This window comes from Pollicipes pollicipes, unplaced genomic scaffold (assembly GCF_011947565.3).
Source record: "Pollicipes pollicipes isolate AB1234 unplaced genomic scaffold, Ppol_2.1 Scaffold_2035;HRSCAF=2384_pilon_pilon_pilon, whole genome shotgun sequence".
NCBI lineage: Eukaryota > Metazoa > Arthropoda > Thecostraca > Pollicipedomorpha > Pollicipedidae > Pollicipes > Pollicipes pollicipes.
The window spans coordinates 1-59,032 of NW_023596035.1; the positions used below are offsets into that span (position 1 = coordinate 1).

The following is a 59,032-nucleotide window of genomic DNA, read 5'->3' on the forward strand; positions in this document are numbered from 1 at the left end:
GTCGACTTAGCACTCAAGCTCCGCCCATTGAGGTGGCGTCACAGCACACGTCAATAATGAACGCCTTTGTTTCTAAATATGGGCACAAGTAGAATCAGCTGAATCAGCCCCATTGATACATAGAGCGCGCAAGAATGGCGCACTTGAAAATTATTCGAATACTGTACGACGAAATATGTGGCTTAAGACATCATCGATCACACAATCCAAATGGGAGCGAGACCCTCCCTTTTATAGGACATAAAAGACTGTCAGCAGCGCAGCGACTGCTGCTATGTGTTGTATCAACAGCGACGACTTACTTGTGAAATGTAATCAAACGCACTTACTGAACATCTCGGCCTAGTAGGGAATGGGCTTGGGCTTCGACGTTACAGGTAAGGAGTGTTATTTTATAATCCCTAAATAGGGAATGCGCTTCCATTTGCCAATGAAGAGCGAGCCCCAGGGAGCCCGTCGAGACGTAGCTCGGAGTTTTTGTTGTGCGCAAGGACGCTAAGACGCTTCCAGTCAGCACTACCTGTCGGCACTGCCATGCGGTTGTCGTTCTTGACTCGGACATGTTTTGCTACATCACAATGCCATTCCTGAGATTCTTTCATTTCCCCCACAGGGCCCCCTGTCGGTTGGCAATGCCTGCCCTAAAATAACGGGCGAGTGAAGCCTTTGGGTTTTCTGTTGCTGGGACCCTGGCTTACATATGCAAATCGAAATGTATTTCTAATTGTCTTGTGTGGCAATGGTGTCTGAAATTTCGGAAGGTTTAAGCCTTGAAGCGTTATCAAAACTGCATTTTTTGCTGCTTAAATTTTCTCCCGTAAAATCCCGCAAGGTCCCGCTGACATCCCGGCCAAAGTCCGCGGTTTCTTGCCGAGTCAGATGAGGCGGGTTGGCGGCTTAGAAAGTTCAGTCTCAGTTCACACCACCTTAACTAACAAGGATACTAATACACATTACCGCATCAATCAAAATATATGGAACCACATGACGCATCTATCAAAATATACGGACCGAGAACAGCAGATTAATTGTAATGGGCTCCAACAGCAATGTCACGTCCTTCCCTGTTTTGTGGACACGGATTCCACGTAATCTATGTAGGTCAGGCCAACATTTCCTTTCAAACACATCAACGCTGCAGGCACTGGAAGTGGTTTCATAAGAGCGGGTCGCCCAGCTAGGTTTATGTACTGTGAAAACAACAACAGACACCCAGGGTATCGGGTTTATGGTGAGTCGAGCCGGGCGTAACCATAACGTCAACCGAGATGACACTTTCAAGTAGAGGGCGACATGCGTCGCGGATGTTGAAGCACCAGGCCGTGTAAACAAGCATCCGTAGGCGTTTCGTGACACTCCCGTTGACAGGGGGTGTGTCACATCCAGACAGGAGGTGGTCAAATCCAGAGTATGCTGGCGAGGATCGCGGGTTACACACGGGCGCAGGTCTGTGTGCTGAATGATGACGAAATCCCTCGACGCCAGTTACGTCTGCCGCAAAGTCAGGAGCAACCAACGCGGTCTTGCCAATCAAAAGGCGGGGGGAGGGTTTTATTTATGGAAGCCATGCCTCGCGTGTTTGTAGACACGCGTGTGTCGGGCGGGGCCAGCTGACACGTGGGGCGAGCTGATGAAAGGCCATGATGAAATGTTTGAGTTAGAAGCTTTCACCAGCCATATGCCTGACTCAGAGATGTCAGAGCGATGGCTCACTATACATGCACTGGCACTCGGGCTTCATTGAAGAGTGTTCAGTCCAGTTACGCACCTTGGACGTCGGCGCTCCCCACGTGCCGCTCTGAGGCTGTGAGTCGGCATTTGCACTTATTCAAAGTAAGCTGTTTTGAGAAGATCGGCCTGAGTTGTGCGCACCGTTTGCAAACAGCACAGAGCATCAACAGTGATAGTGTTATGCGACTACTGCGCAGTGGTGTCATAATTTCACGCCCGCAAACTGTTGTTGCCGGTGGTACGTGAGGTCGGTTTATTTGCGAACTTTTGGCTGTTCTCATGCAAATCGCGTTCAGTCGCATGGTAATTGCAGAAAACATTCGTCCTGTTGTGCGCAGATCTGCGATAAACAGTCTTGATATCCAGACGCTTACTGGGCACGGCGGGCCTGCCTGTTTCGGTCGGTCGGTACGTCGCGATTGCATGCTTCATAGCATTCACCACGTGGCCAAGAGTGAGTGATTCGCTTCTAGCCTTGCTTGTGTTAAGCCGATTACATCAGCTTATAAATTACGTTGGAGATGTCGCCCTCAGTGACGCTTTATTTATCAGTGCAGATAGCGTGAAGAAGGTACGCCGTTCCAATGATGCAATTAATCCTCAAGCATAGCTCAAAGGCTGCGCATTTTCACCGCGGCTCCCATGGTGTGCATCGCTGTCGCATTGACGCGAACGCGTAGAGGAAGCGCAGCCACGCTAATGGCTCACGGTCGGCCGCGAGTGTTGTTGCCCCGCCATGCTATCGTCCCAACGCAGCTGCGGCCATAACCAGTGACGTCATGACGTCCAGTGACGTCATATCCAGTTCGGATCAATATCCTGGCGGCGGACAGGGCAAGCTCGCGCTGCGACCGCGCCTTGGCCTCGGAATGCTCGCCGCCGCGAGGATTCAGTGCAACAGTAGATTCACTATACGGGACACACCCACAAACCCACCAACGCGTCCACCCACGCACCCAGGTTCACGCCCGTCCGTTTTAGAGTCGGCAGACGGCGCTAGTTTCGCTCACATAGCCGAGCGTGGAGCGAATTGATGGACCGTGCCGCATCCATTTCAGCTGAGCGGAGATGCTATATACGGCGTACCTTTTGATCAGCTTGTTTCTGGCAGTTAAAGGCTGTCGTATTCCATCTGAGCGGCCTGGTTCAATTGCATCATTTAAGCAGCTAATTATAACACTAAATGTCGATAGTGTAGTGCATCATTCAGGGTTTGAAAGTCAGTACTTCGCCAGAGACCAAAGGTGATACAGTGGTAGTCCATCGCGACCCTACGGGTGTCAGCGTTCTAGCATTGTGGGATGCTAATATCATGAGGCAGCGTCTCATGAGCCAATGCAAACTGAAATTACTGCGGTGGAAAGTAACAGCCGCTATTGAGAGGAAAGATTGCATCCAGCATGCCTGAGCCAGAAGGTAACTACTGATGTGTAACCTGCCATGCCGCTTGCCTGAAGTGGCGGCCGCTGCCTGCTGTTCGTGTTCCGATCGCAATGATTAGAAGTATGGGAGACCTTTATGTCAAGCTGGGGCTGACATCTCATCATGCTCATACCGAGACGTTGTTAACGCTTCAACTTAACGATGAATCAACCGGGGACAGCAGCGCACAGCCAAACCAGATGACTGGTTTCTTCAGAGTTGCGAGGGATCCCCGCCGACGATCCAGCAGCCATAGGATGCTCAAAACCTTCTATCAAAGCCAGAGCATCCCCCACCCGACTTCCCCCTCCACCGGACTTGGCCTGCTCTCGAGGCCGCGCCCCAGCTCCGGTCAGCCCCCTGCCGTCTCTGCGCCCTCTGCCCTAGAGGGCACCACCCGCGCCGCGCCCAGCAATGGAACCGGCCGGATACCCGATCCACCCGCCGTGGCCGGGGGGCGGGGCCGCTGGCGGGCCGCCCGGCCGCCAGGCACGTCCTGCACTGAATGCCCGCCGGCGCCTGCGCCCTGGGGGCACAGAGCGCGTGACCCGGCGCGCGGCCGGCAGAGTGGCGAGCGGGGGCGGCGGAAGCAGCGCAGACAGTCTTCGTCGCTCGAAGCGCCCCACACTTCATGAGACAGAGCCGGAGGGCGAAGCGATGCAAAAGAAACATGGCTTCACTGCTGGTGAGTGGGACAGACGTGGCCCATTGGTGACGGCGGCCGTGTCTGCCGCCCTCCCGGTGGTTTTCCTCCTGTCCAGCACTATTTTTAGCCTGCGACACGTGACCCGGTTTTGCCTCGCGGGGGAGGTGCGTCTCACGGATGCGTGTACCTGCCTGCGGTTTGCTCGTCTGTCACACAAATCGCTATCACATCAGTGGAATCTCCTGTTACAATTGATGACCGCGTCCCCCCGACCTGTGATCTCTGCGTGCGCTTCTGCGTGTGGCTGATGTAATCGGAGATGGGTGGTCGTAAGCGTCCGTGCCTTCCTTTCATATGGACTAAAAACGCAAGACGATTGTTGTTCACTGAGTGCCATGGTAACTGGCTGCATTTAACATGTCGTGCGAAGCAAGTACAAGTGGATAATCGTTTTGAAAGATGCATGAAATGAGCATTTTTCTCGCGCATTTGTTGTTCATCTTACTCACTAATCGATACTTTCAAGCATCCGCTACCACTCAGCCGCTGTAAATGTGTGGTCCAGTGTTTGAATGTAGTGAGGTGGAACAGACGGGCTAGTAATTGAATTTTTTCATGGAAGTGTGGATAACGGCAAAAATATAATCATGTATATATGTATTATATATATATATATATATATATATATATATATATATATATATATATATATATATATATATATATATGACGCAATGGTGTCAGTGGAATCTCCTGTTACAATTGATGACTGCGTCCCCCCGACCTGTGATCCCTGCGTGCGCTTCTGCGCGCGCAGGGATGTAGTATATATATATATATATATATATATATATATATATATATATATATATATACACATATATATGTGTGTGTGTGTGTGTGTGTGTGTGTGTGTGTGTGTGTGTGTGTGTGCCATGTGTATTTGTGGGTGCGTGCGAAGCAATGAAATTATGAATTTTGAACTACTCTCAAACGTTGGAATCTTGTCCCTTTTGTGTTTGCCTTGAACTGTAACGCAACGTAATGACCAGTTAGCAGAATTGTACAGTATTAAACAGAAATTAAGAAAACATTACCACGTTCTGATCTCTTATGGTACCCAACGTAGGCCACGGAATAGAATGGTTCGAGGCATTTCTTTAAATATTAGGCTCAAAATAGACTTGGCAGGCCCAACCTCTCTGAAGTGGTGGCTCTTGCTGATTGTATCGCTGCAAATCCCCAAATGCCGGGAATTTTTACTTCTTTGCGCTGCCTTTGGCCTTAACCTTATCAATCAACACGCCATTATAGTGGAAGTGCTGCCAGGTGGTACTCGCTTCCATCTGTGCCCCAAATTTGTAGAACTTTTCTAGTGTATAGAGCAAACTTCTGGCAAAAGACAGAAGACATCGTATGAATCAGGAGAACGTTGCAACGTTTTCAATATTCAAGTAATAGCAGTTTTGTCGGCGGGTCCTATCCCTCTAACGCTTTTGTCAGCTCGTTACGCAAAATGGGTATTTGTGTGATTGGCATCCGTTAGTTAAGTGGAGTGTTCCACATTTGTATGGGATTTTGAACTGAAGTAACTATCGCGAAAATTATTGGGTGCAGTTCACAGTCATGCCTTTATTAAGGCCTAACACCTCTAGTTTCTGAGCTACGCGTCCGCGGAGATGTGCAGAGGATCTCGGGGAAGCTATTTCATGGTGACCCAGGCATTCACAGCGCAATAATAACGCCATCCAGATATTGCCACTCTATCAATGTAATATCAAATCAAATAAATGAATTATATCAAATACACATCCAAATATTGCCATGCGGCGACTAAGGCCGAGAAAATATAAATGTCGAGTCGTTCACATCTGGCGTTCGTAGCACGATTTTCAGATATAGTGATATAATATAGTGATATAGTGATATAATATAGTGATATAGTGATATAATATACGCACCGTCGATGAATATAACCGCGGTCAGTTGGCTCTCAAGCATCGTGCAGGATGCGATGACGAAATCAAACAGCGGCGTGTTGAGGAAAAGAAAAGACTAATTAAACAGAGGGACTATGTTGTCTTGGCCAGTCTTTTCCACTTTAAATTATACCAAGAGTTTTAATCGACCTTATTTCATCATAACTGATGCTAGCTTCAATATCTGCAGATGTGGAACATTCCCTTAAAGCGGTTGCAGGAGCATGCGTCGTTCAGCGGGCTGGGTCGGCCTCACCACCACGGCGACAGTTCGTGTCGATTCATCGTGTCGATCATGTCATCGTGTCGAGCATGTCATCGTGTCGAGCACGTCGTCGTGTCGATCATGTCATCGTGTCGATCATGTCATCGTGTCGATCAACAGGCCCCGCCGATTCCACACCCGTGTGCCATGAAAAAAGAGCCGCGCGGTCATAAAACTTGTACTCTACTTTTGCTTTTTTACTCTGCTCTTGCTTTGTTTAAAGTCATGACTTATGGCTGGCCTGCCAGCGCGGGTCAAGCAAAATTAAAATGAAAATTTTGCTGCCTCGGCGTATATTCCAGGCGCTTTTGAAACGAGCTATGCACAGGATTGTTACGCCAATCGCCTTCAGCGCTAAATGGTCAGTGGTCCATCTCAGTAAAACACGAGTCACTATCGGTAAACCAAAATTGTTACCAGCATGCAACGAGATGTCTTGCGTGGCGTGAGAAGGGCAAGGTTATTACAGGCTTGACAGCAAAGATGTAGGTGATGTATTAAGTTATCAACGTGATGATGCCAGAGCATGAGCTAGTTGAACCAGCTAGCTTGGGATGCTTGCAAATAGGTTGGTTTAATTAACGCGCAAGGAGGCGGGTCTTTTCTGGGGGCATTGTGGGCAGAGTTAGCAAAATTCGCCAGCCATGAGTTCCCAACGAGCAGGTCTGCGCGTCCGCGTCATTTTCATGGCCGAATGTCTCTCGGGGCTAGATTACAGCACGTATCTGAGACCGGTTTTGGATTAGGGAGCACCGAGCAGCTTGTAGTGGATTGCCGACACACATACGCTCTGGGAGGAGCGCTGAGATCGCCCTGTGAGCTGCTGACGGTGAATTCATGATTACCCCGGGGATGATGTCAGGTCTCTGGCGACACCTGACAAGAGCGCTTCGCATGGCCCCAACGCGGGCGGATCAGTGGCTGTGCTAGTGACTGTGAGTGGTTAACGGCACCCGTTGGCCCAGAGTCAAATCATTACGATTGTCCGTTCTCTCCTCTGATAACATGTAGTGGTTTTGTGTCGTTGGAACACCTGGTTGAGGAGATCTGGGCCGGTTTCAAAACGTGGGGTGCAGCCTGGTTAGAATATGACATTTTGATTTTCAATGTTAAACGACTGCGTAATTCGACTAGAATAGTATGCCCATATCTTATCTGTGCAGAAAAGAACGTCAAATTTAGCAGCCGATTTACATATTTAAAAAGGCTTTTCCGTAAAATTGATCACGAATCGCGCCCCCTTCTCCTCATAACTGCATAGAACCGCGATATGTGGCGGCAGAGATATTACCTGCCGTAAAGCGTGGCAACCGGGCTTGGCCGAGGTGCTCGAGTTGACGTTTTTTGTGACTCAAACCAGTGGGACGCGCGTGCAGCGTGGAAGGAGCGAGGTGAAAGCAAAGGTGAGAACTATCCGCTGTTATCGCGTCGATTATATGAATTTAAGCTGTTAAAGCCGGACAAATTGGGGAGCCGACACTTAAAGGCTTGACCGATGCATTGGACATTCTACCGCTCACGAGAAACCTCCCCGCACAAATGCTCGAAAAGCGTCGCCTGCAAGACGATCGGCTGTAAATGTGATCAGGTATGCCAATTTTAGTCAAAGAGATAGGTGAACTCTATGATTTACGATGTTGGCAATGGTGATCGAAGTGCCGTGAAAAACGCAACTTTTCGAATGACAATTGACCGTGTGAATTCCATAAGCGAATAAAACGGGCTATACGCCAGTGTGATTTTTGAAAATTTGTGCTTCAGCTGACAAATATTAGCGTTTATAAAGGATATCAGCGAGACAGGGCCAGGATACTCAGACTGTCGGCGAGACAGAGCGATGCAATCTCAGAACAATGCAATACTCAGATCGATTTTTTCATGACAGGCTTTCCTTTCCCTCCTTTCCCACTCCGCCTGCTATCTCATTCGTGATCAGACCCGCTCCATCTGCTATCTCACTCATAAGACTCGCTCCGCCTGCTGTCTCGCCCGTAGCGAGACTCGCTCCGCTAGCTGTCTCGCTCGTAGTAGGACTCGCTCCTCCAGTTGTCTTGCTTGTGGTGAAACTCGCTCCGCTAGCTGTCTCGCCCGTAGTGAGACTCGCTCCGCTAGCTGTCTTGCCCATAGTGAGACTCGCTCCGCTAGCTGCCTCGCTCGTAGTGAGACTCGCTCCGCCTGCTGTCTCGCCCGTAGCGAGACTCGCTCCGCTAGCTGTCTCGCTCGTAGTAGGACTCGCTCCTCCAGTTGTCTTGCTCGTAGTGAAACTCGCTCCGCCAGCTGTCTCGCGTGTGGTGAGACTCGCTCCGCTAGCTGCCTCGCTCGTAGTGAGACTCGCTCCGCTAGCTGTCTCGCTCGTAGTAAGACACCCCACCTGCTGTCTCGTTCGTAGTAAGACTCACCCCACCTCCTGTCTCGCTCGTAGTAAGACTCACTCCACCTGCCGTCTCGTTCGTAGTACGATTCGCCCCTTGCGAAAACTTTCCGTGCATCTTCGGCGACATGTTTTACTTGGGAATGATATTAGGCGTGCACAATTATGTATATATATATATATATATATATATATATATATATATATAAAGTTATCACGTTAGTCATATACCTTTTAAACCCTTTACCGCAATGAAGCAGTGCGGATTGGGTCGGACTTTAAGGGGCAGCTGAGGTCCGGCAGCTGATTAAACTCACGCTAAGATTGTTTTCAAACTTGTACCGTGTATCCAGGTCCCTGTGGTTCAGAGTTTAAAACTGATTTATCTGTGCATGTTTTCTGTGGATCTAGTTGGATAAACCATATGATATCAAGAAAAAACGCAGGATTCGCCGCGCTAATCCAGGTCTATAAATGTAAGGATGTCTCTTGAACAACCAAAGTTGAATTGCAAGGTTATTACGCGTAGTTCAAGTAGTAAAGCAAGTTTGAGTAGTGGTCCGAGTGGTGCGAGCAGCGAAGTTCCCAATCGAGGATTAGGAGTCACGGATGGCCATAATGGTCCATTCTGCTTGCTGCTATCTTTATGTAGCATTGTCCTTTCCTTTTGAACTCCTGAGCGAAGAGTAGTTCACTGTGCCTGTCAGTGCTTTGTTCTGCAATGCTATGCTACTGCTTTGCCAATGCTATGCTAATGCAATGCTTCGCTATAGCACAATGTATAATATTTATCGGCAAAAGGTCCATTCGGTGGTTGAAGTTGGATGTAGTCAGTGATATTCATCATTAACGAATGTCTCAGCTTGCCCGCGTCAGTTGGCCTTGCTTGTTTTTGTTGCCAAAATAATTTTTACAACAGCAGGCATGGAACGGTTCTGGATATTGTTCTAAATTCCCAGCAACTGACAAGATAGAAGTGATGCGTTGGGCTTTACCTTGCTGACCACGAACAATGATATCAGACAAGACAGGCTGACGCCATATGCCTCACAACAAATTGACGCCAGGCTTCTGAGAGCCATTTTCCGCGAATTCAGCGTCTTCTGCTAACCCATGTCATTTGTTGCAAGTCGTCTTCGTTTCATGACGTCTTCTTGCGGATGTTAACCCGGCATTTGTTGTCGCATTTGCTATCCTCTGGGAGAGTTCATTTAACGTCCCCGTCTCCCTTGAACATCTCACATAAAACATTCCACAATGTTGTCAGGCAAAGGTCAGATACAAAATTATACATGAAACTGGAATGACAATGGCGGGATAATGGGCTTAAGATACAAGCAGCAAGCTCTGCTCAGCAAGTGCTGGAAGTCCAGTGCAGCCCTTGCGAGGCGTTCGGAATACATTCGTTAAAACATAATATTGAAGATAGCGATTTATTGTGAACTAAGTGCTGCGTACATCAATGCAACTTTTTGGGCAGGAAGTGATCAGCTGGAAAGTCTGCTACACCCCATTATTGTAATATGCGTCGAACCCCGCACCGTGTTACGCTGCGCTGATGGGAAGTGTTCGACGCTTTGGTTCAACACCCGTCGCATGTGCCTGGTGGCTTCAGTACTTGAAAGCATTTTGACAAAATGTGGGTAGCCTATGAAATCCATTCACCATCCCGCACTTTTGAATTTCATTAAGTTTCGTTGAACATATCTTTCAGATAGGTATGTGGTGATTTGGTGGTGATTTGGTGTTTTAGGGCGCGTCGGCATCGGGGCTATTTTGCGCCATTCTAGATATGTATGCTCCTGGGGGCGGGAAAGGCCAAACATTAAGATGTAGCCCCAGTCTCAAATATAATACCTGCAATACACGGTCACCTCCTGGGGCATCCCTCTTCGTGTAAACTACAGTGCTCTAGGAATGAAGCTGTCGTATACATTTATAGCATAGACTGTGTCTATGTAACAACATGAAAATCCAATGTACCACTCAAAAACGTACAGGAATCCCTGAAACCAACTTTTTCAAGAGTTCGTGTGGTCGTTGTGGCACAACGTAGGATGCCATTTAAAAGGTTGGGAAACAAGTCACCCCATTGTCGGGCCAACGTATGAGGTTATCTTGACTCAAGTGTCCTAGCATTTGTTGACGCGCAATGAAAACTGCATGCCCTTGGCGGCACGCGTTCTGAAGTATAACTACTGGCGTCACGCGTTCTTGAACTTGGAATCCGGAATGAATGTTATTTGATTTGTGCTACGAATGGGAAAACAAATGTAAAGCAGCCGTTTTACCCCTCGCTGTTGACGACGCATGAGGTAAGCTCTAGATTGGTGACCTATTTCCATAACACCCAAGCCAGCGGACCTCCGTCTGAAGAGCCCCACAACCTAAGGGCTATTTTAGGAATAAACCATCTGCCGTGCCATGGATCTGCGGGGGCGGCCTACGGCCCATTGTTCCTGCCATGGTCTGACAAAGAGCCTGAGGGCCAGCGGTCGGATTGGTCTGTTGTGGTTGGCATATCGGCTGGACGGCGACACATCCGTCTGAGGGGCCTCTCACCGCTGCCACGGCGGGCCCCTCGTCTTCCGAGGCACGAGAGCCTCTCAGCACGGCTTCTCGTTCTATGGGGGCCTCTCACCGCTGCCGCGGCGGGCCCCTCGTCTTCCGAGGCACGAGAGCCTCTCAGCACGGCTTTCCGTTCTATGTCACAGAAACGGCCCAATAGCCCTATTTTTGTCAGCGTGCGCGATGAGCTCACTCCCGTCAGGACCGACGAAGGTTTCAAGCCGCTGCAGGCACCAGACCCCTCTGGCGCTGGCCTCCGTGCCCGCTCTCTCGCTCTGAGACGTTCGCCGCCGGCCTCTGCAGTATGTCATCAGGCCCCGTCCTCGTCCCAGCGGCGCCGAGCTGGCGCGTCGGCTTCGACGCCCCTCCCCCTCCCCCAAGGCCTCCGTCGGCCGCGACGGACTGTTGCGCTCCGGCATTGTGACGTCACGACGCGTTATCATGCTGGAGCATACGGGCCGCGGCGCGGCACTGGCCGCGATTAATGGCGCTACCAGCGGCAGCTCATCACGTGACAGAGCAGAAATAGCGAGCGGCACGACTGTTACCGCAGTGAGTGAGCCTGCCGGCAATTCTGGGTGCATGGCTGTTGTTTTTGCAAAAAATACGAGCAGATAACGATCCAGCAGGGATGTGGTTTTGGAACGTTCGTGTGATGTGTTTGTATTTTGATGTATGGAAGCAACGCTAGATATCGCAAAGAAAAATGAGGATGAGGATAGCAAATCGTTGTTGACATTGTAGCAGCCACACAAATGTTGAATGACATTGAAAGGTTGAGGTATCACGGTGTACCACAAGTTCTTTTCAGTAATCTGACAGCACTCATGCATAATTCAACGATGTTATCCAGGCTCTGCACTTTTGAAGGCATTGCACGGTCTCAGGCGACGGCCACGGCCACAGTCCGGTTCATTGATATCAGAAGGCCTTCATTTCTTCGTTAATGGCAGGACAGAAAATGACACATTTCATGTTAAAGTTGAGTGTGAAGATGTCACCGTGCTGATGTGTATGTTAAAAGAATTACTCAATGCACGCCTGTCCTCTGTCTCAGTAAGCCTATGAGATTAACTAGAGTTCATCATGATCGTTTTGTCTCGATGGATGTAACGTTTGGTTCATGACGCGAGATTCATGTGAATGACTGTTATGCCTCATTTTTCCGGTAGCGCATGTCTGTGCATGAATGTCTATCCCGAGCGAAATAACTTTCAAACCTGACGGAGGCGAGACCAGTGCATTAAGTTTCGGGAGGTTAGGTGGGGTTGATGGAGCCTGCCTAAGATGGAAACACAGCTATGCGGTCGAACCTGCAGCTGGCTAAAAATTAATAGAAATTTGTGTGAGAATGGACCGAATGAATGGTTTTAGGAATCAAATCGCTTTCACAGTTTGTTTCGAGGCTATTTTAGGAGAGTTCAAGATATGTTTGTGCAATGCTTCTTGTGTGGTACATCATCTTGGTCTGGATGTTCACCACTTAAACCTATGGACCGTACCTCGATCTATGGTCCGAGCTTGGGTTTAGGTTAGCTGGCAATGGTCGTCCTGCGTACTGCGCTGCAACATCATATACTTGAAACCCACCTCCAATGCCAGGTACTCCCAACTAGGGGAATTTCCCCTAAGGAATGTGAGGATCTCAGGGGAGATCGAATTGCGATGCAGCCAAATTAGGCCTGAGTGAAAAAGACAACTGTTCAGTCGGCGCCAATAGGTAGGTGTTGACTAAAAGGTTATGTTGTCACATGCGCGATTGAAAATATCGGCCACAACCAAAAATACCTGCTGTTGCAGCCGAAAACAACGGTCGCGTTTCCACTGGGAACGACTGCTTGAGGACGAGCGAGATGGCGAGCGTTCAATTCTCTAATGTGATTTGCATCGGTATAATACAATCGTTGTGGGGAATACTTCTTTGGATCCATCAGACGTTTATATGATCATGCCCAGAATAAAAACTGGTAAAAGTTATAGACTACATTAATTTAGTTGTGCCGTTTAGTTGAGGGCGGATGGTCATAGTTTGATTCACCATCAGAGGGAAACAAACCTAAAAAGGTGTGCGAAAACACTTGACTTTACCACGCCGCCATCAATCTCCCTAACTGAAGTCCCTCCTCAGGTGCTCTCGCAGCAGCCGCAGCGCGTCCTTTTCGAACGACTGCGAGGCTAATTTTAAACGGCTGCAGACCGCGTCGATGCGGTGACCCAGCCTGGCTGATGCAAGAGCGGGAGCCGGCGCGCGCGCGAGCTGTCGTCACGCGGGGCGCGTCGGCATGCGGATCGGCTCGCTTCAGGAGCCGGGTTGTTTTGGCCAGCTCCGAACAAGCGCCGTCACCGTCCGGCTGTCACAGGCCGGGCCGTGAAGCCTGCGATAATTGATGACGTCTGGCGCTCCGCGCGAGCCGCCGGCGCTAGTTGCGAGCGGTTGGACGGCGCTTCCGCCAATCAGGAGCGCCCGCCAAGACGGGGCCGGCGCGCGCGCCCGCTCGTCCTGAAGGCTGCGCGACGTCAGCTTTCTGGTCGAATTGTCGTGATCTGTTTGTCGTTTGTCTACGATACGCTTCGAGATCTGTCAGAAAGTGAAAAACGGATGCGGGGCGACTACAAAATGCCGGCAGAACTTCAGACGCACGTCTGTTCGTCTTGCGTCGGGCTTGTCTCCTGAATGTACGCAATCAAATGTGGCACGGTTCCTTGTTCTGCAGCGGTGTATTTGCATAATTACCGGTAGAGATAAGATCATTCTCTGAATAATTTCGTCTGTTTACGCTTACGCTGTCAAGGATAGACATGGATGTGCATATGGGGCGTTGAGACGCACGACTTGATTTAACCATAATGATCGATCATAACGCGATCAAGGAGCATAAGCGTTATGAACATGCTCCATGCACCGCATATGCGCTATGCAGGGGCATTTCAACCGTGTGATGGAAACCTTGGGTTATGAAACTGGATGAAATTATCGTATACGGGAAAACAGACTCTGGGAATGCAGGTTTCAACCCTCTGTCTTTCAACGAAAGTTTCAACCCTCTGTTGGTGTACATGGATTTTGGTCGAGTTAAATCCTTGCCGTAGTCTATCTCGACAGCATATTTTCCTCGTCTTACAACTGCATGATGCCGCAAACGGATGAACTGCGAGAACAGCGGCCTTACGATTTCGATGCCGCTGTACCGGGTGGTTATAATAGCATACACACACACACGGTAAACACTAGCGAGCGGAAGTTACTGGTGTGCATCGTGCGAGAAAGCCTCTTGATCCCTTGTGGAGCTCCGCGTTGGATGTGGTGGAGGAAGCCGTTGCGGGAACAGGCCACGATATCAAAGGCACACATGCTCGTTCGGTGGCGTGGACACATGCACCCCCGCCCCAGAAGCTCCGTGCCGATCCGGCCAGGGAATGGCACACATGATGCTCACGTCCAGTTGTCGGCAAACGATTTCCTGGGGTGACTAGTGTGCCCGCAGCAGCTGCAACTGCTAGCATGGTGTCATTTGTCGGTCGAAAGTACCCATGTTCCGCTCCCCGCCCGATGCAACGAACAAGTGCAGCGCGTCCTCCATCCGCGATCTCAAAGAAAAGGAGCTGCAGTCTCCGTCCGAGCGCAGACGCAGCGGGCGGGTGGATTGGTGCTGGTCCGGGGACCGTGAGGCTCACGTCACTAACACCGTCCATGATGGCGACGTCAGGTAACTTATGTATGAATCACTGTTCCGTGTTTGCCGATGAGTGTTTGAGACCGAACCAATGTGATGGTACTGCGGCAGTGTGGTGCCAAGAGGGCTGCTGTAATCCCAATGGACGTTGGTAGTCCAGCTTCTAGCGGGGCATCGCGGGGTGGTGCAGTGGTCTTATCTGAACTTAAGGGTTGTTATGCAGAGTTCTGCTAAAACCAGTCCTTTAAAGCAAAACTTGTAGCTTATGCTGTCGTGGTGCGCTGGGTATCATGAGCTTCAAAAGCGTGAGCTTTTCTTAACGTACTTGTAAGCCATTTCACGATGCCTTAAAGCTTTGTAACGTTGTGATATTGGAATGGTGCTGAAGCTAGCACGTGAGGAAAGTCGCGTGCGCCAATTCCTTTAAGAAGGCTGTGGATCTACGATTATGGAAGATGTGAAGGGAAGGTGGCGTGAAAAATTTCAAAGCTTGAAGGAAATTCTTTACCAAAGCGTACTCATGTGTGAGTGTGTGCATGTCTTTTCTTTTTGTCAGGCAAGTTATTCTTGTGTTGTAATGTTTCAAGCATTGCTCAGTCGCGGCAAAACGTATCACGAAAATATTTCGCAACTTGCGCAAATGTGCCATATTTTCTATCCTGTATATCACAATACAATAGCGCGAATGTAAGTCGAGCCGAGCTCATCATCTACGGTGCGACGTCTGGCTAGGAGCTGCATTTCAATTGCGCCAAATCCACATCACCACCGCTTACCGTACCTGTCATTTTTTTTTTTTAAACGCCTTGACTTTCTTTACTGTGTATTGTGTTCAGACGAGGAATCGTGTACGCTGCTTATTTCTAGACTTATGCGCCTTCCACTTACATCAAGGAACTGGACAGCTTGATGGTTGAAACGGCCCGCTTACATACATTTCATACAAATTTCCCCGATATGTCATAGTTAAAACAGTTCAAGTACCAACTGTACCTTAAGAAGCTGGTATGCTTTGGAATACTGACTAGGATTATGCAGCCAGTAAAAAAAACTTCGTGAAAAATGCTGCAGTATAATTGATCCACGTCCCAGGGGACAACCTTGGCCGGATTACGCAGCGTCGTCTAGAAACAGCCCCATCACCCTTCTCAAAACCCTGTTCGGCGCCGTTCTAGTGACGCGTGCCCCTCGTTGCAGGAGAGCATCGCAATGGGAGTGTACAGAAGAACGGTAGCACCGGCCAGCTGTCCGACGTACCCGAAGGAAAAGCTGGTGACCTGCTGGCGCCACCCGCACCAGATGCGGGCGACTCTACGCACCTCGAGAGAAGGGTGGGACTCTTCTCTGGGACTGCTCTAATCGTCGGCACAATGATCGGTGAGTGTGGCTTCGGCCGGCCACCCGTGGGCGGAGCTTCGGCCGACCATCCTGTGCGGTGCTTCGCCGGCCACCCGTATGTGGAGCTTCGGCCGGCCACCCTGTGCAGTGATTCGGCCGGCCACCCGTGTGCGGTGCCAAGCTGTTCAGTTCAGCGAACGGCCAGGGAAGCTGCAGTGGTGCACCCGCCCGGTTCAAAATAACATCGCTAGTGATTTTTGCGCGGTGGGCGGCTGTAAATCATTCCCTGCTGTGATTGAGCGGTTGTTCGGGCGCTTCATTTATCGTTGCGCTGGACGCGGGCATTCATCAGCATTGCCGTGACCGAGGCCTCTCTGGTGTGCCGGCGGCACGGAATGCTGCTACATGTTGGGCTCCGAGGTCTTGGGCAGAAGCGGAACCGGGAGAAATCTTGCGGGAGGCGGGGCGCCGACGCCAGCCGTTCGCCCTCAAGTCAGAATACTGTACAACAACCAGGCAAACGGAGCAAAAAACGTGGTGCTTTGATTACATCCTGAATGGATTTGCTGGGAACCATGTACGACAGTGCTGTATAGTGCCTTGGCGGCTTTCATTACATGGACCCGGTATTGATTGCATTGTACGCGGCGACAGGGGCGATGGAATGCGATGCTTGGCGTGCCGGGGGCATTGACCTGCTGGAATAAGTATTGCATCAGCACGGAACCTTTTGGTCGAGACATTCCAGGACAGGGTAATGCAGTCAACAAAGGCTCGCCGTCCCTGGTAGCGTTGTCGTTTACGGTAGCCCGCTTCGATGTAGACATTTCCAGGCGTCGCGTTTTTCACGTGGAGACAGACAGCAGCGATACGGGTTGATTATACCCAAGAGCCTGCGGCTTTTTGAAATAATTGTGCAAATACTTTCACGATTTTCTCAGCAGTCCGGCTGCCACAATATCGAATAACATGCGTAGTTAACTTGTGGTGAACTGGCTGGAAGGAAATTACCGAAAATTGTTGTCCCGCATCCTAATTGAAGGAGTTTCTTTTACCCCGCTAATAGGACTACTGATGCGTTCGTTCGCTATCTCTTAATGTACAACGCTGGGAGCTTCTCCTCTGTTTAGAAAGCCTTGTGCTGCATGAGAACGCTGAAGGCGACAGTCTCCCGGAAGAGAGCATACTCATGTGGTTCGAACTTAGCAAAAACCTCTTCAGCTTATCACACATAGTGAGTTGATATGAACCTCTTCCGACCCGAAACAAAACCAGCGGCTATGAATATGCAGCGCAGGCGAGGCGTGAAAAATCAGCTCAGCTATCGATGTCTGAGTACCGAACACCGCACATCCGTTACCAAATTCCTCACTAGCTTCTAGCAGGTACATGTCATTGGCGTCCAGCCTTAAGTCTTCATCAAGCTTCTCATTCAGGGGGTTTTCACGGCGCGATTCTACCAAAATGTGTCAAAGCTACATCGCATAGCTGTGCGCTTGAGCTGAGTCGTCGCTAGCGCGTCATCCTCCCCATCATTCCACATATAAACAGCTGACGAGACGCGTGGCGTCAGCTGGGGAAGGCCAGACTGCAAAAATACATGTGACGCCGAACGTGCCCGCGGAGAGAGGGAAATGAGGCCACAAATCCCAGCGCTCACGCCGTGAAGCCGAGCACCACGGTTTCGGCGCAGGGTTCACAGCACCAATCTCAGCACATCAAAAGCAACTGTTTGAAAAAAATGAAAGAATTAGGATGTTGCGATGGTGTTTTAAGTTTAAAATGTCCCTAGAATACCCCACTTATTGTTTTAAAGCACATATTCCTCTGCAATTCAGCGTCATATGGCCTTTACCGGGATCAGCGCACGCAAGCTCCAGGCTCTTTACGTCAACGTCACTGAGGCGTCCGGTGTAGCGGATCTATGCATTGCAGACTAAAACCCAGTCTGCAATAAATCATATACGGTATAATAATTTTAAAAAATTGTACTAGCATCCACACGCCCTCCCTCCCCCCCCCCCCCCCCCCCCCCCCCCTCCCGCTGTGCTGTGACGTGTCCGTGCGCCCGACACCAGAGACGGTGGCGTGTTAACGTCCCCCGCAGCCGTCCGTCCGGGCCCTGTTGCATGGAGATGACACGTCCACGTGCATTAGTAAGTGAAACGGACAGAACTACCCGTCCGAAATGCGCGGCGGCTCCATAAAGTCGCCGACGATTGTGGAGCGAAATGTGGAGTTCCTCACCCCCCCCCCCCCCTCCCTCCCCTCTCCCTGAAAGCTGGACGCGACTGCCCGATGTCTTCTTTAACGAGCCATAGCCCCGTTTCAAGTCATTGTTCGCTCCTGCAAACGATGGGAACGGTCATTCATGTCTCTAGATGCGTGACCAAAACCACGTGTGTTCTGAGCCTTTTGTTCAATAGTCAACGCCTTGTTCTGTGAACGTCTTGTGAAGTAGTCCCCAGTGGCTGACGGAATGCTGGAATGAATGACGGCCTTCCACGTGTTTATTCCGGTATAAACGCGACAGCCGACATTCGACCTCCCGAAGCCGACATTCCGCGCCGGCTTTATTGCTGGTTTTAGTATTAGATTGTCTGCGCTCGCCTTTTGCGCCTCAGGCAGAATATTTTCACGCGATGTGGGCGTTCTTTGCCACTATTAGCGGCATACCATGGCAGGATGGAATGTCTTCGACATGCTGCAACACTGCATTGCATGAGGAGTTCATTGATAGCGTGCTTGATCTGGGTTGTGTTTGTCTGTCAAGTTAAAATAAGCGAATGCGATCTCAGTAATGCCGGTTTTTCTCTGTCTGAAAAATATGTCTGCATGTGTCGGTAGAAAAACACCACACTGTGATATGACGGCCTGTCTTCGTCTTCAGGGTCTGGGATATTTGTATCCCCGAAGGGTGTGCTGGAGCGCACCGGATCCGTTGGACTCTCCCTCGTCGTGTGGGCAGGATGTGGCGTCCTGTCCATGCTTGGTGAGTGGTTTGGGTGACCTGCTGATCATAGCGCGGCCAGTCCGCCAGACCGGACAGCCAAACCGAACCGGGAAAGCACATTGGGCATTCCGCTAGAACTATAAAAATTCTTCAGATATTGCACCCAAACTTTCCCCAGAAAATCTAGCGTCGTCTGCACGGGCCACGGCGCATGTAGCGTTCGCGTGCGTTCCAAATTAGGATGAAAAAGGGGACACGCGATTGGTACGTTGGTCGCCAATTTGCTTTTTATGTGACCTGGAGGTTGGGCCATTTCTTTTCATGGTGCTCGATGATGGCTTGCCCTAATAACCATTGCTTTGGTGCGAGAGGTCCCAGAAATGTAGCGCATGGGGAGACGAATGGGGAGAAGCTTGTCACGCTTTTGGCCCATGAAATAAAACAAGTGGATAAAGTTGGAAAAAACAGACTATCGCATTCCAAAATTACATTTATGAATGGTGTGTTATGAACATCATGTGTTATGAGCGTCATATGTTCTGAGTATCATATGTGATGAGTGTATAAGAATGTGGTATGCTGTATAATGATATGAGTGATGTGTGTTCATTGATAGAATTTGGAGAGCTAGCATTAAATGTTTTCAAGAAATTTGGGGAGGTCCGCAACACAAGCCAGACCAGTACGGTTCGAAAATGACAATGCATACTGTGTTGCCAAAGTGCCGGGAGGAGCATCTTGCAACGAAGAACTGCTTAAGTTGTGTGCATGTGAATGGAAGGAGGCGTGGTCGCTCCCACACCTGCCAAACGGTATACTCCATCTATAAAAGCCAAGCTTCAAGCGTATACTTCACGGAATGTTACAAGCAAAACGTCTAAATACTATACCTTCGCGTTCTCAGAAGGCGGTCGTCATTTGGCTGTTTTTACTCGGCCCCCGATCGTCTCTGGCCTACACCTGACCTACTAATGGCTCGCCCTTTGACCCGCCCTTGACGTACCTTTTACTCATCTCTGACCCATCCCTGACCCGCCCCTGGCCGCCCCCGGCCCGCCCTTTGACCCGTCCTTGACCCACAATTGACCCGCCCCTTGACCCGCCTTTGACCCGCTCCTGACCCGCCCCCTGACACGCCCTCCAACCCACCCCCTCCCGCCCCTGACCCGCCTTTTGACGCGCCCTTGACCCGCCCTCTGGCCCGGCCCGCAGGTGCGCTGGCGTACGCCGAGCTGGGCACGTTGATCCCGTCGTCTGGCGCCGAGTACGTCTACCTGCTGGTGGGGCTGGGCCCACTGCCGGCTTTCGTCTTCTCCTGGGTCTGCTCGTTCGTGCTCAAGCCCAGCATGCTGGCCATCATCTGCCTGTCGTTCGCCGAGTATCTGGTCGAGGCGTTCGTCGAGGAGTGCGAGCCGCCGGCCCACGTTGTGACGCTCGTCGGGATTCTCACCATCGGTGAGTCGATTGCCGGCTGCTGGTGACGGCCGTTCTGCTGGTGTTAGTGTTGGTGCTGCACCGACGAGAAGCGACGTGCGGTTTAAGGAATGTTGCATATCATCGTCATTGCAGGCTACTCAACACGCTGCCATGCTGCATGCCGTGGCGCGGGTGTTGGTAATGCAGCGTCTAAGCCGGGCCTGATTCTCCCGGAGTCCGTTTTCCTGCCGTGGTGAGGGGCAGGCGACGCCATGTAACCTCAGTAGCTGAGTGCGTCGTAAACCAAGAATGATAACACCGACCTGCATGCTGAAGAGTCACTGATCGTTGTAACAATACGAACACCGATCCTTATTGAGACCTCCAATGGAGCGCCTATGGTCGTTTTGGCTTTGTTCTGCCGTTCCGAACTATATATTGACATTTTCGTGATGAAAATTGAGGCTATTTTTAGACGAGATTCAAATGCATCTGGGCAACCTAGATATTTTATCCGTGCCGTGACCCATTTGGCATTCGTGACCACACGGCATTTATGCACCCGCGCGCTTCCAAGTTGGCCCTGCGCTTCGTCTCCGATCCGGACCGCTGACCATCCGTGTGTCGGAGTCGCGCGGTCTAGCAGCAGTTCTCGTGCGCCGCCCACCGCGCGAGGGTCTGTACCCTGAGCGACACAGCTGCGACCGATCTCGACTCTCCTCCGAGACAGCTGTGGCCGGTCAGCCAGCAGGCGAACTGCACTCAGACCTGACGCGGGCGGCTGAGGCGTCTTGGTCGCGCCGGAGGCTGTAAACCTGGGCGAAGTCGCGAGGTCGCTCGGTGCGCCGCGAATGCCGCCCCCCCCCCCCTCCCCCCGCCGCCGCTGCTGTTCGTCGCGCAGCTTTTGAGCGTCCGGTCTATTTGTGTTATTGTTACCGCATTTTAGCATGTTTTCGAGACAGCGTGCGTAACAGCCATGCTGCTCGAAGCTAAATCGAGCTCATACATTTGGGAGTGCGTTGGCAGGCGCCCGCTGTTCGCACGTCGTGCCAACAGTGCGAGCTCGGCCTCAAGGCGGACCTGCCGTCGACGCCGCGTCTGTGCCGATTTACGGCGGCGAGCGGCGGCCGGCCGCGCTCTGGCTGACAGCGCCGCCGTCTGACACTGACCTGCAGGAGGTCGCGCTGCGGGAGCAGGGCCGCCGGGCCGATCTGGGCGGCCGGGGCTGGTCATATCGACCGCAGCTGCAGGTGGTGCGCGGCCGCCGCGCCGCTGCCGGACCGCCCGGCGCGGGGTCAGGGGTGGTCGGAACAGGCCGGGGTGGAACGAAAGAGGAGGGGTACGCCTGGGAGGGGGACACGCTGGGTGAATGGGGGGGGGGGGCAAGACGGAGGGCAGAGGATGTAGCTGGCGAGGGTAGACTAGGCAATGAACAAGAACCACGGAGGGCGCAAGACAATGGAGTGCAGCGTTGAACAAGTTCAGTAGGGTGCTAATGAGGCGTGCAGGACTGGAAGCCAGACAGAGTGAGCTGGAGAGGGATGGCTTGAGGAGTGAAATTGTGAAGTTCTCTTGGGTTGAACTTGGTAGCTGGTTGAGTAAGAAGGACTCAAGGAGACAAACTGGGAAGGATTCCTCGCGCGGTAGGAAGTGACAGAACAACTGAGCGAAAGAGGAACTTACCACGTTCTGGGTATGGCTCAGCTTGTGATTAAGACCACGTAGCGCACGGCTGAAGAGCACTCCAACAGCGTGGAAAATTAGACCAACAGACGCACGGCTCAAATAACCAGAAGAACTGCGAACAAAAACTGGAAGTTTTCGCCACCGGACAGCGCGAGCGCCCAGTCTCTGACGCCTCGAGCCCGGCAAGCTCCTGACCGGGTCTTAGCAGGGACCCGCCCCGCGCCCCGCCCCGGCCCCCTTCTAAGTGCGTTGCCAACTACCCCGCCGGTTGGCACCTCCTTGCCATTGTCTGGGGTCGCTAATGGACGTGGGCAGGCGGCGCCGGCGCTCGAGCCGGGCCAGTGCAGCATGCCTGGCGAGCGGACAGCAAGCTCCGGCCGACTGCCGACGCCGGCGCCCGTGTTCCGCGTCACGCGCTGACGCCGCTGACGTTACTCACTGATGGATCTGACGTCACTGGGACACTCTGCCGACATTGGCAGAGAGGGCACGCCGAGGCCGCGGGTATGTGGTGCCGAGGTCATGAACTGGTGCTGCTGACTTTGGGGCCGACGGTTCGGACGGGGTGGAGCGGTGCTGCCGAATCCATTCTTGCGCTCGACTCTTTGAGCGCTGAAACCGCTCCTGTGCCGCCCATGGTGTGTGCCCCAACTTCGATGAAGAGCACTGTTGTAAAACGGCCTCGATGTTCGGACGAGAACCCAGAACATGAAGCAACAATACAGAACCTATTTCACTGAGCTCGTGGTGGTGGCAATACCTTACGATGCAATTGAGCCTGTGGGCTTGATAAAAGCAGGAAAGGATTTTAGCTCCTTATTTTGAGCATGGTGAGTTCAGAGTTCTTGTACTGAGTTATGGACTTTGAAGATATCAGGAGGTGCTGGTTAAACAAGTCATGTACTGCCAGTAGTGCTGTCAATGTATTTAATGATTACGCCGTGACGTCGTTTAACCATCACCTGCCAGCTTATGGAAAACCGACGGCTTAGCATAAAAACTCTGACGTCATAATGCAACACAGGGACTCCTGCACAATTATGTACAAGGTGCGGGGTATTACAACAAAAACACCGCCTGTCAACTATGGGCCTTGCAGCCTCTTGCGTTCAGCCCACTGAGCTCTCCAGCGAATAAAAAACACACTTCCTGCACTGCCCTCCCACACTTCGCACCACATCGACAATCGATTCCCCCCTGGTTTCACAACACGCCTCCAGCAAACACGACATTCCAAAGTCGGTGTCGACTCCGTCCGCCTGAAGCTGATGACGTCAGCGGCGCGCGCCTCAGGCGTCACCGATGGCTGTCTCGTCAATCAGTGACGTCAGGGGCGGGGTGGGACCGGTCATCTGGGCTGGGACCCACGGGTGAGTGACAGGGTCGGTAGGGGGGGGGGGAGGATGGGTGCCGCGCCTTGTCGTCCTGCCGGAGCCAATCACAACAGCGGTCACATGAGACCTGCTGGCTGTCGGCGGCGCCCCAACGCCTCGGACCTCTGAGTGCCGGGGCCGGCTGAGAGAGCCTGGCTGACCCCGCCAGGCCCTGATTCACCCCGGTCTAACAATGGCTGTGACCTTCTCCTCCGGCAAGGGCGCGCCTGTTTCCGTATTGGCAATATGTTCCCGGCCGAAAGCTGTCTGATTCTCGGGTCTGGTCGACTCGATCGCAGTCAGTTGCAACGTTACTACCAAGCCTTTCAAATTCAAAATACTACCAAGCCTTTCAAATTCATCCGCCCGCATTGGCGCACGGCGGATGCATGCCAAATAAACTGGTGGATTCGATGGAAGCTCGAATGTCTCGCGGGTGTCATTTCTGGTCCAAAAGGCCGTGCATTCCCGCCGTAACGTGGCAGGAGCGTGCCGGTCTCCTGATGGTGACCTTCAGTCGCAATACATGATGGCTTGTGCTCTGTATGTTAAGCATCGCGTTCTGATGGTGTTCACAGCCGCACATTCGGATGGATGTCTTGCCTCGTCGATCATGCCATTGGCTGACGATTTCGGTCACGCTAAGCTAAGTGTTAACCTAGAGTCATGCTGAAGTAAGCTTATAAAAATGAACGGCCGCGAAAACTTCATGGCGTAAACCTGAGCTTGGTCTAGATGTAGGATCAGTTTGCTGATGATGCATACATTTTGATTGTTTTCCAATAGCAATAACTACTCTAACATTTACCTTCATGCCAATAGTTGTGAAAGCGGTTTATCTGTGTTACGGTTTTAATCTGGTTGTGCACGATTGTAAAGAACAAATGAACAAGGCTCCGTGTTTTGCGAGGCTTTCCCCTTTGGTTACTCGCTGGTTTTAGCAAATTGCTGACCTCTTGGAGAGAAAGGCTTGAGCTTGTCAGCTGTTCAGATGTAGTTCAACTCTTATCAGACCATTTTTGCCGATGTGTTGTGATGTAAAATTGGAGACTGTCGCTCTAAAAATTGCTTCGGGGAGCCCTCGTCGTCCGTACTGAGCTAATAAGACATGATTAAGAGAAGCGATCGATTTCTGGAGGGCATCATTAGTCAGTGCTTGGGTTGGCGGAGCAATATTTTTCCCCAGTTCAGCAGCGCCCGGCGGCATCGTCTGCGTCCCGGGCTGGTCGATCCCGATCCCCGATATCGGCGCCCCCCCCCCCCTTAGAAAATGACGATAAGAGTGCTGCGATTTAATTATTGGTGGTTGACGGCGCATGCAGATTGGATTTATGATGGGGGACCGCCGCAAATGCATTTGGGGCATCAAGCGACGTTTTTTATTACATTGCGGCGTTTTTTGTGCCGGGCATTCACGGAACGGGCAGGCATAGAATTGGTGTGCGTCACAGGTGACAAATAGGTTCATGGTGGAGGTTATCTGCATTTACACCGGTGGTTGGGGCATTTGGGAGGGAGCCAAGTCCAGGCGCCATCGCCTCCGGCCCCCTCCAACGCCAAGTGCCTACTCTACCAACTCCATTCTACTACTACTAGTTATGGCCACTCTACTTCTTCTGCTCTACTGTGCTCTACCCATTTATGAACGAGCACTCGACTGCCTGCTTCCTACTACTTCTGCTTCTCACTACTGTCCTGCGTATTTTCTACCATTCTGACGCCCATTATACGCGCTCTTCCTCTCTGTGGTGAAGTACTCACCCATTCGCGTTCATTTGAAGATAACCAGTGCGTAAGGGCAAGGACACTTCATGGGAAGCGGAAGTATATCGTATCGTTAACAGTGACATCCTTTGATGGTATCCTATGAATTATATCATTTCGAGAACATATTGCTGGTTTACCACACAGATCACAGGAACATACGATCACAATTTTGCATGCTGTTATTTTGGTTACCCGCTTTTGTCTGCGTTGCTATCGTTTTAGTATGTTATGGCCTCCACCCAACGAAGAACAGTGGCATATCCTAAAGAGCACAGCTTTTGCAGTAAAAACCCACGCACTTGCACCGGCAACTGTCTAGCCTTTTGTACTCGAGGATATTTGTGAAGAGAAATCATCCATTGAAGCAACTAGAGCTCTCACGTTCAGTTGGAAGATTATCAGGTTAAAAACATGCGAACCATGTATTGTGAATGCGAACATTCCGCAAATTGTTCACCGCAATATTTGAGATTGAAGTTATCAGGTCATGGTAGTGTGTCCGTATCCGTGTGACGCATTTTTATTCATATCATCGCATCTTCGGACTGTCTATCTTCCGCACCTTTCGTGACGATCAATGTCTGTTGCAGGGGTCATCACCTTCATCAACTGCTTTAGCGTCAGGCTGGCCACCAAGGTGCAGAACGTCTTCACGGCCGCTAAGCTGTTCGCTATCGGCATTATCGTGATCGGGGGAATGTACTCGCTGGCCGAAGGTATGTGTTTTGGCGCCGGGCCTCCGACTCCGTGGCCTCCCACAGCTTGCCACCGAGCTATTTGTGCAACGGTTGGCCTCAGCTCACGAACACGGCCATCCTCGGGTGGCGGGCTGTAAAAGATAGCTGACGCTCTACTGTCAGCAGCTTTTGCTGACGTATTTTAATGGACCGTTTTGTGCGCATGGTCTTTAGGTCATCTGGAAGCTAACCCCTTTTTGTCTGCAGGCACGTAGCGTAGGTGTTTGCAGGTATACCGTGGCCGGGTAGTGGAACGGTCTGGAGTGTGGGAATGCGCTCGTCGTTTCCTCGTTTCGGGTGTTGCGCGGTTTCTTCTTTTACCCTGCTATGGCACAAACTTGATATAAAAATATGTGCATACTGGAGAGCTACTTCCTCTAAAGCCCACCAACTGAAGCGAAACAGAAGCACCATAGATATCTACCGCTCAAATCAACCCTTGAAAATATCCCAGAGACTTGCGTTGATCAGAGACCGGTTTGTTTTCCAGGCAACACGCAGTACCTGCGTCAGGGTTTCCAGCACACCACCACTTCGGTCAGTGATGTGGCCACGGCCTTCTACAGCGGCTTGTGGGCCTACGACGGCTGGAACAACCTCAACTACGTCACCGAGGAGATCAAAAACCCTTCCAGGTGAGGCTGGCTTCGGGCGTCTCTTCGGTTTGGCTTTGCGGCTCGCGGAGCTTAACTGGAAATATTCTCGTCAAACTGGGCATCAAACCGGCCATTAGCTATGCTTGGTTGGCCACAAGCGTCCCCTGTCTCACGGTGTCGTAGTTTTCAACGAAGCAAATCAGTTTTATTTCAGAAAGCCGTTTCTTTTTAGGTAAATCTCCTGCTGTGACAGTGTGAGTGATTTGGCACGTAAAACAGTTCTGAATGACGGCGTGTTATTCATCTTCTGTCACCTCTGTATCCGGCAAGACGCTCTGTCTTGATAGTTTGCTTGCGCTTGGACCCCTGCTTATCTTTCTCTCCACGAACGTGCCCCGTTTGAAGCTCAGCGACGGCGGGTGTTGGACGGTCGGCGGCTCATCGCGTCTAATTATGCGTCTTACGCCATCGTGTGGCTGTCAGTTTCGCATTACGGCCTCCGCCGGCCAGCCGTCACAGCCGTCTGTCAGAGTAACGAGTTCGATCGGTCAGCGCCGGGACTTGGGCGGCGTCACCGCCCGAAGGCGGTCGGCTGGTGGTAGAAGCCACTCAGCCAGCGGCGGGATCCCGCCATGTCCGCGGACCACACGTGCTGTGCCGCCGCCTAGGGCTAGCGGGTGCTGCGCTCTTCTGCCAGCCGCCTCCCGACCCGGTCAGTGAGCCGGCGTGTCGTGTGGTCGGCAGGAACCTGCCGCTAGCCATCATCATCGGCCTGCCGCTGGTGACTGCCTGCTACCTGCTGGTCAACATTTCCTACCTGGCCGTCATGTCGCCGGTGGAGCTGCTGCAGTCTGACGCCGTGGCTGTGGTGAGTCCTGACACGGCCCGGACAGAAGGGTCCGACGCCGTGGCAGTGGTGAGTACTCATGTCCGTCCAGAGAGAGGGGGGTCCGACGCCGTGGCTGTGGTGAGTCCTGGCACTGCCCGGAGGGGGGGGGGGGGGGGTCCGATGCCGTGGCTATGGTGAGTGCTGTCACTGCCCGGAGGGAGAGGTCCGATGCCGTGGCTGTGGTGAGTTCTCATGCCGCTCACAGATAGGAGCAGGTGTAAGTGCGGGCTTGGAGGCTCTCAGAAGGCAACGGTAACGAACTGTGCGGCTTGATGGTGAGGCATGTGGATGATGAGCTGCACGGAAATACGAACTGTGTGACAAGAGGGTGCTGGAGAGCATGATGCATAATCAAATCTAGATTGCTGCAACCAAAAATACAATATTCCCTCGCATTTGCCACATGTTACGGCGTCATGTGTGTGCCTTTTGGTAACGTGTACATAAAAACATGAATGCATGACAATGTCGAATAAAAACCATCGCACGGAAAATTGATACGCAATGGTATGGTACAAAAACTGTCCTCAGTGCGCACAGTATGTGCAAAATACTAATTTGTACCAGATTTTCACAGAATGATCGCCATCAGCTCCCCTATATGGGAACTTGACATTAAGTCATTATCATGCTCAGATTTCCATAGCTTGTGCGTAGTTTACGATGCACAGTGAATCGTATGAGTAACAGGTGCAGTCGCACGGTAGCTCGATGAGTCGTACGTGCCGCATGCATATCATAAGAGGAATATCACACTGCCAGTGCATCTGATGACGGTTTTTGTGGCGGCTTACGCCTGTTTTCCTGTGAGAAATAGCGGAATACTCAACATTCACATGTATGCTGAGATCATTGCGTGAATGTCAGTTTAAGCCGAGCGCCGAATCAGTTTTAACTGGGACAACATCACCTTAGAATGTAAGCTTCCCGACACACGCCGGTATTTTTTTGGAGTGGGGGGGGGGGGGGCAGTAGCAATGAATTCCAGGCATTTTGACTCTCACGTCCGCATGGTACGGGTATAATTGTCAGAACTTCCTTACGCGTCTAGTCGCATTCTTTGCATCGAACCATCTATAGAATGTCTAAAATAACGGAAAATCCTAACACAGTTTGGATTATCCTTGGTAATCCTGATGTGCCAAGGCATATTACAGGCTGAAAGGTCTGGAGTCCTTTTGCTAGATTGCTTACCAACCCCGTGTTTATAGCCACGCCTCTAAAAGAAGGCGCCACCCGTGCTCCCTTGTGTAGCGCTGCCGGTCGGCACAGTTGGGTGCACGCACTCCCTCGATACGAATGAGGCGGAATTCCTGCGGCTGGTTCAGACACAGGGCCCGCCGCCGTCCTGTGTTGTGGCAACGCCGCGCTGGCGTCGTTCACGGGCGAGCTTGCTCGCTGACCCCTGACCTTCGGGGGGCGGGGTGGACCTGTTTGCCCCGGGGGTCTGGGACACAGCAGTTGTCGGGCATTGATCGTGCATTCCAGTGATGTTTGTCGATGCACGGGAGTGGAATAAAACAAAGCGTACTCCCACCACACGCACGCGAATAGCATGTTTGTCATGGCGTTGTAGAACATGAAGATAATTGAGTTTTTTTGGATGTGTGCTCTATATTAGACGCATACTGAGCTTTGCCCACGCCTGACATCTTACTGACGCCACGTCAGCCGTTAGGGGCCGAAAGGACTCAGTTCAGAAAAATTCCTTAGCCCCCGCTGGGCAAAAAATCTAGGGATCCGCTAAAATTTTCTGGAAAAGACCGTTGAATCATTGGAAGCAAGAGCCTGAAGTCGTTAGAAGCGGAATTTCAACATTACCCACCGTCTAGATGCGGCAGTATGAATAGCCTTCTTCCTCGTAGAATAAGCAGGAGAATGGGTGAAAGATGTGATGTCTGGCCCGTGATTTTGTCGAGACTAATATTTATTATCTAATACATAAAATAATGTTATTGTCTTGTATGATATGATATTAATATGGCTCGGGCATTTTATGAATATATATATATATATATATATATATATATATATATATATATATATATCTGTGTGTGTGTGTGTGTGTGTGTGTGTGTGTGTGTGTGTGTGTGTGTGTGTGTGTGGTGTGTGTGTGTGTGGTGTGTGTGTGTGTGTGTGGTGTGTGTGTGTGTGTGTGTGTGTGTGTGTTGTGTGTGTGTGTGTGTGTGTGTGTGTGTGTGTGTGTGTGTGTGTGTGTGTGTGGTGTGTGTGTGGTGTGTGTGTGTGTGTGTGTGTGTGTGGTGTGTGTGTGGGTGTGTGTGTGTGTGTGTGTGTGTGTGTGTGTGTGTGTGGTGTGTGTGTGTGTGTGTGTTGTGTGTGGTGTGTGTGTGTGTGTGTGTGTGTGTGGTGTGTGTGTGGTGTGTGTGTGTGTTGTGTGTGTGTGTGTGTGTGTGTGTGTGTTGAGAATGGAACTTGAAATAATGTGCGTTATTATATTATATAAGCATATATTATTTCGTTTCGATACCGGTCTGTAGCCCCATCATCGCAGCTGTCTCTCCTATTGTCCTGGTTGTTTTTCTACGAGGAAAATGGCTATCAATTCTGTCTCATCTGAATGTATAGTGTTTTATCGCAAATGCACCCTGACAACTTACGTAATTAGTCACCGTCCTTGAAAAAAAAAATGGGGTCCGTCCTTTCGTTCAGCAGGAATGGTGACCTCTGTCAAAAACTGGTCCGCCGCATCTTGCGTTCATGGGCCCGCTCATATGTTGCATGCGGGACTACGCTTTGATTTCTCTTGTATTGATTTGTTGCGTGCTGCGTGACGATGTTATGTACGAATTCATCAAGATAGAGTAGGGATCGCATGGTTTAATCTTATACTTCAGTGCGCTAAAGCATGCAATATCACTTTCCAACTGTCGGAGTATACTGTTCTAAAGATAAAAAGAAACAATTCCATGCGCATTACCCGTTTTTCCTAGCTACGAGTATGTAGAGGGTCTCTCGCATAGTTGTAGGCATTGTGATTATAGTAAACGTGGTCAGACGCCTGCCACAAAACACATTTTAGACGTTTAAAAGTGATAGGGGACAGAACACGAATGAACTGCACCTTTCGCGCGAACCGCACTCGCCTTTACTTAATCGCAATAGCTCGACCCAGTAAGGGTTCACTGCAGTGATGCTTCTTGACACCAGACCGACTGAGCTTTTCGACGTAATTTGCCTCTTGACCCTTGGCTGCGTAGTTTTCCAGCGATAACTGATCCCACTATCAAATGATCATGTCAGATAGAGGAAATCAAGTAGTCTAAAATTATTGTGACCAGTACGGTTTAGTTGCTTTCAACGGACCTTGTGCCATCGCAGATGCAACGTTCCCGATTAGTTCCATTTATATTTCTACATATGGGTTGTTCTCTCAGTTTAGAGAAGACGTGAATGCCGAGTTGCACATTTTAAATTTCGAATTCTCTAAAACGTATCTGGGAGTTTTGCGGTAGTTTAAAATGTTTGATTTTTCCAGATACCTTCATTCGATGCTAAGCCAGATCTGTTCGTCGGGCCAGAAAAGTAATGTAATGATACTTCTGCGAGCTACTCAGACCGTGTAAACAGGAGTGTGTTGGACGCGCTACGCTGTTAATTACACATGTTGTATCCTGCCAATCTGTTACAGACGTTCGGGAACCGCATACTGGGTGTTATGTCCTGGCTGATGCCACTGGCTGTCACATTGTCCACCTTCGGCGCTGCCAACGGCACCTGCTTCACCTCGGGAAGGTAGGCAAGCTGGCAGCACACTCAGGGATCGACCGCTGCCCCTCTGGTGGCGTAAACTTCAGGCCTTATGAACGTTGACCCGGCCAGGATCACGGTGTGCTTAACTGGGGTGAGGTTCTGTGTATTCGAGGGATGGTTCTGACATGGTCTTACGTAGTATTAAGTGAAGCTTTCGAAATAGTGAGGCAGGCACTTTGCCATTGGATAATGCACGCATGCCGTCATTTCAAAGCATGTTTTGAAGCTACCCAAGGGAGAACATCGGAACTGAATTGACGATGCGTCAATGAAATGTTCCTGCCTCAAGCAATTAGACCAGCTTCATATCAGCAAGAAAGGTCTTCAGCTCCTCATTTTTCGGCGGCTCAACCTTTTTTACCTGGATCAGAAGCACGGGTTGAAGCGCCGGGTGCTACACATATAAGCTATGTGTGCTCTGTAACGCCGTTTTACCAATACCCCTGGTATTCTGAAGGTCGATGACTTAACATAAGAACACCTCACTCATTAACACTGAGACAAATGCCCAAAAGTGTAGCAAAGGGCGCGCGTCTGTAATGCGCCGATGGGCTCCGACACCGTGGAACTCGTACATCGCCCGGCAGTATGAAACCCAAACAAGCCATGTCAGAGCGCCTCGTTAATGGACGCGCGGCGTATTTCACGAGAATATGTTGCAGGTCTTACGGCGTTGACGGCCACGTGGACAGCGACTTCTAGCGCGTCTGCCGCGTCCAGACCACACTATATCTGGGGCAGGCTTCCGAGCTCCGGTTGCGTCACGGGGGTTCATGCGGTTCCCTTCGAGGCGCACATGAATGACAACTGGATTCAACCGGTGTCGAGCGTCAGCGCTGGCAGGCTCGGGTCTGTGTGCTTCCTGACCTCTGGCCAGCGGCGTGCTCCGCGTTGAGAGAGGGACAACGCCAAACCCCAAAGACCGCAACGTCGAACAGCGCTGGGTCAAAGAGCACACGCATTATCGTTGCCTGTCGTCAAGACGCGGCGATTGACCTACGACGCATTGTTTCCGAGCCCCATGCGGGCGCCTGAACCCGGCATTGTTACTCGGATCGCCCGAGGTGCTTCATGCCCCCCGGTGACGGCCGACCTTTAGCAGCCGTACAATCGTCGGGTTGATGCACTTGGGAGGGGGCTCACATGATCCGGTTTCTCTCATGGTAATGTACACATCAAATGCTGTAACGGACAGGAGTGTTACAGCGATGTGGTAGCGTTTGCACGGAGGATTAGTTCTTAGTTATTTTGCATCGAGGCATCTTCAAAAAAAGGAGCATACAAAGCCAAGCACAAAATTACCGGGCTCAGTTGTTAGGATAACCTGCGAACCAGGCCGGGAGTTGTGGCGCAAGCGCTGAGTGGAGAAGGTTGAGAGGCTTTGGTTGGGGCTTCACAGAAACCCCATGTCTTTGAAAGCCTCAACATATCCGGATAAAACCGGTTTAAGCTCACGCAAACTGCTTCATGAGCATCGTCAGTCGATATCTGAAGTTTGAACCGGTCACGGAACGGTCTGCAGCCACGACTGCCAATGATTGGAGCCAATGATTATGGCCCCACTTGCATCAAAGCCAATTGTTCTCTGGATTGTTTCGTTGATTACAGTGGCCGTGTTCAGGTTCGGCTTTCCGTTTTAAGAACACGACTGGGTACCATTCCAAACAAATAAACGCAGCAAAGCTTGTACGGCATGCCTATTTAGATAACTGCCTTTCATCGAGTTACTGCGCTATCCCCACTTAAGCCGCATATTAGGAACAAATGGTTTTTCAGTGTTACGGCGATGTTCCCATGTCGGTGGTTTCATTGGACCGCGATGAAAGTGCAACGCCTCTCTCGGTCTCTCTCTCTCCCGAAGAATCTGTCGGTCGCCTCGTCGCAATCACCTCGATGCTTTCCGCTTCACCGCGATTTAATTTATATTCTTATGTCAGGGACCTCGACTCGAATATTGCAATGTTTCCATCAGACTGCGAGGAAATTTAGGACTCCATGGATACAAGAGCTGCTGATTTTACGACGTTCATTGATCTGGCGACATGCCGCCCTTGAAAACCCATCCGGCTGTCAACCAGCTAGCCAACATCAACAGGCCACCGTCATTCTGACCTACCCGGCTAGTTTTACCTGTGGCATGCCCGCACAGCTCCCTGCCAGCCGCGCCCGGTCTTATGGATCACTTGTTCGGTGGAGCTGCGTCGCACCTACTCTGTTTTTCTATCGCAAGCATCTCGCGGGAAAATCCAACCTGCTCAACCAGCGCCCAGCACAAAGACATAAGTTCAGCGAAACCAGGGCCTCATCTGCCTTCTCTGAAGTCTCATGGATCCCTTCCCCTCCCTTAGTGGAGGCAAAAATCGCCTTACTGGGAGACAGGGAAGTCACATAGCATACGATTCGTTTTAGTCTCTCGCAAACATTTGAAGAGTGCTGTCTTTCGCCAGGCAAAAGTGGTAGCAATCTAATGTTGGGTATGTCTGACTCTGACGAGATCGCATAGACCCTCTGTCAAATTTCCTGAAAGTAGGCCCGAAGGAGGGCGTGTCTTCTAAAAGCGCTGTCCGTTGGTTTCCAGGCTGTGCTACGCCGCCGCCAGACAAGGTCACCTTGTGGACGTGCTCAGCTTCGTACATGTCCGACGTCTAACGCCATCTCCCGCCCTCATCTTCAACGTGAGGTTTACGGCTTTCTCGTCGCGACTCCTGATCCATGGAGCCCCCAGACGTTGGTAGCCAAGGCTCGTGTGGCTCGCTTAAAGGCGTGAGGGGGGGGGGGCATATCATCCAGCTGAATATGTTCGTGCCTTAACATTATATTGCACGTTTGATACGCGCTGGAAGATTCCACTTCTGATCGTGTAGTCCTTATTGCTTTTATCTGGTGTTTTATCTGGAAATTGATGTTTCCGCCAGGGTGGTCGACGCGGTACATCTCATGACCCCGTCCACTTATACTGCCCCCTAAAATTATCGCTGCCGCCGCCTTCTACCTTTGCCCTTATCGGCAGGCCATCATCGCCATCGCCATGATCGCGGCCGGCGACATTGGCAGCCTGATCGACTTCTTCAGCTTCACCGTCTGGATCTTCTACGGCATGGCCATGCTGGCGCTCATCATGATGCGCAGGACCAAGCCCGACGCGCCCAGGCCCTACAAGGTTGGTGCCGCTGCCTCTGTCCGGCCTCGCCCGCGCAGCTTCCGGCGTGAAGGCCTGACCTCGCCCCTCCCCGCCGCTGTCGGGGAGTCCCCTCAGACCCGCTCGCTGCTGGGCGTTTGGCGCGCACTGTTGGTCGGACTGGCGCGTGCTGGGGTTTGGCGCAGGTGGCTGTCAGAGAGGGAGAGCATGGCCGCCCGCTCGGTCTCAGCCCCTGCCCGGCCGCTGGGTTGCAGCTCAGTTGCGCCGCCCGGACGGCGTTTTGGTGGTGGGCGCGTGCGTTTTTTTGTCTGTGCCGGCCGACCCGGCGCCGATGCTGGCGGACCGCCTGGTCGCTAGCTCGTGTCCCACACTGGCTCGTGGTTCTTTCAGGAGGTGCTTTGGTCGGTCGCCCGTCCAAAGACGCAGCGGGGCGACGGCGTCTCTCGGTCGAGTCGCCGTCCTGCGCATGCGCAGGGCGGGCGCACCTGGTAACTAATCGCCACTTTTCTGTAGAGATGTCGTTTTCAGGGAAGGAAGAGTGTGCAGCCATTTCGTGAGCTTCCTTCATAACACTTCGTGCATCCACCATGGTAAATTGTTCGTGTACTGAACTGGGCAAGGCCAAACCAATTTAAACGTGCTCTATAATTTCATTTTCTAAAATGTTCCATTTCATTTCGAGATCATGCACTTGTTTTTCTTACGGGTATGGGTGGCGGTGCAAGATGGTGCGCTGTTAGTTGTATTAGTCACTGAATGGTCCAACTCAAAACACAATAGCAGTCAATTAAGAAATATGTTGATATCCTTATGCTCATAATCTTGTGATATATGTGCGTAAATGTGTCTCATAAACGTGCGAGAAGCTCTTTAAATTGCGGTTTAGGTTCTGTCACCTTTTCGTTGCTTTGAGCATAAGATTACCAAAACGTTTCTTAATTTAAACAGCAGTGCTTAGCAGCTACGCACTTCACTACATACAATAGCAGTCGTATTAGTCTGTAGTAATTTTCCCGAAAGCTCATCAAAACATATTTGAAGCATTTGAAGTGTTTCGAAGGAGTCTGCAGGAATGCCTGTGCTGAGTGTAATTTCCGTATTTTATTCATCCGCAGGGCAGCCCCAATTCAGCAAGAATGTTAAAGCAGTAAACTCGGGCTAAAGCAGCGTGTGCTGCCACGTATTGTTGCTTGGTAACACGGATTTTCTGGTAGGGTTCCTGGAAGTGCTGTAAAATGCTTTAAAATGTTGAACGATAAGCTTTCGTGAAGAGAACTGTGTCTAAAATGTATGTTAGCTGCGATTTATTAAATGTGTGCCATGTAGAAGGACCATTGACAAAATTTTGAGTATTTTTAGCATACAGTCAGGTGGCTGTCTTTAGAAGATTTGTCCGGGGTCGTATGGGTGAGGACCCTTGAAACCAGGGTTCCAGTTTGCATAATCATGAAATGATATCGGAGACGTAGTGCCACAAATGGTTATTTAAACGTGAATACCACGTCAACAAGGTTTGGTAAATCAAAGCGCAAAGTAACACGTCACATTCAACCACTGCCCTCTTGGGACTCTGGGAATTGTATCGTTAAACTCTCTGCACTTTTTTGAATCGCACAAACAAAGGACTAATTCCTGTTCGTGTAATGGCCATTGCGCGTCCACATGCCAACAACCTTTGCTTTAAACGTAAGGATGCCCTCAGCGAACTTCGCTTCTCCTTACAAAAACCCGCGTCAAATAAAGAAATAGCTTGCAGACCAATGTAGCCCGGAACGTCACGACATTTGAACTGTCGTTTACCGGCGAAACCCCGCCGCGCCGGACGCCCATGACTGGCCGCCGGCCGGCCACGGCGGCGCGGCTGCTATCGTCGTCCCCGCCCTGGGGTGCCGGGATCCCCCCCCCCCCACCCCCGCTGGCCCGCCCCCCGGCCTGACACGCGCCGCCCCTCACCAGGTGCCGATCGTGATTCCGTGGCTGGTGCTCTTCATGTCCGTGTACTTGGTGGTGGGCCCGATCATCGACGCGCCGCAGATCGAGTACCTGTACGCGCTGGCGTTCGTGCTGGCCGGCCCGCTCGTCTACATACCGTTCGTCCACTACAAGTGGACGCCGGGCTTCATCCGTGAGTGGGGCTGAGTCCCGCCTGTGGCCGAGGTCGGCCTGGCGGAGCTCATTGGGCTGACGGGGCTTGGCTGTTTTGCTAGGGACGGACCTTTTGCAGGAGGGAGCTATGCGCGAACACAAGTCATTTTATGTAAACAACCAAGTTATTGGGTCGTTTGTTGAATAAAGTCATGACAGCGACGTAATTTCCTACAACTCGGATAGAGCTGTGCTCTTTTGCGTGTGAGCGTGCTGGATCGGCGAGTGTCTGCTAATTTGATCTACGGTTTTTCTGTACTCCTAGTCTTACATCATGCTGGAAAATATGTGAGCCACTGCATGGCAACATTCTGCACACGAAACCGGACGAAGCAAACTGACATGCGATTGGTGTGTTTCAGACAAGATCACCCTGTTCCTGCAAAAGCTGTTTGAGGTCGTGCCGACCAGCTACGACGACTAGTTGGTTGCGGGTCTGCCACATGGGCAGCGGAGGACTCAAAAATGCCACTGCATGAGCCACCTCCGCATGGTCGCGCGCCATCTGCGACGGCTGGGGTTCGGAAACGACCCTCATCAAGACTTGACGCAGACCAGAGGCTGTGTCCTGTGTCCTCTGAGATTTCGACCGGCAGGTCCTGATCACAGCAGCTCGCTTGACGGCCGGCTGGCTGCGGAGGATGACTGGTGGTAGCGCACGTGACGTTAGCGGGCTAATGCCGGCTGAGGCCGGGTGCATCAAGAGCGGCACTCCGATTCGGGCGGGCGTCTTTCGTTGCCGCGCGGTGTCCCGGCCGTGTCTTTGGTGGTAAAGTGGCTCTCAGTTTGCCCAGAAACCATTTGGGCTACAGCTGCCTGTCTTTAGTGGGAGAAAAGGAATGCCTCGTTTTGTCTTGTGCGGACGGCTGTTAATCATCATGGCGTTTCGAAACGCATGACCGTCAACGGCAAGCATCTGCATCTATGTGAACACTGTATGTACATCACATGTACTCCTCTAGCTTTGAAGCTCACCGATTCAACCGCAAAATTCCCCTCACAAAAGCGGGCCCGGAGACACCGTGCCACATCTGAGGAGGCCTTTCGTGCTGACATCGCGCTCAAAACAGACGCGGTCTTATCATTCCGAGATGGTCTTGACCTCGGCGCCAGTGGCCTCCAGCTGTCAGGGGTTCGGTGGGGTCCGCGGCGCCGCGCCACGGCCCAGGCAGACCCCGGCCCCGCCCTCCAAGCCGCATCAGTGATCCTTCTACACACACCCACTAACGAAATCGCGGCCTGGCTGCGGCGGCCGCCGGCCGCGCCTCGGCCGTCCTGCCGCGGGCGACCCCAACTCGGCGACGCGTCAGCCCGATGAGGGCCGGGCGGGCCCCGCCCGGGCCCAGCGGGCTCCGGCTCGGCGGGCCCTGGCGGGGCTCACCTGAATGAGGCGGACTGCCGCTCGGCGCTGAGGGGCCTCCCGCGCCGGGCCGGCTGGGGTGGCCGGCGGCCTCCGCGGCCTCTTCTCTTGCGCAACGCCACTTTGTTATTTTTGTATTGTTACCCGAGTATTTTTGTATGTGGCGGCTGACCTCCGCTTCGGCTGGCTTCCGGGCGGTCGCGTAGCGACGAGTCCGGCGCGGCCGGCGGCAACTCGTCCGGTTTAAATGTGATTAGGGGCTGCCGGGCCAAGCAGCGGACTGAGAGGCTGCACGTGGCGGCGGGCGGCGCGACCCTCCTGTATCGGTGGCCGGCGATGGCCCCCTGGTAACGTCTGACTTAGCTCTCTCTCCACGTGCAACATAGTCACGGTAGAGGATGTACAGGGTCGTAACAGTGCTGGGTTAGCTCGAGTCTTAGAGTTCCCTGCTTTAGTATAAGTAGATAGACGCTCTGTTTTTCCGTTTCGTGTTCTCGCGAGGCCTTTAGGAAAAGGATCATTCCCTGGCCGCTAAGCGTGGACGTCTGTTTGAGTCCCTCGAACCGCCCCCACTAGTGCAGCAGCCAGCCGCTAGGGCCGTGCCGACGCCCCGCCCCTCGTGCCGGTAGACCGCCATGTGCTCCGTAGGACCGGTCCGCTGACGTCGAGCCCCGTCGAAGTCTGCGGAGCGGAGTGTGCCGCTGTGGCTGGCGGCGCTTCAATGTGAGTGAACCGGGATCAACAACTTGTGGTCAGGTCGTGCGGCTGTTAAGTGCTCTCCGGTGGGGAGGCTCTGGCTGCGCCGCAGAAGGCCGGGAGCCGCGTCAGCTTCGCCTGGTTGACGGCAGGCGGCGCTCGTGGCGCCAGTGCTGTTGTTGGCAGGCGCGGTGCCGTTTGGGAGGCCTGCAGATGGATTGCGTCGGCCGGAGGTCGTGTGCCGATGGCCGAGTCCACCCTGGCGGGGGCAGGCTCGAAGTCGGGGCGAGCGCGGGTGTCTGGGGCCTGCCGGGAGCCAACAGACCGTCGCCAGACGCTCGTGAAGCGGGAGACGTCACGGCGCCGGCAGAGTCGGGGCGTCGCAGGCACCGGCATGGGCTCAACTATCGAGTGCACGCGGGTCGGGGGGCAGGGCGCGGTGGTGAGTCCGCCGACCGGAATGGCTGGAGGGAGGCAGACTAGCTGCTGTGTTAGCCGATGGGTGCGTGGGTGATCGTGGCAGGACTCCGGTGGTACCAGTGCAATATCGCCCCAGCGCGATGGGTTGTAACCGCTTTGCAATGATGCAGACTTGTGGAGTGCAAGGTTTGCTTTCTGATGCTCTTTGTTATTCAATAAACGTGTGTGACAATAAGGACTCTCACGAACTAGCATCGAGTGTGATTCGACACAAGAGGGCCCTGTGGCAAGCGCCTATAGACGCGTCAACGAGCGCGCGCCTTTGTGGCGTTCCGTCTTCAGTTGTCATATAGCCGTGCACATAACGTGTACCAGCGCAAATACCGTAATAAGCGCAACAACTGATATGAGTGGTTTATATGGCATTAACAATGCATAGCGATCGCACATCTTGACGAACAAATAACCAATCATGATTAAACCGTTATTCGAGCATTATGCAAAATTGATATAAGATGCAAACCAACGAATGACAGCTAACACTTCCTCTGATCCCACTGGTCACATCGGTGTCGATACAGCTCGCGTTTGTTTCGAAAGTTTGTTCTGCCTCGTCTGCTGCCTGTTACGGCTGCTCGGTCGCCGTTCGCAGCCAATGGCATCACCCCTCCTTACCCCTCCCCTCCAGCCCGTATCGATCGGAGCCCGATGCGGCGCGTTGCGTTCGACGCTGGCGGGTCACGTGACGCCGTGACCGTCGCCTCTCGCGGGCTGACGTCACTTGCTGCGGAGACGCTCTCCTCACGGCTCCGCTCGCAGGTGACGTCACCTGTCCCGCAGCCCGTCGACGTCGACGGCGTGGGCCCCGAGCACGGCGCTCCGGCAAAAGCAGGCGGCCACGGCGCGGACGGCGGGTCGGCGCATGCGCAGTGGCCGCGCCAGTCGTGGAGTGCGGCTGACCGCGGAGGGTGTGCTCTCGGCGAAAGCTCCTCTGATGAGCTTGGAATGGGTGCGAGAAGGGAAGAGTGCAGCTTGGTACTCATAAACTGGTCGCCGCTCGTGCCGACGCGGCACATTGTGGTGACGTGCGCCGCCATCCTCTTCATCTGCATCGGGTCAGGTGGGTTGATGTCGTCGTCAGAACAGTGAGTTGTTTATGTTGCTTTCTGTGCACAGCTCAACTTAGTCTGTCTTGGCTTCACAATCAGTGGTGATCAGCGCGATCTGTGTCGGCTAAGTCGCGCATTTTCTCCACCAGCACTGCAAGGAATTGCACTGTTTTTGTAAGCCGTGTTAACTGTAAGCCGTATTAACTCGAGATGCCTCTCAGAAGCTCACCAGTCTTCAGACGACGAGTGTGGACATGCTTTCTGCCGGTGACGCTCGGCGACAGCGGTGAACTGAAGGGCGGTGCGTCCCACCTGTGCCAGTCGGGGGCAGTGACAGCTGGCTATCGATTGGCGACGGACGCGTGTATCGCTGCGTGTCTGTCGAGCTATAAGACCCGGCACATCTGAAGCACCGTAGAATATGACGCGGTCATGTTGTATGATGTTAGAGGGAAATCAGGGCGGCAATGAAGCTGGAAACAATGATCGGTTGATCTACGCATATATAAATTACCTCGGGTTTGCATACTTCCCTTTTCAGTTTGGGGAAGGACTTTAGCAGCCCCCTACCCCAACTTCGAGAATAAAGCGGATCACATCCAGGGAAAACACATTTTGTGTATCTTGGTGGCATGTTAAGTCATTTTCCCTTCTTAGCCGCACCATGTTGTTTTTTGCAAAGCTTCGTCGCTGGGCTGTTTGCAACTGCCGGATTTCATCCAAGAGCAGCTTGGGCTCAACACAGATCATCTGGATGAAACGAAACGACGTCTGTGCTGCGCAGGTGGAGTTCAAACTGCCACTGGGGACCGGATAATCGGCGTTCATCGGCACGGTCATCATAGACGTGCGGAGCCACGGGGCAGCCAGGATTGTCTTGGGGGGGGGGGGGGGGAAATTCAGCCAGAACGCATCACGTTTTTTGTGTCTTTTTACTTTCTGTCAGGATTCATATATGGAGAAAAGTAAAAACATTACGGATCAAGAGTGGGAGGAGACTGTCCCTTGGCTGCGTCTGTGTGTGGAACAAAGGCCGGCGCTGACACGGCCTGCCTCGGCAGCTGACATTGTCCTGGAGCAGCTGGCACTGTCCTGCTGCAGCTGACACAGTTCCGCAGCAGCTGACACTGTCCTACTGCAGCTGGCACAGTCCCGCAGCAGCTGACACTGTCCCGCAGTAGATGACACTGATCCGCAGCAGCTGACACTGTTCTGCAGCTGCTGATACTGTACCGCAGTAGCTGACACTGATCCGCAGCAGCTGACACTGTTCTGCAGCGGCTGATACTGTCCTGCAGCTGCTTATACTGTCCCGCAGTAGCTGATACTGTCCAGCTGTAGCGAGACAGTGTCAGCCGCAGCTGACACTGTCCTGTCACAGCTGACACTGTCCCTTTTCAGTGTCACCCCTAGAGGTCACAGATCGTCAGGGGCGCATAGGGGAGCCGCTCAACTGCTACTCGTGCCACTCACAGACCACTGGTGAGGCCTGTAAGGACGGCACTCTCATCCAGAACAAGACCGAGTGGCAGGCCCAGTGCTCCGCCAAGCACACAGCCTGCATGGTAAGAGATCCTTCCATTGGAATCTGTAAATTTCCGGAGATCGCTCCAGCAGACTAAAGTCAGGCAAAGTAATATTGTTGTCGATGCGCCCTTAAACACAAAACAAACAGCGGACTTTGTCAGGAGTGTGGTTTCCTACTTAACTCCACCCCCATCCCCCACCCCCTCCCTCAGCTTTGGAAGAAAGTGGGGCAAATTTAGGGAGAAACCTATTTGTTAACATATCCTGCGGGTAGGTTGGGTCACTTTCAATGTGCAGCCGCCCTTACCCCTCCCAGCTCACGTTGTGAAACTGCGTCCCTGGCTTATGCACTTACGGGGTGCAAAAACATGACAGGGTACATATGGTGCATACGGAAGCCATCGCACCGAGAAAAATCAAATAGCATTTGCTTCCTTTTGCAACTGTTGCGATCCTGTTCGGTTCCCTTGCCTGTAGGAAAGGAACTTACAATGCCATTTTTACTAGCATGTATCTCAAGTTGTGACACCTCATGATTTAAAGGGTAGCTTGCTTTGCAAAATAGTTGTATTTTACGCTGTGCGATTATTTATCATATTTCTATGTTTTTTTACCATATCTCTATTATCTCTCATAATTTAGATATATTACTAGCATGACCTTTTACTCCAGGCTGACACCTTTCACTGTCATCTATTGCCCCCGGTGGTACTGTTAGAGTACCAACGCGAGAGCCTGCCCGACATCCGCGGGTCTCGGTCTTCTCCCTTCTTTGGAAATGGTCTCCAGGCTGACACCTGGCCGACTGTTCGTTATCGGTGGTCTTTGGGCGATACAGGGGTCCTCACCGTGTTTAGTTCCTCCCCTCCCCGCACCGTCACAAGAAGCCCCCAAATAAAATGCGTGAACCCCAGCCCGTGGGACCAGAGTTCCTTGAGCCCTTAGTGCCCATTGGGCCTCCAATCGGCCCCTTGATCGTCTGCGTGGGGGGGGGCTCTTTGGGCTCCCTGGACCCTAAGGGAGGGGGAGCATGTGCTCCTGTGCTCCTTCCCATAGCTGCACCTCTGGGACTATGGAGGACCTTGAGGCCAAGCATTAGCAAACGCTGGAAAGTCTTTTCAGGCGCACTGTGGAGGAAACATGGAGTCAATTTCAACTTGTGACAAGATATGTCAGCAGGTGAAAAAGGTCAAGTTAACGTTATGCACTCTTGGAAATGGGTGTAATGTACGACTGGATCGGTGGACCTGGACCTGGATCCGGAGGTCTGACATTATCGAACAACCTATCTAAACACTGCGAAGGTTTTTCCGCAGCCCGACTTCCCAAGTTGGAGAACCCGTTATAACTTTTCCACACGAAGTTGCGATGCAGCCGTCAGCTAAGCTTTTGGAATACTTTGGATGCTCTTTTGTTTCTTCATATCCGGATGTCTGCCATCGTTCGTTCCACACAGCTGAGCATCTGCCGACACTAAACCATCCAGCTGGCATAAAACAATCGCGTATTGGCATCATCAGCAAAAAATTCCTAATACTTCAGTGATAAACGAAGCAATCAACTTCACACCATGGTGGCCACAATGTTAGCAAAAGTTTGCGACGTAGGGCTGAGAAACTCAGCAATACGGTCAACCCAGGTCACATATCCCCTAATATCGTCCCCGACCCCATGGCAGGGCCTGCATCTGATGCGGTCCATTTAATCCCGTCCCCGACCCCATGTCAGGGCCCGCATCTGATGCGGCCCATTTAATCCCGTCGCCGACCCTCACATGTCAGGGCCTGCATCTGATGCGGCCCATTTAATCCCGTCACCGACCCTCACATGTCAGGGCCTGCACCTGATGCGGCCCATTTAATCCCGTCACCGACCCCCACATGTCAGGGCCTGCACCTGATGCGGCCCATTTAATCCCGTCACCGACCCCCCATGTCAGGGTCAGCATCGGCTGCGGTCCATGCTATGCGACTTGCCATCGTTTTAGATAAATATCGGGACGGAACCTAACAATGTTGCGGCGGATGCGTGAGGGAGCTCATACAAGTTTTGCACGTAGCTAACAACGCCCATTTTTCCAGGTCAGGGTCTACAAATCATCGAGCACTGTGAATAAGTCGGAAGCGCACACCAGCATCTGGTCCGTTGAACGCGCATGCGCGGAAGAGTGCGAACCAGACTGTTTAACTATCGGCGAACGCACCAAGATCATATCATGTATATCTTGCTGCACCGAGGACCTGTGCAACTATGCAGATGGTGCAGCCACCTGGCGACAAATTACTCAAGCTTTACTTTGGGTGGCAATGACGATAGCGCTCGTGTTGCAATATGACGCGCGTGGTGGCTGCTGAGCAGGTTAAGTGCAATGAACAGACGGGTGCTCTCTGTGCCGCGCGTCAGTGGACGATGATTCGTGCTTCGAACACGCCCAGTGTACTGTGAATAATTGCGTGGTCTGAGTCTCGTCTTTTGTGACGAAGCGCTCTAACCTATGCAAGCAAGAGCCTCGAAATGTAGAGACTTGCGCGCCGCCCAGTTGCGTTGCGGTTCTGTCTGTTGCGCTCTTGTGGTGTGCTCCTGTGACGCGCTCTTTCCCGTTGCGCTGTTTTGTCGTTTGCTTCGTGCCATATTGGCGGCGGCAAAACAGCCTTCAAAACGTTGGGAGCCGGAACGGTTTCTGATCTGGCTTTTACCACGAGACGTTGTACATGGCTACTGCTGAATTTTCGTAAAGCTGGGGAGGGGGGACACTGTTTACCTCCCTCTGTTCCCATGCCGCTGCATCGCGATCATGTTTTTTGTGGATATATATATATATATATATATATATATATATATATATATATATATATATATATGTCTGAAGGGCCTGACTGCCATTCGTTGATGGAGGTTGAGCTGCCGAGTGCACAAGAAGTCCGCTTTTAGTTCCATGCGGTGTTAAATTTGTCCGTTTGTTAGAGTTGTTCGTCTTATCATAGGTCATTTATCGCCATAAGATGATTATTATGATCACTAGTTGATCGTGGAGGTACCGATAATATTGCTGTGGCTTCAGAGTCTTGCTGCGGAGGTAGGAACTCTGTGACCTGATTGCTGACAAAGAATAGACTGCTTTAGGCTGTTCACCTCCAATGCTGTGTATGATGTAACCAAATAAACTGATGCATGTCGACGGTAAATCCATTTGGTGCAAATAAAAACAGTGCCTACCGTTCCGTATCCTATTGATAAATCACAGCTAGTCGTTTGGCTTCGCCAATCTGATGGCCTGGCTTCGGATAACAATGCTTCTTTTTAAGCAAGTGTCCCCCCTTGTTTGCACTTCTGACTTATTGCTGCATCAGACGTGTCCGATTTGATCACCTATACCAGTTTTTTTTATTAAAAATCCTGAATAGCTCAGAACTTCTACTTCATGCAGTCGTTCCTGCGAGAGAATCTCGTTTGACTTTGTTCGCCGCCATAAAAGCAATGCATTTTGTTCGCCTTGCTTTTCAAACACGTATGTTCTTTAATATTTGTAACACACTAATGTAATAAAATGATTGTGTAATAAATGCTACGAATGCTTCATACACTCTGTTTAGGCAAAATATATGCGAACCTGAAGGTATTATCTCGCGAACTCATGACGCTTTATACTCTGGCTTTGATTTCTCCCCAATGGTGTTTACCACAGAAGCTCTTTTCAGCGCGCAATCGGCTTTGAAAATGGTGGTATCACATGATGCATGTGATGCACCGTCTCAAACCTGAACCGGTATGCTCCTCGCTAACAGGCCGTTGCCCGTCTGCTCAATCACAAACGTTGTTTTACTCGCACCAGTAGAGGTGCACGCGGTGGTTGTCATGACGACGGTGGTTATGACTGCTGGAAAGATGCGAGGTGCTGTTACAAAGCAATCACAGCGTAATCTGGAGTTTAAAGTAATGTAAATGGATATTCATATTATATCTTAACTGTGCTGCAGTGGCATTACCCAGTGTTATCATAAGACCCAACTAGTCCTCAGGCTTTCACCTCAGTATGTTTTCGAAATATGCCCCAAATGTGTGACATTCCCTATAAAGAGAGTGCCACACCTTAAGAGCATAACAGAATACTCCATATAGAGGGAGTGTTCTACATTTATATGGGCTTTTCAATAAAACAAACAACTTGAAAACCTTTCGGTGCTGTAAACAATCCTACCCTTCTCAAGACCTAAAGCTCTCTAGTTTCTGAGCTACACGCCCACGAAATGGAGAAAGTTATATCGGAAGAGTACTTCAAAGTCACCTTGGTATTCGTGACGTCCTTATAACGTCATTAAAGTTTTGCTGTTCCAAAGGCCGTGCGGCGTTCAAGGCCACGAAAAAATAATTGTCGATGCATTCATATCATTCATTCTAGTTGTCGATGCAGTCATATCCTTCATTCTACTTGTCGATGCATTCATATCCTTCATTCTAATTGCCGATGCATTCATATCTGTCGACGCGTTCGTGACCGTGATTTCCAGATATTACAGCCGTCAACTGGATCGCAGTCAATGCTGCGCAAGGTACGATGATGCAATCAAATCATGACGCATTGAGGAGCATATTTACTAAACAGAGAATTGTGCGGTTTAAAGCAGCCTTTTCAACTTAAAAAGCATACCAATAGTTGTAAGTGAGCATGTTTCATCACATCTGATGCTCGCTTCAGTATCTTCAAATGTAAAATATCCCCTTTGATAGACTACAGAACATTGCTTGAGACAATAGTACAATAGTATAAACGAATTAAATTGGTTCCCTGAGTCCAAATTACAGTGGCAGGCGCCCATATTTTTCACGACATTTGAAAAACGGAACCGTTCACCCCGTGATCTTGGGCAGGACAGTTTACAGTGGCTTCCCTCCGCAGCCACACTTCGGCAAACTTTTTGCATCATACAGCTTGTGTCGTAGAATTGTATGCGTAAAAGTTCGCTGATGAAAATAAATGTCGCGTAGAATGTGTTGGACTAGAGGCTTTGCCACGTGGAAGTGATGATGCGCAAAAGTTCTTGTGTTAGCAGTTTTGTCGTACAGAAGTTAATACATGAGTTGTATTAATGAGTTATGTTCTAGCTCTAGTCCTGATTCTAATGCTATCATATTAGACGTAAGATCGCCTGCAATTTTTGTGTTAAAAATTTTAACACGTAGAAATAACTCCGTGGATAGGATAGGATATGGTAGGATAGGATAGGATAGGCATTTGAGTTAAAGGTCATGTACTGGAGGTTGTTAGCAGCAATTGCCTCAGACGTTCTTCCGTGGAACCGATCACATAGCCCATGTTTTGTTTTGTTTCGTGGGTACCTTGGCGTTGGAAGCATTTGACATGACATAATCTGAACATGAAATAAATAAATGACCGCACTCCCAACCCGTATGTTCTTGTGACACCTAACAACGCTGGTCGCTCTGCCAGTCGCCAAACGATGCGTGCTTCAATGAATTTTATGAGCAGCTTTCCTTCAGGCGAATTCTGTTTAGTACGAGGTTGTATGTATTTCATCATACAAAATCAATTTTGATGCGCTGCTTTCACGCACTCAATTGATAGTCATGTGTCATTGGCAGTCAGTCGCGCACTGACAGATAGGTGATATAAGTCTTTGCAATGTGGCTGTTCTTTGCAGGGATGTCAATTTTGTACATGATTGGGGGCTAAGCTAAAGGCTAGGAGACCTCCCCCACTTTAGTAGCAGACAGAAGAGCAGTAAACAAAATGTCACTCGGCCAAAAAGAGTTTCGATGAGACTGGTGTGTCAGTGGCGTTAATATCATATTCAGGCTTTGGAGAAAGCGTCTGGGTTTACAATTGAGGAACGAAACAAAAAAGACAAATATAAAGTGATTTACCCACAATATCTAACGGGACCGCCTACTCTATGAGATAGCTTTGAGGTTGCGGAGGTTATGTTAACGCTCTGCACTCTTCACGGTGATGCCACTACCTGAGAGGGTCAAAGGAGCTAGTCTTTGTGTGATGGTTAACTTTTCCTCCGCCTTTGTAATGTTTCAGAGAAAAAACGTTATTGCGGTGGTCCCAAAGAAGTATTGGGGAGGCAGCTCAATAGGGAGGGGGGGGGGGGAGAGCAGGGTACTTAAGAAAAAAACAATATAAATTGACACCTGTGGTACTTGAGGGCTCGGTCTAGATAAACCACAGGCATACCAACAGGCAACCAGAGACAATAACCCCATCCAAGGCCTCCGGGTGAACGCGTCTGGATTGATGTGGACTAAAAGGCGTAGGATCTAAAGCAGCAACCAGACTAGGTGCATGCTACTGGCCTGCAACTAGACGGGCTTAGCAGGCAGTGACAGCATGGTGCTCGCCTTCCACGCATTCAGTTGAGCTCATCGTTTGCTGGCGCCGGTAGCGTCGCAGTGTCGTCCGGCCACAGACCGTTCCACACGCCGTTCCATTACTGGCCGTCGAACCCGCTAGATCGAAATCTTGCGACTGCACTATGGTTAGTTACCTTCGAAGTACTTTTACTCGGTGGGTTTAGCGCCATCTGAAACATGACAAGCTGTCATGTCAAACTGTGGCGCCATCTATTGCTGATGACGGCGCCACACATCGGATTGCGCTGATGCGTTTCATTTGATTTGTGGGCAGAAATGCGTTTTAAAAAATGTTCGTCTAGCGATTCTTGATAGGAGGAAATTCTGCATGCCTTAAGTTCATCAAGATAAATTATGTAAGGTACGAAGTTTTATTTGTCAAAACTTTATAATGTAAAACGTTCGTGTAAGTTAAAATGGTATTGTAAAATGTTCGTCAGGAAAAATTCGTGACGGGACATTGGTATGCGCATGTGCTGGTATATAAATGTCCACAGTTTTTGAACCCTTTAATGCAAATTTTCTTCCGGGATGAGGTTTGTATGGCAAAAATAATGTGCGCAAATGTTCGTATACCGATGCCTGATGTATATGCATAATCGTACGCCGGACGGTGGGTAATGTAGGTACGCTAGACTCGTACGCAAATAGTCGTCGGAGATAATGTTTGTTTGATAAAGGCACGTGCGTAAAAGCTAGTGAACAGATGTGTAATGTGATTTTGCGAGTGAACTGCCATCATTGGTGTTGGGCTTCGGATGGCCTGTAGATGCGTAATGTCAGCTCGCATGTGAATCATCATCGTTGGTGTTGGGTCCCGGATGGCCTGTAGATGCGTAATGTCAGCTCGCATGTGAATCATCATCGTTGGTGTTGGGTCCCGGATGACCTGTGGATGTGTAATGTCGGCTCGCATGTGAATCATCATCGTTGGTGTTGGGTCCCGGATGACCTGTGGATGTGTAATGTCAGCTCGCATGTGAATCATCATCGTTGGTGTTGGGTCCCGGATGACCTGTGGATGTGTAATGTCAGCTCGCATGTGAGTTTTCATCGTTGGCGTTGGGTCTCGGATGACCTGTGGATGTGTAATGTCAGCTCGCATGTGAATCATCATCGTTGGTGTTGGGTCCCGGATGACCTGTGGATGTGTAATGTCAGCTCGCATGTGAATCATCATCGTTGGCGTTGGGTCCCGGATGACCTGTGGATGTGTAATGTCAGCTCGCATGTGAATCATCATCGTTGGTGTTGGGTCCTGGATGACCTGTGGATGTGTAATGTCAGCTCGCATGTGAATCATCATCGTTGGTGTTGGGTCCTGGATGACCTGTGGATGTGTAATGTCAGCTCGCATGTGAATCATCATCGTTGGTGTTGGGTCCTGGATGACCTGTGGATGTGTAATGTCAGCTCGCATGTGAATCATCATCGTTGGTGTTGGGTCCCGGATGACCTGTGGATGTGTAATGTCAGCTCGCATGTGAGTTTTCATCGTTGGCGTTGGGTCTCGGATGACCTGCGACTGTGGGGTCGCAATACCCAGCTGGGTGGTCAGCTCAGCGAGCAAAGTTCTAAGCAGTCTGCGACCACATAGAACGTCGCAGCTCCGCATGCTCGCCTTTATACCGTTCATGCGCGGGAAAAACTACCTGTTCGGGAGCTTTGGCACCACGGAAGTGAGGAAATCTGCATCGACACCGCGTCGGTGCCCTGCCCACGAGACGGTGATTGTTAACTACCGGAAAGGTCTCCTGCCCGCGAGAAGTCGGCCAAGTATTCACACTAATCAGGAGCGTAGTTTCGCAACTTGAGTTAGCGTGCGGGACCAATCGCTGAAAAATAACTCAACCTACACGCAAAATAGGTCAACAAAGGGGTTTTCCCAGGATTCGGCATTCTTCCATGTTATTTGGTAGGCCTCGTAGTTGGGAAAAGAGCCCAGGTTGAGAGGGCGCGGGTAGACTGGCGCATCCGCCCCCCCCCCCCCCCGCCCTTCCCTCCAACTGAAAAAGAAACTACACTTTTGACACTGATGAAACTTGATTAGTTAATTGACATTATGTGTAGTTGCGTATCTTTTCGTCTACCTATGCATACACTTTGCGTGTCAGTTTGCCGGGACAGCGAGTGGGATCCTTAGAAGTGCTTTGCCACGGCTGGCAATACATGGTCTAACGGTCAAAACCTCACAAAAGAAAAGAGGCGAAAAAAGAAGTCAAGCGAGAAAAATCGAGCTCAATCAGCCGAATGCGACGGGGATAAAAGTCGAATCGAAAAAGATGAAGGATAAAAGTCGAAAGGGAAAAGTCGACGCAGATAAAAGTAGAACCAAAACAAGGGCGAACAAAATCTCGATGGCAAAAAAGCCACGTCAAAACTCGAGGGTTCAACGTCGAAAGAAATAAAAGCTGAAAAGATCAATGTCAGACTGAAAAAATCAATTTGAAGGATAAAAAGTCGACATGGAAAAAGCCAACTGCGACAAGAGTAGACAAATATTTGGCCAAAGGGAAACGGAGAGTCATCTTACCAAAATCTGCCTTCTGGCATGAGAGAGGTGTCACCCTGCCGCACCCGGATGTGCCTGCGGATCCAAAGTGGCGTCGCCCTGACGCGCTCGGATGTGCCGGCGGATCCAAAGTGGCGTCGCCCTGCCGCACCCGGATGTACCGATGGGTCCAAGGTGGTGTCGCCCTGCCGCATTCGGATGTGCCGGAGGATCCAAAGTGGTGTCGCCCTGCCGCACACGGATGCGCCGGTGGATCCAAAGGGTTGTGCTACTGTGCATCCCTGGGCGCTCTAATCGAGCGCGCCCGCGTTCATCCGGCAAACGCTCCTGGCGGCAGCCAGCCTCGGTGCCCTCTTCACCGAACCATGCGCAAGGCGCCCGACCCAGCCAGGTAGCCGATTCGCAATGGGCACACCGCTTGCCTCCATCCACGCTTCTGAAGCTGCCTCTCTGGTGATTGTGTGGGACGGTCGCAGAAGCGCACACGGCTGAAGGCGGCGCGCAGAGGCGGCGTCCGTCACAAATACATTGTTGTCTTTTTTAGTCCAGGTCATCGACACTCGACAAACACGTGCCCGGCGCCTCATGCTGTTTCCTGGGTCTTCCTTCTTGAGAACAAGTTTTGAATACTCGTTCTAGGTTATCATTTCCATAGGCTCCACCGCTGGTCTCTGGATCCCATTGGTTGTTCGGAAAACACCACACCCTGGTTATATGTCATCACTGGTTCTTTCGAAAATGAACAGATTGGTTCAAGGTTTAAACTGATAAGCACCTATTCTCTGTTTTTCATCGGCTTTGGTTCCTCCTGGTTCCGGAACCAGGAGCTGATTCCTAAGAACAAATTTTTAAGACCAGGCGCATGTTTGCGCACGCAGTAGAAACGTGATGGCTAAGCGATGCTAGTGATAACTGGTTTTGTCAGCATGCGATGCAGATATTTTCATTCCGTACTTTTCTGTCCTTCATGCATGCGATGGGTACCAGTTGCAATGAATGGACATATAGTTCGCTGCGTTAGGCACATGTTCCAGAATATGCTGCTTGTTACATTATGAGGTTTTGAAGTTGCAATTAGGCTATCGTTTTTTTAAAACAGGTTTTTTCCATCGGCTGCTATGCATTGACCTGTTTGTTTTTGAAAGTTTTTTTTAAAATCTAGGCTTCCATATCCGTAGGCTCTCACTCTCACCGCTTTTCGTTTTGGGCCTCTTTTGATCTGGCTTTTGTTCATGTCGACTCTTTGACCTTTGACTTTTTCAGATCTATTTCTGTTCATGATCAATATCCCGTTCGGCTTTTTGTTCTTCAGCTTCCTCCCAATCTGAATTTTATCGGCAACCATCTTGATCCTATTAACTTTTTTTTGGTCCTCTAACTTCGTTTCGCTTCAACTGTTACCCCTATCGCTTTTTATTCCTTTCGGATTTTTGCCCTTGATTTTTTTTTCCCAGTCGTTTTCATCGGTGTTGACTTTTATCGCTGTTGATTACTTGTCGTTCGACTTTTTCGTTTGATGTTTTCCATTTCACTTTTTCCATTCCACTGTTTGTCCAGGAACCTGGTGTAAGAAATTTCTTAAGGTCTTTTGTCAGACACTGTCATTTTATTCAACACATGCTGTTCCAGGCTGTCTAGTTCTATCAAACGGCGGCTTTTGGACCGACTCACCGATACAAATGCAGCAAGGTTTACGCGGAGGGAGACATGCAGAAGGTCAAAGATCACAATGGGCCAACACCAGAGAACGGTGATATGGCGGATATACACCATTCGGGTTTATCGAAGCACGTTCTGGAAGTGGATCCTCGCATCGCTTGGGAGGAGGGGGACATATGAGAATGTGGAGCAAACTGGAGAAAAAGAAAGATTGCGGAGGGTCTCATTAATTTCAAAACACCCAGTGATGTACTTTCGATTCACAAACGGTGGGATTCGAGTCAGGGCAATTTGTAAACGTCTACGTCATATTGTTTTGGTGCTACGGTATGCAGTGTGTGCCGGTTTTATATCCATGCGGAAATGTGCAATAACTATGCGTATGCTTAACAGGTATGCGCGGCGACAGTTATCATGTGACGTGGTAAAATTAAGCGAAAATTACACTAAAAAGTCATCAAAACATGTGCACATTGCATGTGTTTTCCTCAAGGGCATGCATTAATCGTCTGCCTGAAGTGTATACCGGTCATCAATTTTACTCGCGTTGCCTCAGAGGGATGGGTATGCTAGATGGCGTGTGCCTTTTTAGGATTTTGTTGTTTCCTTAACGCATTTACACGCATTCTGCGTTTCATGTTGTTGTCTTACCATGTCTGACAAAGAGATAGAATTGTCGCGAATGCTGCCGTTTGATAAAGTCTGGCTGGTTGACACATTATGCTTCACATTTACCGTACCCTAGCTCAATAATACTTTCAAACACATCAGTTCCTCTCAGTCCAATTTTGCCAAACGGTAAAGTTTTTTTAAGTTCCCGAGGTCTGGCAACGCTTATTGCTAGCAGATCAAAAAATGTGTAATGCAGCATACCATTCTCGCTGCGGCTCTCTTCTCTATAGGTACGCAAGATATAGATATTGGATACAACAAGATATCCATATAGGTACGCAAGAACATGTTACACAAAAAATGCTAGATCAATGGTAAATCGCAGTGACACCATTTAAGACATTTGTGTGAAAAACTGACCCACATTTGACATGGGGGATCACAGCACTCCTTGGATTCCTTAATTTAGCAAGGGCTGCTGCACCTTGCCGCATAGCCAATCGATCTGAACTGCTGACAAAAGAAGACGAAATGCGTGTGTCTAAAGTTCTATACGGGGACTATCCAATGTAATGAACACACTAAAAGTGAACGTGCAAGACGTATTTATTAGGACCACTAGAAGCAGCGGAACCAAAAACCACGCTAGACAATGCCATTCAAGCTGATCCAGAAAGTACTGCCAATTTGTCCCTAAGACCCCCAGTTTTTATCCTTAGCACCATTACTCACCCAATTGTACTTGACTTCTTTCATTCGGTGGCGTCTTTACTCCAAGTACGGTGCTGCATCGTTTATGGTGCCGACGTCACCTCCGACAAGTTTCCACCGAAACTCAGGGTGTAAAGGTGTGGTCGCTTCTAGCGAAAAAAAACTGACCGAGTTTGGCCAGAAGAATGCTAGGGTGACCAACGTTGTGCCTACATGGAACATCCTGGATCCGTAACCAGTCTCCTCAGTGGTGCCAGTCTAATCTGGACGGTAGAAACACTCCCTGGTTTGTCCGGCAACGCGAGCCGTGACCCTCAGATTCAATCTTAACCTGAGCCTGAGCCTGACTTGGGCTAAGCTTGCTGTCCAGGAAAAAAATGTGCAACTGAAAACATAACATCCCGTAGGAATAAGAGCGCTTTGCCGAATTTGTGTAGACGTAATGCGCTGCGTCTCATTAGTGCGTCCTTAACCGTATTTTATAGACTCTCGTTAAGCTGATGTTCGTAAAGATGGGCTTTGCTGTAGTTTACTATCATCACGTACAATGTTCTCAATCCATTCCTTCTTTATCTAGTCAGTGGAATAACTGCTTAGAACTTCAGTGCAGAATGCCTTTCATTTAAGTGGCAAATCCCAACATTTTGTTTTTGTTTTGTACCACATTTTCCTCCTCAAGATTTTAACATAGCTCTCAAAAACGAGAGTTATCTATTGTGGGAACATTATTATCAGCACAAGCCTTGTTTTTTTTTTTGACCCATTGAATACGTTCACAGCGAATTCTGACATCGGTTAGTCCGCGTCAGCTGACCTTTACCTAGACAGCGAGAGCCGCGCCGTCAATGCCTCTCACGGCCCACACGAATGTTCCAATATGGCCGCCATGCTGTATTACCACATGACATTTTTGAGCGACCAATATATTTCGGCGTCGACGGGAAGCAGTACCAGGCAGCCGAACGTGCCCAGTGCCTGGTGCCTGGAGCTGACCTATAGGCCTGCAGCTCGGTGAGCGGCGCTTCTTGGCGTTGTAAACGGGACTCAAACTGTCCTGACAGTGTTCCATTGACGGCGAATACAATATGGCCGCCATGCTGTATTACCACATGCCATTTTTGAGCGACCAATATATTTCGGCGTCGACGGGAAGCAGTACCAGGCAGCCGAACGTGCCCAGTGCCTGGTGCCTGGGGCTGACCTGTAGGCCTGCAGCTCGGTGAGCGGCGCTTCTTGGCGTTGTAAACGGGACTCAAACTGTCCTGACAGTGTTCCATTGACGGTGAATAGAGAGTGCAAGCAGAAGCAGCAAAAAAAAACACGGTCACACCGTCACCATACTTCGGGGGCCCCTGATATAAGCAAGAAAGATCTTGAGTTCCTGTTTTCCGGCATGTGATTTGCGATTTCTTATTCTGGCAACAAACGACCTTCATTACACGAGGACGTACTAGTAAAACGGGCTGTCATGGAAGCAAAATCGACAAGGCGAGAAATTTCGAAGCTCTTCTACAGCCTGGAAACGTATTTTTTTGTAAACACAGCCAATGTTTCCTAGTCAACGTGGCTCTATCACTACCTCTTGACACAATGAAGGTCGCTTATGGTCAGAGATAAATTCCCAACTCACAATGTCTCAAACCCATTAAAGTATTCGTTTTCAAAGTCTAAAATATTTCCATGCAAGGTTTAACACGCGCCCGGGTGGCCGGTTGGATACCTTTCGCTCCAGTGACGGGTCAATTTGACCCCCACTGAGATCTTAGAAAATAAAAGAGATAGATACACCAAATTCACAGGGTGTGTTGACCTGTACGTGATCTCACTTACGACAAAGTTTGAGGTTCCTGAGCCATGATCTTCTGGTCAAATAAGGTTAAACAAAGTCAAATTCCAGACTGGTATCCAAAGGGCTCATAGAACCTAGGTAACCGTTCTAAGCAAAAGGTCGTGTGCTCATTTAAGGTCAGTAGCCTTGTGTGTTTTGTAACCTAGTAACCTTTTGAATGTCATTTTGGCCAAAAGATGCAATTTACTAGGTTTGAAAAACATTTACATTACTAGGTTTGTAACCTGGTAACCTTTTGAATGTCATTTTGACCAAAAACATGCAATACTGCCTTGAGGTTTGCATTTAAATAAACGATAGAGATTACGCTAGGCAGTATGCTCCTAAAAACAGAGTGCTAACCTGCGTCATTGTAGATCAGTGAGCTATTCTGACCTTTAAGAAGTCCATGGAAGTTGTGTAATGCAGTTCCTATCATCATTAAATTCGAAATGAGCACCAGAATCTACCCCATGCAACAAGCCGTAGAGTAACAAAACAGGTTGGTTTTGACCTTGGTTTGACCTTCATACTTGTTCCTAGGTCAATTTTATTTGTTCATTCAATTCATGTATTGTCTAAGAACGTAGCTCGGAGATGTATAGCATCGTCTAAGATTCCGTTGTTGGATCAGATTGAACGATCCCCAAAAATTGTTTTCGCTGAAACCATGGCCTTACTTTGACCTGCCGTAGGGCAGCAACCTCATAAGGTATATCTAAATTTTTGGTGCGACACGATTTGCTATTCAATTGTCAATACAGCTGTGCAAAATTTGGCACGGCCACGTCGTGCCGTTCGTAAATCATCCTGGGAAAACTTCCGAGGGGGTCAATTTGACCTCCCACCCGAGAACGTGTTAATATTCTTATCTCAAATAATCTGCCTGTAATCTCTCCCTTGTCCCCATCTCTTGTTTTGCCTTCGTTATCTGCCACGCTTTCCCAATGTTATCACAGATAACCCGTTGGCTATTTCGTTATCGCTTATCACGACGGAATTACTGGAAGCCACCAGAAAAGGCGGAAAACACGCGGAACACGCGGGAAGGCAAACGGATCCCTGCCCGCCGTGTCAGGAACTTTGGGACTGAAGGGTCTTCAGGAATCATAACTCAATACCACCGAATAGCGGCCAATGTATGATAGTGCAAGTGCGCCAACTTAAAGGGGTCTATATTTTCCAATTGTTACATGACCTAGAAGCTCTCTCTAGCGCTGAGGTCGGCGGAAAATCCCTTCAATTTTCCAAACACCTTCATCGACGTTCAGAACAGATACTGATGAAACTTAATATGTGGAATCTAAGATACCTTTCAGGTCCCGGCGAGACACGTTCAAACATTATGGGTTTCTACGGTCGCTTGAACCCCTTGCCAAAGAAATGGTGTAGCTGTAATGACATGAACAGCATATGAGCTGACTGCTGTCTAGCTAATGGGAAACCACGTTGTGCAGTGTTCTTCCTGGGCATGAAACAATAAGGAATACTGATAGGCAGCATGCTATCCGGTATGTCAACTTGTGGATGCAAATACGTAGGTGGTGGCGTCGGCAATGTCTGCTATCCGAACATGTAAACACATGGTACCTAAGTGGGCAGATGAGGTCAAGCGTACCAGAAAATCGTTGTTGGCGTTGAGGTTATCTACATGTTACATCATTCAAGAGAAACGAGCAAACTGTTGCATAGACAGGCAGGCATATGAAGTAACGGTAGTAATTACTGCGCATCGTGCTCTTTTAAGGCTCATCTCAAGCCCAGCCAACCAGGCACGGCCGGCTCCCGTATATCATGTCCAAGCAAAAGTGTGCTATCGGAAAATCATGGGTTGGATGCTAGGAATGAATAGCATTTGTGGAAAGATGATGATCAAATCCAGCTACTGAAGTTCTTCGCTGAAAGCAGCCTATGGTGAAAGTCTGTGACTTGAACAGCACCTCGTAAACTATGGTTGTGGAGGGACTAAATTACGCTTTTATTTGTCCTGAAATGAAGTACCAACATTTTAACTGACACGCCTTTTGACGCTGTGAAATTGCATAGCATGTCCTCACTATTGTCAGAGAGATCGTCAAACAAACCAATCACAAAATGGTTGCGTCTTATGTCGTCGTCTGTTACAACTTAAGACGCTTCATCGAATCATCCAACCCGCCCGATATCACCGTTCCAACTTGACGCGCCCTCCAATTGTCCGATATAGCAGCAACAGCACGCGGTACCGGCAGCGATCCGCTGTCATGAACTAACTGGGCCCCTCTTTATTCCTCACGCTTCGAAGCGAATTGCGACCTCGCGGCATGTCGGGTCATGGTGATAGAAAGTCTTTCTCGTAGGCTTGCACGACGCGGCGTTTTAATCGTTGCTCGTGGCGTGCAATGCACTTACTTGGTAACATATCAAGGACTTGACCAAACCATAGCCAGCAAGCTGTACCAGTCCTGATTTCACGGTCTGAGGATCTCACTGGTCTTTCGGAGGTCAAGTCAGAGCGATGGCCTCGCATGACCTCATGTGACGCTACGCGACTTAAGTTTCCATCCAGCGATGCAGACATGCTGGAAAGCGTAACCGCATGATATTAACACCATGGCACGGGAAAGCTAGCCTCGGGTCATGTCAGGCTGCATGGGTGCAGCATATAACAGGGATGAGGGTGGCGCTAGATGAGGTCCCGGGGTTCCGGCGGGCCATGCAAGACGAGGCCCCGGGGCCCAAGTTCAAGTGAGGTCAGTGGCCTAGGAAGTCATTTTTGATTAAACGTCTCTCTCCATGTCGGCGTTTGCGCTTACTCTGACCAGGAGCTTCATTTTTTCGTCATAACCATAATGCATCATTCCGGCCACCCAAATCACTAGACCAAAGGCCTGTCCTGTACCGTGTGACCATTGACCCTTTGACCTGCCCCGGCAGGTTGTAGGTTGACCTGAGGTGGTCTAACGATGCGTTATTTTAAGCGCAAGTCACAGAGGAAGGCTAGATATCAATATCGTGGCTGTGTGGTGCTTGTGTTTGGCGCGGTGACCAGAAAGGCCAGATTTATTGTAATGCAACGTCATTTTTTATTTCCGTTAGCTCGTTCCTAATCCAAGAAGCATAAAACCGGAATCCACTGGAGAGTTTATACGACAAGCAGCACGGTGGTCTTAAATGCATCGTTCTATTTAATAAAAGAAACAAAAGCCTTAAGCTCTTGGTTTTTTGGCAATGGAAGTTGAAAGTTCTTATGCTGTTAGCGACTTTGAACATGTCTAAAGGTACTAGCTAAATGATGTAGTGTTAGATCACGATTGTACTGATCTCACCCAACATTTTGAGCTGTGCTTGTCTTCCAGAGTAATAAGTTACTGGGTGGCACCTGCCCGGCCCGCAGCCACACCAGCATACATCGGTGGTTTCTTTTAGGGATGAGCACAGTTCTAAATACTGAGTACCGTCAGTATAATCGTTATTTAGCATTGCAACGTCGTTTAACCAGCATCGCTGGCATAATGAAGGTTGTTATCTCAACACAGGAACTTTCAATTCATAATGCCGTTTTATTAAGCAGCTTTTTAAACGGCCTTGGCAATCTGTTCCTCTCCCGGAGGGCGGCATGGCCAGCAGACCTGCGTTCGTCTCGAGCTGAATCATCAGTTGACTCATGAGTCAATCATTTTGGGTAGAGTCGTGAGCTGAGTCGCTCCATATGAAAAATGTCACTTTGAGTCATGAACTGAATCACGTTGTTCTTAAAAATTAATGACCTGAATCG

At 50.4% G+C, this 59,032-nt stretch overlaps 2 protein-coding genes across 5 annotated transcripts; both read left to right on the top strand.

Annotated features, from left to right (window-relative positions):
- The first annotated feature begins 3,717 nt into the window (after positions 1–3,717).
- LOC119096359 (b(0,+)-type amino acid transporter 1) lies at positions 3,718–37,699 on the top strand. 4 transcript variants are annotated; one of them, XM_037219213.1, is made up of 13 exons: positions 3,718–3,838; positions 15,854–16,033; positions 18,885–18,986; positions 20,160–20,402; positions 25,780–25,905; positions 26,417–26,561; positions 27,267–27,371; positions 27,471–27,489; positions 31,061–31,164; positions 33,761–33,857; positions 34,193–34,342; positions 36,278–36,446; positions 36,829–37,699. In XM_037219213.1, the coding sequence occupies exons 1-13, from the start codon at positions 3,811–3,813 to the stop codon at positions 36,888–36,890; spliced, it is 1,530 nt and encodes a 509-aa protein (XP_037075108.1). In that variant the 5' UTR covers positions 3,718–3,810; the 3' UTR covers positions 36,891–37,699. The 4 variants fall into 4 exon arrangements, with proteins under 4 accessions (XP_037075108.1, XP_037075116.1, XP_037075135.1 ...); XM_037219232.1 differs by lacking the exon at positions 3,718–3,838 and adding an exon at positions 14,667–14,689; XM_037219221.1 differs by lacking the exon at positions 27,471–27,489 and having other exon boundaries at positions 27,267–27,390.
- A 2,044-nt stretch (positions 37,700–39,743) lies between these two features.
- LOC119096388 (uncharacterized) lies at positions 39,744–44,404 on the top strand. Its single transcript, XM_037219264.1, has 3 exons — positions 39,744–40,062; positions 41,453–41,616; positions 43,660–44,404. Exons 1-3 carry the CDS (start codon positions 39,948–39,950, stop codon positions 43,930–43,932), a joined length of 552 nt encoding a protein of 183 aa, XP_037075159.1. The 5' UTR covers positions 39,744–39,947; the 3' UTR covers positions 43,933–44,404.
- The last annotated feature ends 14,628 nt before the right edge of the window (positions 44,405–59,032 follow it).

Excerpts from the sequence above, each read along its gene's own strand:
- LOC119096359 (XM_037219221.1), top strand. The coding sequence starts at position 3,811 with ATGCAAAAGAAACATGGCTTCACTGCTG. Across the intron at positions 25,906-26,416 it reads AATGTACTCGCTGGCCGAAG|GCAACACGCAGTACCTGCGT; the intron begins GTATGTGTTTTG and ends TTTGTTTTCCAG. Across the intron at positions 34,343-36,277 it reads ACGCGCCCAGGCCCTACAAG|GTGCCGATCGTGATTCCGTG; the intron begins GTTGGTGCCGCT and ends GCCCCTCACCAG.
- LOC119096388 (XM_037219264.1), top strand. The coding sequence starts at position 39,948 with ATGGGTGCGAGAAGGGAAGAGTGCAGCTTGGTACTCATAAACTGGTCG. Across the intron at positions 40,063-41,452 it reads CTTCATCTGCATCGGGTCAG|TGTCACCCCTAGAGGTCACA; the intron begins GTGGGTTGATGT and ends GTCCCTTTTCAG. Across the intron at positions 41,617-43,659 it reads CCAAGCACACAGCCTGCATG|GTCAGGGTCTACAAATCATC; the intron begins GTAAGAGATCCT and ends CCATTTTTCCAG.